We start from the raw sequence: 72,089 nt of genomic DNA on the forward strand, positions 1-72,089 counted from the left end.
ATGCTATTATTTCGAAACGTTGAAATTTTACCCTTGAAAAAAAGGTGTTATTCCAACGTCAACACTTTTCGTTTTGAGAATGAGTTTTGCACAAAATTTACCATTGAAAAAAAAAGTGTTATTCAAACATTAACACTTTTAATTATAAGGGTGTTTTCTGGACAATTTTTGCACAAAAAATTGGTTTTCACTGCCATTTTTAAAACATGTTGAAAATTTACAGTAAAAAAAAATAAAAAAAATGTTATTCTAGCATGAACACTTTTCGTTTTTAACGCTATTTTTGATGTTTTTACGGGGATTTTTGGCCAGAGTTCCCGTTTTGAGTTTATAGTTCCCGTTTCAAAGTTTACATTGTTTCAACTTATTGCTCAACACTTCTATTTTTTTAACTTCTTCAGCTTATTAGTTTTGAAAGAGTTGATTTTTTGAGATAACTTTTCATTCTTCTTTCTAAGTCTCTCATTTTCTTCTATGACACTAATCAATAGTTCCTCCACATTTCCTTCTACTTCTTCTGGACTTTCTTCTTCTTCTGGACTATCAGTTTCATTTGTTAAGGCCATGAATAATACTTCATTGCTTCCACCATATTCTTCTTCTTCATCAGAGTTGTCACTGTCTTGTTTGGAGAAGAAATTCTTTTTGTTTGAGCCTTTCCTCTTGAAGGTTCTTCTCTTAGGTTCATCTTCATCATCACAGTCATCTTTAAAAGGGCACTCTGCTACATAATTTACCACATCTAAAGCAAATGAGAGGTAACTTACCTTTTAGTTTGGATCATTTCTTCAACTTCTTGACAAATTGTGTCATTTCAGTATCAAAACCATAATTGTTGCAATCAAAATTCTTTCCCTTTCTTGATGTCTTGGATGCCTTGAATGCAACTTCCTTATGAGTTGAATTTAATGGCATCGTCTCATATGTTATGAGGATTCTATCAAGACCATCTATTTATAGAGATTCCAAGTCTTTTAGTTCTTCTATGGCACAAACCTTGGCATCAAAAAGATATGGAAGAGATCTCAAGACCTTTCGGACAATAATCATTTTTTTTACATCTTCATCTAGAGCTTTGAGACAGTTGACTACCTCATCTACTCAAAGAAAATGAGCAACAATATCTTATGCATCATTCACTTTGAGACTTTCACCAATATCTCAGAACCTGCTAAGAAAATTCACCAAAAAAACCTTAACCCATAACAGAAATAATACCCAAAAAAAATCCTTCAGGCTACTCCTAGGTTCATGAGATATGAACCTGTTCACTCTTGCCTCAAGTTCATATGCTTATTTTTCTCTACTCAGTCGAGTTCCTTGTCGAAATGGATGAGCCATAACTTGTATTTATATGAGTTTGATCCCACAATTGAATCGACATGTCTTCTCGAAGGGAGGTCGACTTGTCATGAGAGGCAAAATATGGATTTTCTAACTTGTAATTAAAACTCTCTTCAATGAGGAGGAACTAGGAGGCAAGTAAATACTTGTTGGAAAGGGCTTGAATTTTTCTACAACCCTATGTAATTATTTTCTTGAGTTGATGTTTCCTTTGACATCAATAACAAATATTCTTCCAACATCTTCCTCAAACTAATCCTACTAAAGATCGGTTTGGGCCTCAACTCAATAAATTTGATAATGGGATGCCTTAATCAACTTCCCTCGTTGTTCTCTTTAGTGCTCACCCCTCCCCATTCTTCAAAGTATCTTGAGGGCTCTAACAAGGGCGTCCACCTTATCCACTCCTCCTCTTGATCGCAGAAGCGCTCAATAAACTCATCTAGCAATCCATCTCCAAAAACTCTTTTAGGGTCATTGAAGTTGCCCTAAATTATCGCATATCCCTCCTCCTATTTGTTGATGAAATTCTCATCTTTTATAATGACTCCATCGATTCCATCAATGCTCTTCACTTTATCCTCACCATTTTTCTCTCCAACTGGTATGGAAATCAATACCCATCAATCCAAACTCATCTCGCATATTATCCCTAATGAAGCCCACACGATCATATGACTATCTTTCTCCTTTCAAGACATTCCCATTGACTTTGGTTTTAGATACCTTGATTTCTTCCTCAAGCCACTGGGATACACTTACTAGGATTGGTTATGGCTCTACTAGAAAGTAGAAACACACATTACCTTTTGGGTAAACAATTTCCTTTTTAGGGGAGGAAGAACCATTCTGATAAAGGTCGTCCTTGAAAGCATCCCAATCTATTGATGCTCCATTTCCCACATCTCAAAGGGAATTCTCACATAAATCTGGAAAGCATGCACAACTTTTTTGTGGGCTAGTGACCATCACAGTGGCAACATCCCACTAATCAAGTGGGACTAACTAGCTCTCCCCAAAATATTGGGTTGTTGGGGTTTCAATAACCTACATTATTTTAGAAAAGCGCTAGCAACCCAGAATCTTTGGAGATTCATACACAACTATTTTCTATTGGGAAAAAACCTTAAAGATAAATACCTCCCTACCTTCTTCTTCCTAGGTTGAATTTGCCAGCCAGGAAAATTGTTATGAGTTAAATATTCATAAATAAGTGTTTTAATAAATATTAAAAATTTATAAATAATTAAGATTAAACTAAGTAAGTTAGTGAAAAAGCATGAATCAAAGAGACATGTCTCTTAGTTGGCATGGCCAGTGAACTCCTATATATGGAGAACCGCCATGACCATGTAAACCATCATCTATTCTTTTAATAAATAAAATATTACAGTTTCAAGGTAATTGTGATTCATTATTTATAGATTACAAAGGGTTAAACAAAATCACTATCAAACATAAGTTTCTGATTTCGTTCATTGATGAAATGTTAGATGAACTACACGTCGCAGAATATTTCTCAAAATTAGATCTAAGATCAGGGTAATACTAAATACGAGTAAGGCTAGAAGACGTCGAAAAGACAGCTTTCAGAAATCATGAAGGGAACTATGAGTCCAAGGTTATGCCTTTTGGATTAACAAACACGCCAGCCACTTTCCAAGCTACCATGAATGAACTCTTCCACCCATACTTGCGGAAGTTCGTGTTAGTATTTTTCGACGATATCCTCGTTTATAGTAAGACATGGAAGGAACACCTCAAGCATCTGGAAGCAGTACCATCTGTATTAGAGAAGAATCAATTATATGCCAAGAGATCAAAATGTACCTTTGGGAAAAAATAAGTTGAATACCTAGGACACATTATATCCAGAGAGGGAGTCAAAGTGGACCCCAACAAAGTTAAATAAATCAGAGAATGGCCCAAACCCAAGAATGTATCCAAGCTAAGAGGATTTCTAGGACTAACCGGGTATTACAGAATATTTATAAAAAAACTACGCACATTTGACAACGCCCCTGACCAATTTGTTAAAAAAATGTTTTCAGTGGAATAACCAAGCACACAAGTGTTTCGAGAATATAAAGGAAGTAATGTCCACCACACCAATTCTAGCGACTCTCTACTTCTCCAAATTGTTTGTAGTCGAATGCGATGCTTCAGGATTCGGAATTGGAGTTGTATTAATACAGAGAAATCACCTTATAGCATTCGAGAGAAGGAAGCTTAATAAATGAGAGGGCTTGAAATCAACATACCAAAAGGAGATGCTCACCAACATACATGCCTTAACAAAATGGCGTCAATACTTGTTCGAGAGTAAATCTTCAATCTGAATTGACCACAAAAGTCTTCAACTTTTAATTCAGCAAAAGACATTATCAACAGAACAACAGAAGTGGATGGAGAAGTTGTCAAATTTCGACCTAGAAATATTGCACAAGGGGAAGGAAAATGTCGTAGCTCATGCGCTCTCACATAAGGATGACGACAACACAACATGTGTTGCCATGATAGTTGTCCCAGAATGGTTGGACGAAATACGAGCCGAATATGCCAAGGATGGGGATTGTGATTCCATGATTAAAAATATCAATCAATATACCAATTTCGAGTGGAAGAACGAAATAATGTGGTACAAGGGTAGAATTTACTTAACACCATCATCCAAATTTAAATTGAAAATTTTAAAGGACATTCGACTACTTACTAGGACATTCGACAGTCATTCTATTGGAAGGACATGAGCAGGGAAATTCAGAAATATGTTGCAGAATGTGATATTTGTCAAAGGAACAAGAGTGAAAATATTCCAACCCCAAGGTTGTTACACCCGCTACACATTCCCAACTAGAAATGGGAAGAGATTTCGATGGACATCATAGAAGGACTGCTTGCGTCTGATGGTAAGGACAAGATTTTTGTTGTAGTCGACAGACTCACTAAATATGCCCATTTTATGGCCATCAAAAAATGGACACAACTAAACAAATTGCGGAAATGTTTTGTAAAAACATCTACAAACTGCTTGGGTTCCCCAAAGTCATAGTAAGTGATAGAGAGGCAAGGTTCAAAGGTAATTTTTGGAAGGAATTATGCCACTAGGAAGGAATATCCCTCAACATGAGTTCAACTTATCATCCTCAAACATATGGTCAAACTGAAGTCATGAATAAGTGCTTGGAAACATATCTAGGTTGCTTTGTCACTGATAAACAAAATAAGTGGACTCAATGGCTACACCTGGCAGAGTGATGATATAACACCACCTACCATACGTCAATGAAAATGACACCTTTCCAAGCTCTCTATGGTTATGAACCACCTAGATGGAAGGATTTTGCACTACTCGATTCTAAGGTTCTAGTCGTCAAAAACCACTTAGAAGAGAACCAAAGGATCATTAACTTATTAAAAGAGATTCTAACAATGGCACATAATAGAATGAAACAACAGGCCGATAAACATCACATTGAAAGGGAGTTTGAAGAAGGAGATTGGGTCTTTGTTATACTTCAACCCTATAAGCAGTTGTCACTGAAACAACAAGGAAAGAATAAACTATCACCTAAATATTATGGACCATATTAAATAATCAAAAAATAAGTAGTGTGGCTTATGGTCTGAAGTTACCCGACAACTGTCGAATCCATAACACCTTTCATGTATCAAATCTGAAGAGAGTAATAGGGCAAAACCAAGTAGCTCAGACAAAAACTCCAGAGACCGATGAAGAAGGAAGAGTCATTCTAGAACCAAACGGTATACTAGCTACCCGAGAGAAGATACTATGATCCAAGACAATAAAAGAGTACCTCATCAAATGAAGAAATTACCAGAGGAAGATTCATCTTGGGAATCAGAACGTTTTCTTTAGCATCATCCGGCATTACCCATGCTTTGAGGACAAAGCATTTTTAAGGAGAAGACAATGTTATGAATTAAATATTCATAAATAAGTGTTTTAATAAAATATTAAAATATTAACAATTTATAAATAATTAAGATTAAACTAGCTAAGTTAGTGAAAAGGCATGAATCAAAGAGACACATCTCTTAGTTGGCATGGTCAGTCAACTCCTATATATGGAGAACTGCCATGACCATGTAAACCATCATCTATTCTTTTAATAAACAAAATATTACAGTTTCAAGGTAATTGTGATTGATTATGAATAGATTACAGAGGGTTAAACAAAATCACTATCAAACATAAGTTTTTGATTCCATTCATTGATGAAATGTTAGATGAACTACATTGCGCAGAATATTTCTCAAAATTAAATCTAAGAATACGGGTAAGGCTAGAAGACATCGAAAAGACAACGTTCAGAACTCATGAAGGGAATTACGAGTTCAAGATTATGCCTTTTGGATTAACAAACACGCCAGCCACTTTCCAAGCTACCATGAATGAACTCTTCCACCCATACTTGCGGAAGTTCGTGTTAGTCTTTTTCGCGATATCCTCGTTTATAGTAAGACATGGAAGGAACACCTCAAACATCTCGAAGCAGTTCTATCTGTATTAGATAAGAATCAATTCTATGCCAAGAAATCAAAATGTACCTTTGGGCAAAAAGAAGTTGAATACATAGGACACATTATATCCAGAGAGGGAGTCAAAGTGGACCCCAACAAAGTTAAAGAAATCAAATAATGGCCCAAACCCAAGAACGTATCCAAGCTAAGAAGATTTCTAGGACTAACCAGGTATTACAAAAGATTTATAAAAAACTACGCACATTTGACAACGCCCCTAACCAATTTGTTAAAAAAATATGTTTTTAAGTGGAATAACCAAGCAGACAAGTGTTTCGAGAATATAAAGGAAGTAATGTCCACCACACCAGTGCTAGCGACTCCAGACTTCTCCAAACTGTTCATAGTCAAGTGTGACACTTTAGGATTCAGAATTGGAGTCGTATTAATACAGGACAATCACCTTATAACATTTGAAAGCAGGAAGCTTAATAAATGAGAGGGCTTGAAATCAACATACCAAAAGGAGACGCTCACCAGCATACATGCTTTAACAAAATGGCGTCAATACTTGCTTGAGAGTAAATTTTCAATCCGAATTGACCACAACAGCCTTCAATTTTTACTTCAGCAAAAGCCATTATCAACAAAACAACAAATGTGGATGGAGAAGTTGTCAACTTTCGACCTAGAAATATTGCACAAGAAGGGGAAAGAAAATGGCGTCGCTGATGCACTCTCACTTAAGGATGACGACAACACAACATGTGCTCCCATGATAGTTGTCCCAGAATGATTGGACGAAATACGAGCCGAATATTCCAAGGATGGGGATTGTGATTCCATGATTAATAATATTAATCAATATACCAATTCCGAGTGGAAGAATGACATAATGTGGTACAAGGGTAGAATTTACTTAACACCATCATCCAAATTTAAATTGAAAATTTTAAAGGAATCTCACAATTCACCTACAGCAGGACATGTCGGGTTCTCAAAACTTATTACAACATTCAACGGTCATTCTATTGGAAGGACATAAGCAAGGAAATTCATAAATATGTTGCAGAATGTGATATTTGTCAAAGGAATAAGAGTGAAAATATTCCAACCCCAAGGTTGTTACACCCACTACACATTCCCAACTAGAAATGGGAAGAGATTTCGATGGACTTCATAGAAGGACTACTTTCATCTGATGGTAAGGACAAGATATTTGTTGTAGTCGACAGGGTCACTAAATATGCCCATTTTATGGCCACCAAAAAAACGAACCCAACTAAACAAATTGCAGAAATGTTTTGTAAAACATCGACAAACTACATGGGTTCCCCAAAGTCATAGTAAGTGATAGAGACGCAAGGTTCAAAGGTAATTTTTGGAAGGAATTCTGCCACCAGGAAGGAATATCCCTCAACATGAGTTCAGCTTATCATCCTCAAACAGATGGTCAAACTGAAGTCGTGAATAAGTGCTTGGAAACATAGCTTCGTTGCTTCGTCACTGATAAACAAAATAAGTGGACTCAATGGCTACACCTGGCGGAGTGGTGATATAACACCACCTACCATACGTCAGCGAAAATAACACCTTTCCAATCTCTCTATGGTTATGAACCACCCAGATGGAAGGATTTTGCACTACTCGATTCTAAGGTTCCAGCCGTCAAAAACCACTTAGAAGAGAACCAAAGGATCATTAACTTATTAAAAGAGAATCTAACAAAGGCACATAATAGAATGAAAACAGGGCGATAAACATCGCACTGAAAGGGAGTTTGAAGAAAGAGATTGGGTCTTTGTTAGACTTCAACCCTATAAGAAGTTGTCATTGAAACAAGAAGGAAAGAATAGAGGATTTGAAAGATGGAGTTGCATCGTCTGTCTAAAAAGGGTTAGGGTTTTGTAGTCAATCAGTGACACGACTGCACCCTACCTACACCATACCTAACTTAGATGTCATCTTCTGCTTCCACCGGCTACCTTCACCGCGGCGGTTCCCGTAACTCATCCAAGCCATCCGTAATAGCGTTGTTACCCCGTCCTCCACCCTGCTTGTTGCATACTTGCCGATTTCCGACATCCTATTGCGGCGACAGTTACGATAGTCCTAGAGGCAGCTGGCAGAGAACTTCTTGGAACAGGCATGGAGCTAGACCTAGTAGATTATTCGGAGGACCCGTTGGAGGACGTTAATATCTGGCAAACTCCTTACTCCACCGCGGATGACCTCCTTCCCTTCTACTGCAATCTAACGGCTACCATTGTTGGTCTACCCTCGATCTCGGGACCCTCCTGCTCCACCGTGACCTTCTCCAAGCCTCCTCCGATCTGGCCGATTCCACCCTCGCCGCCGCAGTCACCTTCTGCTGCAAACTTTGCGTCTGCCTGCTTACACCCTAACCCTGCGGCTACAAACACATAAACCCCCCATCCCTCCCATCCTGTCGGCTCTCCAAGCTACCCCTAAGGACACCTTAATCCGGCTCTGGGTAACCCACAAGCCACAGTATCTGAGGCTCCTCCATCTGGTAGCTACTCGGTTGTACCCCCGCTTTCGAAACCTATTCCTGCGGCCGACCAAATTATTTTTGATAACCCTCCTACAAACCCTAATCAGCCAGGGGATCGATCGAACGCCCCTGAAGAAGCTATTAGACCTATCAAGAAGCGAAAGTGTTTCAAAGCCAAAGGCGAAGACGTAATTCTCAGGCTTGGGGAGGATATACAGTGGGGCGACACCATGGATATGGCGGCCCGTGTGTTGGTCAGAAGAATTCGTGGCCGAAGCTACACATTGGCTAGGCTCAAGCTGTGGACCTCTAAGGTATGGGGGCACCACCTGGCCGACCTTCCCTTTGTTCAAACTTTTGTTAGGGGTTGGTTCGCTCTGCGCTTTGCCAGAGCCGAGCACACAAATTGGGTCCTGTCTTCCTTCTGGAATTTTGAACACACTCCAATCCTTCTTCGGTGATGGAACCCTCTATTTTATCCGAAGAAAGAGTAGATAGGAGTAGGGCCTATTTGGGTTCGGCTCCCTAGATTACCCCTCCAATTTTGGTTGGAGGATATATTCCGGCGTATCGGCAACACACTGGGAACCTATCTAGAGCATGATAGATCTTAACTATCTACCAGCATGATGACGTATGCCAAGATTTTGGTTCATCTGGATACTAGGGGGGCCTTCAGGAACGTATCCATCTGCAATGGAGAACCTTCTCTCGTCAACAAATTCTGGATTAAAAAGGAGTCTCGTTTCGTTGCAGACGATGCCACAAGGTGGGACACTTGTTCAAGGACTGCCCTCTGAATAAGAAGGTGAGGGATGGAGCAAAGGGGAAGGTAACTCTGCAGAAAAGCTCACAAGCACAGGGTAGCCCCCCATTGGCTGAAGAAGCAGCAAATTTGGCACATTCAGATGTAGAGCAGGCACCTACAAAGGAGATTAGGAAGAAGTGGGGAAAAGCACCCTTCAGCCCACCCTCTCCACTGACCAGAGCAAGGGCGGCGTCTGAGGCTGCATTCTCCACGGGTATGTTGAATCCAACTTCCTCCTCTGCTTATTCTATTGCTTCATCACATTGCATAGATACAAATATTTTTCGACCCCATGTACACACCTATAACCCTTCCATATCTCTAGACTGCCCTTTTAAACCCTCCTCCCCCATCATCTCATGTACCCCACCATCATTTCCCAAGGACCCTCAACCCATTCCCCACATCCGTGCTCCCACTCCCCCACCTAGCCCTCCATCCAACAGATACCCCCTCCGCTCTCGGCTTCGATCACAGGCTCCTGATACCCTGGGTATCGGCCTAATTACCTCTCCCCCTCCTCTTAAGCAGCCTCGAGGCAGACCCTCCTCCTTATCAAAAGCTAAGCAACAAGCTGGGGAAGAGATTGTTGCTGGCAGACAACAATCCATCGACTAGGTACTTAGAACAGTGAATACCCTTGAGCATCCCCCTCCATGAAAATGTTATCCTTCATCTGTAGAGGGTTGGCTAGCCCTGACAAAAAATTAGCCATGAGAACATTGTTTTTATCTGAACCCTTTGATATCCTTTTTCTAAAAGAAACCCTAGGACAGGGTAGTGTCATCACCCACCTTCTTGAATCATGGCTACCTGGATGGACTTTTCACGCTCTAGATGCATCAGGGCGTTCTGGGGGACTGGCTCTAGGAGTTAACAACCGTTACATCAGAATTTGCAACATTTGGGGAAGCTCAAGTCACTTAGGAGCAAACATATACTCCTCTGAACTCAATACTGAGATTAGGATTATCAACATCAATGGCCCCTGTCACAATAGGGAAGAATTATGGAACAGACTATTAAAATTTCACATCCTTCAAAAAGACAAGCTCATTTTGGAGGGGGGGACTTAAATTTCTCCATTGGTTTTGCAAAATCATGGGGGCACAATGCACAAAGAGATAACCTCTCGGATTTCTTTGAGAACAAATTGGAGGAACATAACCTTATTGATATCCCCTTCTCCAAAATTCTACCTACTTGGAGAAACAACAGATTAGGAGAGGACAATCTCTCTAGAAGACTAGATCGATTCCTCATCAAGGAGCACCTGTTAAACATGGGCCAAGGATTTAGACAGTGGGTTGGCTCAAGGGGATTATTGGATCATAGGTCGATCTATCTGGAAATAAGAGGGGGTATGCACAAACCAAAAGCTCCTTTCAAATTCAACTCTGCATGGCTAAGAGACGCAAAATATATCCGACTAGTCACCAGATTCTGGAAGGCTCACCCCCCTACGGCAAAAAGGACAATCTCAGAAGGTTTTGCAAAAAACCTGAGAGAACTAAAAAATATCTCTAAAAAATGGGCACACAAAAAGAGAATCCAGGAAGACCTTATCCTTAAAATGATTGAAGAGGCCATACAAGTTTATGAGAATGAATTCGATGGGATCTACTCTTCCCTTGAACACAAAGATCATATAACCTCCCTTCTGGCTAAGAGGAGTTAGATTCTCAGGGATAGGGAGGAAAGTTGGAGACTGAGAAGCAGAGCCATTTGGCTTAAGGAAGGGGATGATAATACCAAGTTCTACCACAAATATGCGAATGGGCGTTAAGCGATAAATATTATTTGGCAGCTAGAAGATGAACAAGGAGAAACAATGAACACCTTCCCCCAATTAGCAGCTATGGCCACGGCTCACTTCAGAAGCATTTACAAGGCCCCCCCAAATGCTACCCTTGCTGAAATCATGAGAACAGCTCAGTTATTTCCAAGGTTTGTTGACCAGGAGGATGCCTTGGAATTGGCAAAGGAAGTCACCCTCGGAGAACTGGAAGCCAGCCTAAAATGGTTTAAGCGAGACAACAGCCCAGGCCCAGATGGATGGAATGTGGAATTTTACCTAGCCTTCTTTGATATTCTAGGAAGGGACCTCCTACAAGTTATTGAAGAATGAAGATCCTGTGGAAGAATGTATGAGGCCTTCAACACAAACTTCATCGCCCTCATACCCAAATCAAACAACCCTATCTCTTTCAATGACTTCCAGCCCACTTCCTTGTGTAATTGTATCTACAAGATCATAGCCAATCGCCTCCGGCCGATCCTGTCTAACCACATCTCAGCGGAACAATTTGCCTTCCTTCAGAATAGACAGATCCATGAAGCGGTCGGAACCACTCAAGAAATCTTGCATTCTATACAGACCTAGAAGCTCAAAGGTATGGTCCTGAAAGTAGATCTTTCCAAAGCCTTTCACAGAGTAAATTGGCTATACATTAGAATGATCTTAACACACTTAGGATTTCCATATGATTTCATAAGATGGATTATGTGTTGCATTACTAATGTAACATTCAGTGTTCTTATAAATGGAGCAGCCTCTCCCTTCTTTCACTCCGAAAGAGGTCTCAGGCAGGGATGCCCATTGTCCCCGCTACTTTTCTTACTCATCATGGAAGGTCTCAGCCGTATCTTAAAAGAGGAACACCAACAGGGTAGGTTAAGTGGGATCTGGATCACAGAAGGATGCACATTGACGCACTTGCTCTTTGTAGACGATGTGCTGCTCTTCCTTAATGGGAGTATTGGTGACTTGACTTCTCTTCTTAACTCTTTCTCTACCTTCCTAGCAGCCACTGGAATGATGGTGAATGATGCAAAGTCCACTATAACGGCTATAGGGTGCTCACCATATGAGATTCAGTATGCCCTGCGAAGATTTCCATATACCCTACAACACCTGGAGGAGGGACTCAAATATTTGGGTTATAGATTAAAGCCCCTTGGATATAAGAACGTCGATTGGATCTAGCTTATCACCAAAATGAAAAAACGGCTTAACATTTGGTACCACAAATATTTATCGAGAGCAGGAAGGTTGATCCTCATCAAAGCAGTTCTGGAAGTAACCCCAGTATATTGGATGTCTTTAGTGTGGATACTTAGGGGAATACTTGCCATAATCAAAAACCTATGTTGCAGATTCTTGTGGAAAGGGAAGCAGCCAGGAAAGATTTTTGCTTGGACCAGTTGGGAATCCCTGGCTCTCCCAAGAAATGGGGAGGATGGGGAATCAAAAGCCTTGGCACTTTCTCTACAGCCCTGGCGGCCAAACTAGGGTGGCAGCTAATCACAACACATAGCTTGTGGACTAAGGTGGCTATCTCTGAATAGATAGCTCCTCTAAACCTCATGAATTGGCTACGACAACCTCAGCGGATACAAGCTAGAAAATCAAACATATGGAAAGCAATTCTACAAGCAATGCCCCTTATCAGGGAAGGTCTCACATGGAGAATACAATCGGGAGCGGTCGTCAAAATATGGATTGATCCCTGGATTGGATGTGGAAACGCACACAGGCTCCCTGAGGAGCTTAGAACACACCTCACTATCAGAGGGATCACACATCTTATCCATATAGCGGACAATGATCGCTCTACATTTTTGCAACAAGTCTGGAAATCTGGGAGGGTATTGCAGATCCCTCAACCATGGCAATAGCATTGGAAAGAATGCATGGAGGCCCTCACTGAATCTCGCATCAGGATACAGGAAGGGGAGGATGAGATAATTTGGGCACAAGTTAAGCATGGGAAATATTCACCAAAAGCAAGTTATATAGCCCTAATGGACCCAAAGAAACCTCCATTGTGCGAACCTTGGTGGAGTAGTACATGGAAATTAAAAGCACCACCCAGAACGAGACTCCTCATGTGGACCATTCTGAGACACAAAATCCCCACAGGAGAAAATCTTAGCAAAAGATCCTTTCATGGACCCTTCTGGTGAGGCCTATGCAAAGCCAACAACAAAACTATGGACCATCTTCTCCTTATGTGCCCCTCCATAAAAAAGCTATGGACTTCTATTCACTCTCATATACCCTCGCTCCCGCAATGGAAAGGCATGACAGTTCGGGAAGCCTAGGAAGCTTGGTGGTCTACTGTACCCTCGGCAAAAGCCAAGAATCTTACCATTCTTACTTGCTGGGCCATTTGGATTGCCCGTCATAGATATATCTTTCAGAACTCTCTCCCCTACTAGCCGACCATCACTGCCCGAATACTAGCTGACTACCATCTCATCCCGAAGGAGGAACCTAGCTCCACTCCCAGGCATATCATACCAGAAAGCATAAACCAAGCACATCCCTGGGCATATTTTGACGGCTCAGCGCAAGACACAGGATGTGGGGGGGGCGCTATACTACATCTTTCAGCATCACATTTTTACAAAATTCAAATGGGATTGGGCAGAGGGACAAACAATTTTGCTAAGCTTATCACAGCAAAATACACCATACAATTTGCACTGGAAAAACAATGCAGAAATTTACAACTTTTTGGAGATTCAAAAACAGTATGCAATTGGATAAATAAAAATGCAAATTGTAATGCATTTTCTCTGAGACATATCATGGAAGAAGTCCATAGACTTGTAAATTTATTTGACACATTTAATTGTCATCATATATACAGGGAGTGGAACACAGTTGTCGATTTGCTATCCAAGAAAGCAGCGCACATGCTTATAGGAACGTGGAGCATACTGGAGCAGAAGGATGGAACTTTCCATTAGTATTATCATCGACCTTTTATAGACATATCAGATTAACTAGCTCTGAAGGATCTTGAAATATATTTTATTTTGTTTATATAATTTTATATATATGTACAATGAAACAGACTTATATGGAAAGTAGTTCTACAAGCAATGCCCCTTATCAAGGAAGGTCTCACATGGAGAATACAGTCGTGAGCGGCCGTTAGAATAGGGATTGATCCCTAGATTGGATGTGGAAACGCACACAGGCTCCCTGAGGAGCTTAGAACACACCTCAATGTCAGAGGGATCACACATCTTAGCCATATAGCGGACAATGATCGCTCTACATTTTTGCAACAAGCCTGGAAATCTGGGAGGGTATTGCAGATCCCTCAACCATGGCAACAGCATTGGAAAGAATACACGGAGGCCCTCACTGAATCTCACATCAGGATACAGGAAGGGGAGGATGAGTTAATCTGGGCACAAGCTAAGCATGGGAAATATTCACCAAAAGTTGGTTATATAGCCCTAATGGACCCAAAGAAACCTCCACCGTGTGAACCTTGGTGGAGTAGTATATTGAAATTAAAAGCACCACCCAGAACGAGACTCCTCATGTGGACCAGTATAAGACACAAAATCCCCACATGAGAAAATCTTAGCAAAAGATCCTGTCATGGACCCTTCTGGTGTGGCCTATGCAAAGCCGACAACAAAACTGTGGACCATCTTTCCCTTATGTGCCCCTTCATAAAAGAGCTATGGACTTCTATTCACTCTCATATACCCTCGCTCCCACAATGGCAGGGCATGAAAGTTCGGGAAGCCTAGGAAGCTTGGTGGTCTACTGCACACTCGGCGAAAGCTAGGAATCTTCCCATTCTTACTTGTTGGGCCATTTGGATTGCCCATAATAGATATATATTTCCGAATTCCCTCCCCTACTAGCCGACCATCACTGCTCGAATACTAGCTGACTACCATCTCATCCCGGAGGGGGAACCTAACTCCACTCCTATGCATATCATACCAGAAAGCATAAACCAAGCACACCCTGGGCATATTTTGACGGCTCAGCGCAAGACACAAGATGTGGGGGCACTATACTACATCTTTCAGCGTCACATTTTTACAAAATTCAAATGGGATTGGGCAGAGGGACAAACAATTTTGTTGAGCTTATCACAGCAAAAGACACTATATAATTTGCACTATAAAAACAATGCAGAAATTTACAACTTTTTGGAGATTCAAAAACTGTATGCAATTGGATAAATAAAAATGCAAATTGTAATGCATTTTCTTTGAGACATATCATGGAAGAAGTCCATAGACTTATAAATTTATTTGACACATTTAATTGTCATCATATATGTAGCAAGTGGAACACAGTTGCCGACTTGCTATCCAAGAAAGCAGCGCACATGCTTTTAGGAACATGGAGCATACTGGAGCAGAAGGATGGAACTTTCCATCAGTACTATCATTGACCTTTTATAGACATATCAGATTAACTAGCTTTGAAGGAGCTTGAAATATATTTTGTTTTGTTTATATAATTTTATATATATGCACAATGATACAGACTTATATGGAAAGCAGTTCTACAAGCAATGCCCCTTATCGGGGAAGGTCTCACATGGAGAATACAGTCGGGAGCGATCGTCAGAATAGGGATTGATCCCTAGATTGGATGTGGAAACGCACACAGGTTCCCTGAGGAGCTTAGAACACACCTCACTGTCAGAGGGATCACACATCTTAGCCGTATAGCAGACGATGATCGTTCTACATTTTTGCAACAAGCCTAGAAATCTGGGAGGGTATTGCAAATCCCTCAACCATGGCAACAACATTGGAAAGAATACACGGAGGCCTTCACTGAATCTCACATCAGGATACAGGACGAGGAGGATGAGTTAATCTAGGCACAAGCTAAGCATGGGAAATATTCACCAAAAGCAGGTTATATAGCCCTAATGGACCCAAAGAAACCTCCATTGTGCAAACCTTGGTGGAGTAGTATATGGAAATTAAAAGCACCACCTAGAATGAGACTCCTCATGTGGACCATTCTGAGACACAAAATCCCCACGGGAGAAAATCTTAGCAAAAGATCCTTTCATGGACCCTTCTAGTGCGGCCTATGCAAAGCCGACAACGAAACTATGGACCATCTTTTCCTTATATGCCCCTCCATAAAAGAGCTATGGACTTCTATTCACTCTCATATACCCTCGCTCCCACAATGGCAGGGCATCACAGTTCGGGAAGCCTGGGAAGCTTGGTGGTCTACCGTACCTTCGACGAAAGCCAGGAATCTTCCCATTTTTACTTGTTGGGCCATTTGGATTGCCAGTAATAGATATATCTTTCAAAACTCCCTCCCCTACTGGCCGACCATCACTGCCCGAATACTAGCTGACTAGCATCTCATCCCGGAGGGGGAACCTAACTCCACTCTCAGGCATATCATACCAGAAAGCATAAACCAAGCACACCCCTAGGCATATTTTGACAGCTCAACGCAAGACACAAGGTGTGGGGGAGCCGCTATACTACATCTTTCAGCATCACATTTTTACAAACTTCAAATGGGATTGGGCAAAGGGACAAACAATTTTGCTGAGCTTATCACAGCAAAATACACCATACAACTTGCACTAGAAAAATAATGCAGAAATTTACAACTTTTTGGAGATTCAAAAACTGTATGCAATTGGATAAATAAAAATGCAAATTGTAATGCATTTTCTCTGAGACATATCATGGAAGAAGTCCATAGACTTATAAATTTATTTGACACATTTATTTGTCATCATATATACAGGGAGCGGAACATAGTTGCCGATTTGCTATCCAAGAAAGCAGCGCACATGCTTATAGGAACGTGGAGCATACTGGAGCAGAAGGATGAAACTTTCCATCAGTATTATCATCGACCTTTTATAGACATATCAGATTAACTAGCTCTAAAGGAGCTTGAAATATATTTTGTTTTGTTTATATAATTTTATATATATGCATAATAAAACAGACTTATATATGACAGTTATTTTTTGATACTCTCTACGTAGAGTAAGTACATATTTTATATTGCAATCTCAGTAACAGAGCAGTGTCTCCTTGCGTGGAGCACACCTCAACTTTTGATTACTCAAATTGGATGGGCTTTTAGCCCCAACTATAGTATATTCCTTTGCATCTACAAAATGTAATTTTCTTTCTTAATGAAAATTACGACTTTTTCCAAGGGGAAAAAAACAAGGAAAGAATAAACTATCACCTAAATATTATGGACCATATCAAATAATCAAAAGATAAGTAGTATGGCTTATGGTCTGAAGTTACCCGACAACTTTCGAATCCATAACACCTTTCATGTATCAAATCTGAAGAGAGTACTAGGGCAAAACCAAGTAAAGTAGCTCAAACAGAAATTCCAGAGACCGATGAAGAAGGAAGAATCATTCTAGAACTAGAAGGTATACTAGCTATCCGAGAGAAGATACTATGATCCAAGACAATAAAAGAGTACCTCATCAAATGGGAGAAATTACTAGAGGAAGATTCATCTTGGGAATCAGAACGTTTTCTTCAGCATCATCCAGTGTTACCCATGCTTTGAGGACAAAGCATTATTAAGGAGAAGACAATGTTATGAATTAAATATTCATAAATAAGTGTTTTAATAAAATATTAACAATTTATAAATAATTAAGATTAACTAGCTAAGTTAGTGAAAAGGCATGAATCAAAGAGACATGTCTCTTAGTTGGCATGGCTAGTCAATTCCTATATATGGAGAACCACCATGACCATGTAAACCATCATCTATTCTTTTAATAAATAAAATATTAGAGTTTCAAGGTAATTGTGATTGAAGTCTTCGGCATACAGCATTTCATTATTTATCCATTCCAAAAATCCATAAAAGGATCGATTTTCTAGAAAATGTTTGCTCTTGCTTTCCCCCTCATTGGAAATTGGATTGCTTGGAGTATTGGAAATGGCCAAAAAGTAAAGTTAGGCCTATATTCATCGGTAGGTTCAAGCGATGCCTACAAACACTCTAATGGTATTTTAGATCTTCTCAATCAACAAGATTGCTTATTCCCCGCATATTTCAAAGCACAAGCTCCCCAAGCTTGGGGGCATGAAGAATGGAAAATGACCATTGATTTAAATCTCTTTGTATCTCATGCAAATTTATGGAACTCATACATAAACCTTCTCACCACAAATTTTATACAACTTTGGGAAGAGGTAGAAGACAACCTAGTATGGTCAAAGAACCCACACAATAACGACTACACTACAAAATTGGGTATGAGACACACATCTCTTCACTCTTCACTAATGGTGGGAATATATCTGGAAACTCCATGCTACTTTGAAATCCAAGATCACACTTTGGTTGGTGCTTTACAATAAACTACTCACATGGGACAACCTCATCAAATGAGTATGGGAAGGGCCCAACATCTGCATATTATGTAAATTTTCTTCAAAAGGTATTGCCCACATTTTTATATCATGTGCATATATAGTGCATGTCATTCTCAAAGTTGAATGCCTCAAAACAAATAAAAAACAAAAGTGGTTCCTTTGAGGGCTTTCCAAATATTTTGATCAACTACATCTGGTGGGCAAGGAACACAGCGATTTTCAACTCTAGGTTCATCCCTACAAAGATCACTAATGGTTTAGTGACTAAACTATGCATGTAACTCAAAGTTGACCCAAAACCTTTTCGACAATGCATCCTAATTGTGTCACCACTCACACTGCGCACCCCTTCGTGATTTTTATAGTGCTACATAAGGGCATCCACCACATTGTGGCATAGGTGTGATTTTATTCCTCGCACAACATGCAAGTCAGATACATCGCTAAGAAAGGAACCAACAACATGGCTGAGTTGATTGCCCTATGTGTCTTCCTTCACACAGCATCATAAAAAAATGTTATAAAATTACAAGTGATAGGAGATTCCAAAATTGTCATTGAGTAGGCAAATAACAAGGCATAGGTTGAAAATATATATTTACAATCCATCCTACATAACATCATCCTACCTGACATCAAGGAAGCTCTCATCCTACCTGACATCAAGGAAGCTCTCATCTCCTTCCAGTAGATCTCCTTCACACACATATTGTGTGAACTAAACGTCACAACCGATGGTCTATCAAAACAAGCTCTAAAACACGACCAGATAGTCTACCACTTATAAAAATTTACATATCCTATATGCTCTCTCTATCATATACTTTATTTTTGAAACTGATATATATTCTATAGCTCGATGATCTATACATCTACAGTTTTTTAAACAACTCCTCCATTGTGCGTCCCGGTACAGTCATATGTTTGTCACATCCTTTACAGTTTTTGAATAAACTCCTCTATTGTGCGTCCTGATATAGTCATATGTTTGTCACATCATTTATGCACAATTTTTATTCCAAGTATCCAGCAACACAGTTTTTATACCATTTATATATTGAAAATGAACAATCATGAAATGTACTAGTAAAAAGCCACAGGGCAATCCCACTCAGATTTTTTGGTTGGTCAAAACAAGCCATGCAAATAATGTCTACGGATCAGTCATATGTATATTCTCATTATGAATATAAAGCTTTTTTCCTGGTTAAAAAAACTATATTTAAATGTGTCATGTTATCCTAAATTTGTGGTGAGGCTTTGGGCTTGTAACTGAAAACATCCTTTGGGTTCATATGTTCTGATTTTCGCCTTTGGCATATCTGTTATCGAATCGCCCAAGGAAAAATCTCTGATGGGGTTTACTTGGGTTTGATATTAAAATCACCTCTCTGCTTTTCGGCTTCACCATCGCTTTTGTTGAATGGGAAAATCTTCAGTCAGCTTTTTTCGGGCTGTATACCGAAAAAATTCTGAAATTTAGGTTTCTACCTGTTTCAAAATGCTCCTGTCATACATGAGCAATGGCTGATGATGGAAATTCCATGATGTGATAAAAAAATCAAATTATAAATCAGAGTAAACAATGCCCGTGTCATACGTGAAGAGGAATGGCTGATGACGGAAATTCCATGATGCCATAAAAAAATCAATTAATGAGTCAAAGAAAGCAACTTCCTTATGGTTTGACTAAATGGAAACTTCAATTATTTTTAACCAGTGCAATAAAAGATTTTAGGTTGAGTGATTTAGTGAACTTTCTCAAAGTTATATCCAATATTGTAAATGGCCATTTATAAAATAAACATGTTATGTTACTAAAATAAGTTTATTTTAAAATTTTTGTCACTAAAATAATAAAAAATGGTATAATTTGATAAAATTTGACGGAAATTTTTGAAAAGCTAAATTACAATTACAATTGTACAACTTAACAATTTTAAATACCTAAAGTTTTTAATTATACTAAATCCCTTTCCACCATTAAAAAAATAATTTAAACACGCTCATAATCAAACAAAATTGTAAACTCTTTACACAATGCCACACAAAATTGTAACCTCGTTACACCATGCCATAGTGGCGATGGCAACAGATTAAACACCTCCCATACCCTGCATCCCGCACACAGACACCCTCTTTATATCAGAATCGTCTTCATACTTTTGTCCAACCCAACTACAAAATCAGACTCGCCTAAGCCATTATAATTACGAAAAGGAGCTTTATCAAACACACGGTCTGGACCCATTTCTGGTAGCATCACGGCACACTGATAGGGATCAGAGGTGAGCTTGGGCACGATTGTTTCATTAACGTTCTCTCATCCACTGCCCGTCGTATAGATGGTGAAGACTGTCGAACTCCGATATGAGATTCTTCAATTTAAGAGATAATTGGGCAGGCATCTAATACTGAACGAAGTCCAGGATCGCCTTCTCCCGCTCGTGGATTTCAAAAGCATATCTGAGGTTCTGGAAAATATTAAATCTCAGTCTTCTCGTACGTTTTAACAAATTGAACGCTGTTATAAAGGATTTTCGCGTTTGCCATCACCGAAAGATCCATAACAAAAGAAGTAACATCAATAATCACAAAGTAATGAAAAGAGATTTTAAAAACCCTGTTTCTGTCCCGTAATTCATTTGTCCTGTAATGAGTAAAAATTACAACATCAATAAACCTATTAGTAATAATACCAATAATAAGAAAATATTGGGAAAAATTATATGGTCAAACAATGCACAGTATAATTAACAAATATTAGCAAACTCGTATATAAAAAATGCACAGTATCATTAACAAATATTGGCAAACTCATATATAAAAAAATGGTATAATAACAAGTATTATTTGTTTACAGAGTTCTACATCTATGGAGGTATAACCGTGAATGGATATATTGTTAAACATATTTTAAGTCTAGGGTTTTTGATTAATCATAATAATAAATAGATACACGGTTAAAGCACTCTTTATCATAAATCACTGATTCAAAAATATCTGGTCAAACTTGCACACCATTTTATATAATTCTATGCAACAACAATGTGGTTGATTGAACCTCCACATGGCTTCTTACTTCTAAACAAAGGGTTCATCGTAACTCCCCATGACTGGAAACTGTAATTTACAGAGGCCGATGCAACTTTTTTCGCATTAGATGGTACATCTAACTTCTTGTAATGTTAGTGCAACCCTGCTAAGTATGGAGAACTGTTAAGCCTTGAACTTCACAAAATCAAAAACCATTTTTATCTCAAACACGCATTGTGACTTGTAGTAAGCTGCCCAGATTCGACATGGCTACACCATTTCTTCAATAAAACTAATATCAAACGAAGCTACAGATAATAAAGAATATACAAAACTTATCCTCTATTTTGTCCAACGAAATAAAGATTATACAAAACTTACCCTCCATTTTGGCAAAAATACTCATGTAAACCTCATCCAACCAAACAAAGAATATACAGAACTTACCCTCCATTTTTCTGTGGCTCTCCTATCCGTTTTCTTGGCAGCGATATTGAAAACATCGTTGAGCATCTCGTGTTTGTCATCGTTGTCGTTCAATTGCTCGTGGATATCAAAAGCATATATGAGGTTCTGGAAAATATTAAAATGGCTAGCTTACTCACACTCTTTAACCAATTGAGCGTTGTAATTGAGGATTTTCGATTTTGCCATCACTTCGAAAGATACAGAACGAAAGAAACAAAAGAAGTAATATGAATAATCACAAAACAATCAATAGAGATTCCCAACCCTAATTTTGCAGACAAATTTAACTGTAACTCTGTTTTCTCAAATCTGCCAAGTGCAGATACATCCACTCTGTCTTCAGCTTGCATGAATTAAATAGCAGGAATTCAGTCAATTTCCTATCAGAAAATACAACCCAGAAGTAGCGAGACTCGCTTATCTCTAATCACAATAAAAAAAATACCTACCATAGAGAAATCTCCGATCTCTCTATTGAAAATCAAACAATTACAGCATTACTTCCTCTGGGCAAATCAGGCCTGACTACACTGAGGCAACTATTGGCACACAGAAAAAACAAATGCATCAAGCCTATTGTCTATTTCCTTTGGCTTACAAATGCTCCTCCAAGCGTATTCTTCTGTGTCACTCTCAGCTGCCCTCTTTTGCCCTTCCTGAGTATTCACAACACTGCCAAAACTCTCTAACAGAGATCCTTTAACAGAAATCTTTCGCTGCCTCCTTTCTTGGAGCTCTCTAGGTGACTGCTCCATGGCATAGAAAGCTCCTCTGAGCTTTAATCTTGTGCACATGCTTATCTGAGCATATCTACCCCTTCTACACTCATCCGTTTCTCTTAAACACCCACACAACAGCGAAGAGGTACAGGTCCGTTGCTAAAGCCATTAGAACTCCCAACAAAACTCAGCATAAACTCTAAGTTAAAACCAGGAGCGAGTACCCTTTTCAAAACTGCATGCATCCATTGTTCAGCTTCTAGAATATCCAGGACACAATAGATGCTCAACAGAAAAGAGCGCACAGGTCCATCGCCCACATTATTAATAATTTAATAATAAAATACTGATCTGGTCTAATTATTATATGTTTTGGTGTTTTGTCAGAATCTAGCTAAAAAATTTGGGTAAAATACTGATCTTGTGTAATTATTATAGGTTTTGTTTTGGCGTTTTATCAGAATCTAGCTAAAAAGTTTGGGTGAAATTTTGATCTTTGTTATTTAAAATGAGTTTTTTACTTTATATATAGATTTAAATGTTGAAAAATCTTTGGGATACTCTATTGTGAAGAGTTCACAATTCCAAAAAATCTGTACCAAAACAAATTAAACCAAGGAAAAAACCACCAAAACCTAAACATATAACAGATACACTACCGATATAAAACACAGCATAAATTGAGTTATAATGGGGAACGGGTACCCATTTCAAAACTCCAAGCATCCACCATCAAGCGTCAGAATTTCTGGAACATATTTTACTATTCCATATTTTACTAAACTGTGTTTAGAATGCCAGGCCTTCAAAACCAAAAGGGAAAGTTATGCAGATATGCTGGCAACTAGCTCTTGGGATAATCTATTTAGGGAGAGGTTTGTCTAGAAGTTACGAGCATTTATTGTGAAGCTTCACATTAAAAAGACAGAATACATCAAGCAGATGAAAAAGCAATATGTTCCATAGACTATTTTTAATCTCATGCACATTAAAATAATTTCTTTCTTTCTTTTTATAGTAATAAAAAAATTTAAAAATGACATCTAATTAATTCACATAAAAATATAAAAACAACAAATAAATAAAAGTATTATCACAAAACTTCAAACAAGTTTATCTGGCCGACTCTATTTCTTCCAGTTCCCTTTCCTACCAGGGATATCATATAAAGCCCATATAACAAACTCCCGTGAACTACAAGGCTGAAAAATTAGAAGGAAAAAATTAAACATTCCACATTATTAAGCCCTGTGATCAAACTGGAAAAAATTGATGAATTCATGTATTGAGACTCTAATTAATGAACCTGTTTATCAAACCCGCGATTAATCTGAAATGAAAATAGAGAAGCAAAAATGACCTAGTGAATCCATCTCATTATATGTAACAACAACATTGTAAGTCCATTGCCCATCTAAAGCCCCTGTTTCTATCCTATCCTGTCTCTGTGATGTAATAATAAAAATTATATCAATAAACCTTCACCATAACCTTTAACAAAAATATATATATATATATATATATATACTTTGCAGAGAAAATATCGTTAAGCAATAACCCATATAGTTAGCAAAGATGAAAACTAAACAAAACCTATTATCAAAGCATATTTCACCAAATTGAGTGAAAAAACAATTACCAATGATTATTTGACCTTATTTGACCATTGGCAACAATTCTATCAAAACACTATGTGGTTGGTTGCACCTCCAAATGGCTTTGGTTATCTTATAACCAAAGGGCTCATTATAACTCCCCACATCTGAAAATTGTAATTTACAGTGGAAGATGCAACTTTTTATTTTCATTAGATGTAGATCCTAACTTCTTATAATGTTATTGCGAGACTGCTAAAGCCTGGAAAACTGTTAAGCCTTGAGCTTCACAAAATCAAAAACTATTTTAATCTCAAACATGTTTGTCCCATGTAGATCTAGATCTTGTCATAAGCTCTGCCCAGATTTAACAGGGCTATACACTTTCTTCAAGTAAAACTAATATCAAACGAAGCTACAGATAGCGGCAGTTATGACAAAATCTGCAAATATACTCGTGTAGACCTCATCCAACCAAATAAAAGAGATACAAAACTTACCCTCCATTTTTCTGAGCCTCCCCCATGGGGTTTTTATTGGTTGATTGAGATAATTGAAAACACCGTTGCGGATATCATCCTTGTCGCTGCTGTTGTTGAATCGTTAGTTTAATAATTTGTTTTGTTTAGATCATGGAATTTCCATCTTAAGCAATTGTCCTCTATGTATGTCAGGTGCTTTTTTTTGTCTATTGCGCTCTTTATGACTAATTCATTGTGCATCTCATCTTCCTCATCGCTATTGTTTGCATGTCATTTTCATCATCGGTTTCGTTAGATCTGTGCATCCCATCTTTCATCCGATAGCTATTATTAGATCTGTGCATCCCATCTTCATCCGATAGTTATTATTAGATCTAGCCCAGACATACAGAAAAGCACAGGCATACATAAAGTACAATTAGTTAGACGGAAATCCTATAATCTACACAAAAACAAATTAATAAAAGGAAAAACAATTGCCCTCCGGTACATGAAAAAATAGTTTGAATAAATGAAACCTCAAGCACCTTCAATTTCTTGATCATTGAAGGGGGCAATGGGCCATTGCCATAACTGTTTTGCCATCAGCCCTCAAAACCTGAATCCCAAACATGGTCATCTCTTGCTAGAGCAAAATGGTCATCGTCTTCAAATTAAAAATATCTTCCTCCAGCCCAACTACAAAATCAGACTCACCTAAGCCATTATAATTACAAGTAGGACCTTCATCAAAAGTTTCATTAGACATACAATCTAGACCCATTTGCAGTAGCACCATGGTGAACTTGGGCAAGATGGTTTCATTCACCTTTCCCTCATTCATTGCCCCCAATTCGTACAAATAGCGAAGAATGTGGAACTCTGACATGAAATTCTTCAACCTTAATGGAATAGGCATTTGGTAAAACCAATTTCACAGATATATCTTCGTCGCCATAACCAGTGAATCAAATCATTTACTTACAAATAAAGCCCTGAAAGATCTTTCAAAATACTTAATCCCGTGCTAATACCAAGTTACCTTCACTCACGCAATACCAGGAGACAAATTGCCAATGAATGGTAAACCCATAATAGATTCTACGATCCATGTATTCCTTCACTCTAGGAACAGGACCGACCACCCCACGCAGAAATAGGAGCGAAGCAGGGAGCCCACATCATGTGCTTTTCCTGGACACAGATGAGTCGTTGGCCGGCACAATTTATGTTTGACGGTATGGATCTAATGAGAACCCAGCAATCACCAACTTCGCTGAAGCTTCGGCATTAGCATCCTGAACTATCTAGGGGTTTTCCCCATTTAGGGTTCTTGCTTGCAAGTTTATTCCGATACGTCACCAGAGATAAAAGAGTATTTTATTCTGAGCTGGTTGGGCCCCCTGTACTCCTGGCCAAGTTTGTCCAGGCTGCAGCCAGTTGTTATCTCCTGTCAAAGATGATTACTTTATGAGCAACCTCTTTAAATCTCTCTGGAGCCCATGGGAATTTTTGAAGGTGCAAAATAAAATGACACCAATCATAGCACAACTAGACCCACACCAATCAACAGTTTGCCTTCGAGTCACTTCACAATTTTTTGCTTTTCCCTAACAAATATTTTTAATATTAAAAAAAAAAATTCAAACATAATAATAATAATAAATTATTTTTTTAATTCAAACTAAAACGTAAATAGAAGATTAATATTAAAAAAGAAAATTCGAACATAATAATAATAATAAATCATATTTTAATTCCAACTAAAACTAAAATAGAAGATTTTAGTCAACTCCTGCACATACACCCAGCTCAATATTAAAAAAGAAAATTCAAACATAATAATAATAAATTAATTTTTTAATTCAAACTAAAACGTAAATAGAGGGTTACATACTAGAGTGTTGCGGAACCAAATTTATGAATTTTTTATCACGAGTCATTTTAAAGTCATATTAATAGTATCATTAGGCCTGGAATTTGACGTCTTGTAGAACGTATTCAGAGTTTCAAAACGAATGTGACGGTTTAATTTTTTCCACGTCAAGTTTGACGTGCCTTATAGATGTCAACCTGTCATTTTGACTTTTAATTTGGTATTGAACCCGTCAAAAACTATAGCAACTATATTAAGTTAGGTAGGCCAGCCTCATGAGTGTCAGCTTGAGGAGTTAAATGAGTTGTGACATCCAACTACTCTTTCGCATTATCAAGCTCTCCGACGTGCCTGTATTAACTCCAATACGGTGAAAGGTGATAAATAAATGTTCAATGCAATTATTTCATATCACAGAGTTGTAGAGTTAAAAGGAGTTGTGGCCCATGGGTCGACAACCTACAGCTCTTCGGGCGTTTCATGTATGTCCAGACGCCATCACCTGATTTCAAGATCAGAGGAAGAAACCTACGTTGTGTCATTCACAAGAAAACAATAAGCAAATAATCTGAACATATGGACAGAAAGGTTACCCCATTGGAATTTTCTACTTCGAATTCCAAAATGCAGTGACTTGGAAGCTTATATTACTACCCTTCCGTCATTTGCAAACAGACAGTGGATTTGAGATCTAATGGAAGAAGCGTACCCTTAAGTATGGGGGATTTACGCAGTGCATTATATTAGATATCATTTTTGGGATTCAACTGCGTTAAGTAAGTCATTCAAAGTATGACCATTTCCATGAGAGGTAGTCGTAAAGTGACTAATATCTCATGATTTTTGAATAGTTCACTTAGCACTCATTGCATCGGGTGATGCTCACAGGGGTGAAGAAGTGGGATTGAAACTAGTGAAATGTGGAGAACGAATCACATAGCATCAATCATCACTTCCGGGGCTTGCACCCGGTAACCAGGACTTCCCAGGAGGTCACCCATCCCAGAACTCCTCTGGCTCAAGCGCGCTTAACTGTGGAGTTTTTCCCCACAATCAAGCCCACTTAGCTTGCTACCCCATTTGCAAAACCTTAGCAAGTATCGTACCCTTGTGTATATCACAAAGAAACGATAAAAAGTTAGAGATGAAACAAACACCGGTGGCCGCGGGCATGCATTTTGTAGACCGCCTCATTTGGATATACCTTCTATTGTTAAAGTCCAATATTTTTTCCTAGGTTCTTGTCTCTTTTCTTTCCACAAATACTTTGGTTTCAAATATAGGTTGCTATCATCCGCATCCATTGGCACTGGAAATCACATATTTCTTATGTCAACAGGAATGTTTGAGAAGACAAGGAAATAGGGTTTTGTGCCCTGTCAAGAAGATCAAATGGCCTGGACGAAGAGACAACTAAGTACACTTCCTTGACTTCTATTTGCCATTCTACTACTCTGCGCTGCAAAAGCTATTCAGGTTTATTTCATTCTTTGTCCTCACAGATTTGGGGTTAATTTTTCTTTTGTAATACCCAATACGAAGTTGGGTTTAATTTTGGTTTGCAATACCAAATACACAGTTATTATGACCAATCGGCTGGCTGGTTATTCTTCTGCATATATTTAGTTATTATGAGCCTAAAACTATATTTTCTATTTGCCATTCTACTACTCTGCACTGCAAACGCTATTCAATCTTTGACTACAGGTTTGAACCTAAAACTACATTTTCTATCTGCCATTCTACTACTCTGCACTGCAAACGCTATTCAATCTTTGACTACAGGTTTATTTCATTCATTGTCCTGACATATTTGCGTTTAATTTTTCTTTTGTAATACCCAATACGAAGTTGGGTTTAATTTTTGGTTTGCAATACCAAATATGCAGTTATTATGACCAGTCGGTTGGCTGGTTATTCTTCTGCGTATATTTAGTTATTATGAACCTAAAACTACATTTTCTATTTGCCATTCTACGACTCTGCACTGCAAACGTTATTCAATCTTTAACTACAGGATTATTTCATTCATTGTTCCGACATATTTGAGTTTAATTTTTCTTTTGTAATACCCCCATACTCAGTGAGTTTAATTTTTGGTTTACAATACCAAATCAGCAGTTATTATGACCAGTCGGATGGCTGGTTATTCTTTTGCGTACATTTACTTATTATGAACCTAAAACTATATTTTCTGTATCGCTGTTGAAGCTATATATTGTCTTATCTTATCATTAATTTTATTATTAACATAGATCCATTTTAAATACAGATCTAACATGAAATTAGAGGGATCCAATTTTTTCATGTGCAAATATTTTTATGAGTAGACATTATTTCAATGTTTTGTATGGTTATTTAATTTTTTTTATTTTTAGATTTTTTTATTTTAGTCAACACAAGCAAAATTTCAACTTTGATGACAAACTAAGTGTTACACATCATACATGATTGTAGAATAGGCCTCTAGGCTGAATAGTAACCTAAGTTATTATCATAGGTTGAGTTTTAAAAGTTATATAAATGACGAAGTTAGTGTATCATACAGGGTTGTAGAATGAGCCTCTGGGCTCAATAATTTGTTAGTAACCTAAGTTATTATCATAGGTTGAGTGTTAAAAGTTATATAAATGATGAAGTTAGTGTATTCAATACTCTAGCTGGCATATCGCAAGTGTAGATTCATTTTTAATTCCTAACTTAACAAGTGCCGACAAGCATTAGGTCTCTTTTTCAAAAAGAAATTTGCACTCAAGAATGAGATTTGAGATTTCATCTCTATGAGATTAGTAGATGCAAGATTTCATCTATCTGAGATTAGTAGATGCAAAGTTAAAATGAATATAGGCTAGTTTAATTATTAGCTTTTAAATAAATAATATTAAAGAAGAATACTTTGAGAAAAAAAATCATGGGTTAAAAATACAATGGAAAAAAACCATGGGTTGTAGAATTTTAAGTTTTTTATTTTATTTAATTTTATCCTCAATTTAATTTAAATATGTTTTGTTTTTAGTAAGTTAAAATGGTAAACATTACAACATCTCTCCATAATGTAGTAGAGAGTGTCTCAGTCAATTATTATAAATTGAACTTTTGTTGAAGTGTTGTTGAATTAAGGTATTATGTTTGTTCCACAAGCTATTGTTATTTGAGGGTACTAATCTATGTTAGTTTCTATTATTGGATTATAGTATTAGTTTTCTTCACTTAGCTCTTGTTGTTTTAGGGTTTTTGTTGAGCTTAATTTGTGTTGTTGTATTAGGGTATTAGTTTCATTCAACTAATTCTTCGTGTTTCATAGCACTAATTTATGCTTTAGGTTATGTTTTGTTCATAAAATTACTTCTATCACAATTAATACAACAATATGTAAACCAACATTTCATTAAAAAAAACTAACCATAAAAGAGCATTATAAGTCATTTTGAAACTTACAATCCTAAAAGCATATACAAGTTATTAAACATTCAAATTCCCACTAAAATCTTGTAGAAAAAACAAAAATCATATGCACAAGTTTTAGTACTAGAAAATCATTAAAAATATTAATTTATGTCGGGTTGCATTAACAATATACATAATCATTGTTACTTTAAACACAAGCTATCATAGATTGTAGCTACAAGATCAAAAGTGTCATGATTGGGCTTATCCAAGAAGTCATTTGTGATGGGCCATAGTTCTTCCACAAATATTTACTTCCATTTATTATTTTCCTCTTGATGCAGAATTGCCACTTTTCATATCATTGGAGGGATGCATAACTCCATCTCATCCAATGGTGGTTGAGGATCCTCATCATCCTAACTATGTGGCCTTCTTTAGTGCTTTTCACAAGTTAAAATTCAAGTACATAATCAAAACTATTAACCTCTAAAGCTGAAAAGCTTTGTAAAATATTAAAAATATGGTTGTATGCTATCTCAAAACACATATGCTAACTTATGAAAAAACAAGACTCGGCCAATGAAAGTTGAGATGCATGAGTAGTTGAAAGAGAATTTCCATACAAGCGGAGATCGACACTCACAATTTTGAGTAGAATGTAAAATGAAGGGCATGACAAATACAAAAATGTCATCAAATTTTCATTTGATGGGCAAAAGAAATTTGAAATTCCAAGCATGGTGCCATATGATATTTTGTTGGTTGAGGTTGGTTTGTTTCCGATAGAAGCTTTAGCATTCATTCGTTTATTGATGTATTTAAAAAGGGTAGATGGCATAAGGTAGAAGGTATGGATGAGCAAAAGAGGTCCAAATTGATTGTGGAAGAAGAGTTAAAGCTTAGGAAGAACGTTGGAGGAAGCAAAATGAAGTGGATAGGAAAATGGAAATAAAAATTTGGGTACTAAAAAAGTTCAAGACCGCCATGTGGGAAAAATAGGTTGGCCGTAAAAAAATGATATATGTCAATAATTTCAACCCAACATGGTGATTGTCGCAATCAAGGGAAAGGCAAATATACAAAACAGGTAGAGATGAGTAGTTCTCAAGGAAAAGTGGGAAGAAAGAACTTGTGTCTTTTGTGAGGAAGGAGTGGTTGAAACCGAATGGCACTTCATCCTGGAGTGTCCTGCCTATAAGGGCATTCATAGTCAGTTGGAAAGTGACTTGAAAGTGGACATTTGTGTGAGCTATTTGGGGAAGCAAAACTTCACAAGACAACAAACTTTTTTTATCATGATTCAAGCCAAAAACATTGTTATGGAGAAAAACTTAATTGTATGAGGTTCTGTGAGTTGGATATCTGGGTTCCTTACACCATTTTGGTCTTATAAATGTCATTAAAATTCGTCAATTCAATTCAATATAATTAAAGAAACAATCTTACACATCTCCCTTCTACCAAAAACAAGATTTCAAGCCACCAAAATTTTAATATCATTAAGTGAAAGACAAAAGATTTTGTCATATTAAAGGCCAAATTACATTCATGGCCAAACATTTCTTCCTCTAATTAGCTTTTATTTGAATTTAGTTTTTCTAAAGTCATGACACACCTAGTATTTTAGCATCATCCAATAATAAATAAATAAATAACCTTTTCCACGTCTCTAAAATATATTGAATTCAAAATTAATTAAACTTTGAATTTTATAATTTACATTAAATTTCATAACACGAGTAGGTTGAATTCAAAATTAATTAAACTTTGAATTTTATGATTTACATTAAATTTCATAAACTCCGTAAACACTTGTCTAAAATAATTTTAATATTATTTATTATTCTATAGAAGATTTACTATTTATTATATAAATAACAACTATCTCAACGAGGAGAGCAAAACGGGCCAATTGGAAGGCTCCATTTCACCCGGAACCCTTCGCGTATGTTTTCGTCCCCGAATATAAAGAAAGTCCCAAGCCTAAATACCCAAAGATATAACGCTTTAATTTGTCACTCGTTCAAGATTATTTTGTGATTTTAAAATAATAATTTAATATAATTTTATTGAAGTGATAATCCTTTTGAGTTTAGAGTTCTTACGTGTAGGTTTTCCTGCCTGTGAATCAAAACAACTACCAATTAGCGTTGACAGTAAGCCATTTAGATAATTGAAGATAATAAATGTTTAAAACTAAATGTTAATCAGAAGTTAGGTAGGAAACATCCCCGAGTTAAAAAAAAAAAAAAAAGAAGAAAGAGAAAAGTTAGGTAGAAGAATGCATGAGGGTGGGAAGTGCTCTTTCTAATCTATAATTTAAAGTATGAAATAAAATAAAAAAAAATTGTATGGTAAATGTAAAAATTATAATTTTTTATAGTTTTTAATAAAAATATTTTATTTGAATATAAAAGTTATAATAAATTATTTAAGAGTAAAAGATTATTATTTTTTATTAAATATTTTTAGTTGAGAAATAATTATGTTTATTAAAATTTATTGTATTTAGGTTAATGATTTTATATAAATAAAAAAGGATATTGATAAATAATGATAGAATTTCAATCATTGGGGGAACTTAGTTTCAATGGTATGGCGCATGTTTCATGTTCTTAATTGCATCGGTTCAAGTCTCTAGAGGCCCTTTAATGACATAATTTCAATTAAAATCAATTAATGTGTTAAAAGGGAAGAAGAAAATATGAATTGACAAAGCAAAAATTGAAAAATCAAAGTGTAAAACTACTTTAAGCTTAACATCCCATTACTCTATAGAAGCACTTCTAGCATTCAAGGTCACAAAGTTATGTGTGATGAGCATGAGGCCATGGGAATAATTAGGTCTTTGACAACTTGTTAGTATCATGTGAGCTTAGAAGCTAGCCATGGGGCCCCTTCCTACTAGTGGCAAAAGGATGGTAGTAATAGGTAATCGACTTGGTGCATGTCAAACATCTATGGAACCGACCTCTAATAAGTCATTAATGAAGGTCAAGGATCTCTTGGACGAAGGGGGTTAAGCATCTCTAGTCCTCATAAGCCATGAGTGTCTAGAGAGAACCAAGTGAATCTCTAAAGGCACAAGAGAATTGTTGTATGATATTATATTTTGGTGGGGGGCTAAGCATCTCTAGTCCTTATAAGACATGAGTGTCTAGAGAGAACCAAGTGTATCTCTAAAGGCACAAGAGAATTGTTTTATGATATTATAGTTAGGGGGTATTCGAATATAAAATGATCTTTAGGCTTAGGTTCTAAGTAGTAGATTTGGAAAATATGGTACTCTTGAGGGATATAGTGATATGTCTCAATGCAATGTTTGTCGGAGAAAACCCTATCCTATGAAGAGGGAACCTCATAGTGCAAAATAATTATAATCTGGTTGATTTGAACTTAAACAGGAACGCAACAAATCACAGAGATAACCATACATACAGATATACAGTTGAAATAACACTTCATTTCATTAATATCAAATATTGAAATATGCTTACAAACAGAATGGAAATAAATTAGTTCGGGCGATGATAGTGTATCTCTGAGATGAGATGTGGTGGCTACATGCCTCTGAACTATGTTACAATGAGACTGAAGGGCATATTTATTATTGGAAAACAAGGGAAAACCCTAAACAACCAAAACCCTAACCCCAGGAAATGGAACACCAAGAGTTTGTGGGCCTCGTTGGGGTTGGTTGGGCACCCAACTTCCCGGGGTCATAACTTGGTCATATTATCTCTATTTTGCGCGTACAATACTTTGTTGGAAAAGTCTCTCTAAGTACTACAGGGTTTGCAGCAACCCCTTGCTTATGGCTATGCGCTTGTTGTGAACCTCAAAAAATGCCATTTAGGGGGTCAAAACTACTCCAAAAGTTTGGGACCCAAAAAACTACTAAAAATAGTAAATGTTGCAATAAACAAGGAAACGAATGAAACTTCACTGGAGGTCTAGGTGGAATAGGTGGGTGGTCACCACTATCCACCTAGATCAGTGCTCCCTCCTTATGAAGGAATGGTCCTCATTACGTGCAGACTCTCCATGAGGTGAGGAAAATTTTTTTGAACCTGGTCTCTGGTGAACCACTTACCCTGATGAAGGAGTTGGCCTGCTTTGACAACTCAATATAGATGGATCATCTGTTGGCAAGTGTTCTTGATCTGTGTCCATGATCTGATCAGTTGTGACATATTCCATGCAATATGGGTTTAACTTTGTTGGTGTGAGTTGTTCTACAATGTCGGATGTGTTTAGCAATGGTGGAAAGTATGGTCGAAGCCGGTCTACATTGAACACTGGGTGCATAACAAGGAACGGTGGCATGCTGAGCTCGAAGGCATTATCCCCTACAGCCTTGGTGATGGTGTATGACTCATATCGTAGCGTGCGAAGCTTGCAATGGGGTTCAGCGAGGCGCTCCTTCTGCAAATGTAGCTACACTTTGTCACCCACTTAGAACTTGTGTGGCACCCAATGTTAATCATGTTGTTGCTTGTACTTAACATTGGCTCTCTCCAATATATCATGGACCTGTTGGCGGATGTGTTGAATGCGCTCAATGAAGTTGTTAGCCTTGTCAACTTCGGACTGGACGTGAGTCGAATCTGCCTGAGTAGTCGCAAATGGTATGGCCACATCAATGGGACATAATGGATGAAATCCCAACCCCACCTGAAAGGGGTTATAGCTCGTTGACCTGTGTAGTGCTCTGTTGTAGTTGTGCTAGACATAGGGGAGGCTTCCATCCCATGTGTGTGGATGCTTCGAGTTGCACATGCACAGAATGTTTACAATCATCCCATTGACAACCTCTGTTTGGCCATCAATTTCGAGTTGGAAATTCGTGGACTTAAAAAGTTTGGTATCCAACATCGACCAGCGACTTGACAAAAATGCACTTATGAATCTGTTGTCCCGATCTTAAACAATGGATTGTGGGATCCCAAAGTGTACTCACACTCACTCAAAGAAGAGTTTGGCAGTGGCCTCTATTGTGATACTCTTCTTGTAGGCCGCCATAATGGCCATCTTAGAGAATCTGTCGATGACCATGAAAACGCAATCGTTGTCGTTCTTAGTAGAAGGAAGACTCTACATGTAATCAATGGAGATGGATTCCAAAGGTCGACTATGAGTAAGCAAAGGAGTATATAGGCATTGCTTCTTAGTGGTTTGTTTGAAAATGGCGCAAGCAGTGCAAGATTTAATGTACCTCCCAACATCCTGATGAAGGTTCAGCCAATAAAAATACTTCTGCAGCACTGTCATTGTTTTCTCTACTCTGAAATGTCCAGCAGCCCGACTATAGTGCACCTCCCAAATCATCTTGGCACGCTCACTTAAAGGAACACATATGTTTCCCAGGTGGCATAACAATGCATCTTGGAAGTGAAAATTTGGAACTTGTTTACCTTCCATGAGTGTCTGGTATGTGCTACTGAATTTTGGATCTCTTGCAAAGGTGCAGCCACCCCAAAATCTTGTGCCCACAGGAGTCGAGCACAAAGATCAGCACCATGACTGGTGGTTGGCTAAGGCATTTTGCAACATTATTCGTTCTACCCTTCTTGTACTTAATGTTCAAATGGAATTGTTGCAGGTATGTGGACCATTTCTGATAGCGATCGTTCTGCAACTTCCCTTATGTTTGTATGAATTGCAGGGGTCAGTGATCTATGCGGATGACTCCTTCCCCATAATGTAATCCTTCCATTGACAGCAGGCTTGTAGGATGGAATACATTTATTTGTCATAAGTGGGATAATTTTGGACTTTGTTTGAAAGTATCTCATTATGGTAAGCCATTGGATGCCCCCGCTGAGTAAGAATTGCACCAATAGCATAGTCTGAGGCATCTGTATCAATCTCAAATGGTTGCTGTAGGTTTGGTAGTGTTAGCAATGGTGCAGAGCAGAGGTACTACTTCAACTTGACACACGCCTTCTATTGGGTTTCGGACCAAAAGAATTTTGCTTTCGCTCTACCCTTGGTGACTTGACTTAAAGGCCAAGTGATATGAGAGAACCCCAACACAAACCTGCAATAGAAATTGGCAAGGCCCAGAAAGTTGTGAAGCTATGTTAGAGTGGTTGGGGTTCGCCAATCCCAAATGACTTGTATCTTAGTTGGGTCCCCATGTCCACCCTTCTCATTAATGATGTACCCCATGTATTGAACCTGAGCCATGCCAAAAGTGCATTTCTCCAGATTAGCACACAACTTGTGTTGTCACAGGGCTTGGGGGACCTGTCGAATATGGTGGAGGTGCTCTTCCCAACTCTAGTTGAAGATCAAGATGTCATCTAAATACACCACCATGAATGCATTGGTGAAGGGTCGCAAGATGTTGTCCATCAATCTCATGAAGGTTGCGGGGGAATTTATCAACCCGAAACGCATGACTAACCATTCGAAAAGACTCTCCTTGAATTTGAAGGAAGTCTTTCACACATCAGAGGGTTCGATAAGCACCTGGTGATAACCGAACTTCAAGTCAACCTTGCTAAAATATTTGGCCCTCTTGAGTTGGTCCAGGAGGTCATCAATCTGTGGGATTGGGTACCTATTCCCGACAGTGATCTTGTTCAGCACCTGATAGTCAATATAAAATCTCCAAGTCCCATCCTTCTTCTATACCAATACAATTGAGCTCCCACGGGGTGATGGGTCTGATGTGCTCTTTCTACAACATCTCCTGAATTTGCCTCTTGATCTAATTGTTCTTCATAACAGAGTATCGATAGATCGGTCCATTGGATAGCAGTGTGCCTGGGGTCAGATCAATGGAGTGCTTGACATGATAGTGCACAGGTACCCCCGTAGGTGAGGCGAAAATGTCCCTATACTCTTCCACGACCTTGTCCATCTGTTGTTGTTGTACGAAGGAGCCTTGTTTGGCAGTGAAATTATCTTATTGCATTGCTTTACCTGTCATTCCTCTGATCATTGAAGATGTCCCTGGAATAATTGTTATCATCATCAAGTGATGTGTCCCTACCAGTCATACACTCCTTCGCATAATGGCCGAACTTATTTCAACCAAGGCATCTGCCTTTCATTCCACTCTTAGATCCAAACTTGCCATAGAAGTGATCTTCAAGTAGACCATCAAAAACTTATGCTACGCCATTCTGATAATATTCTCTGCTTTGACTTCACCCTTGGTGAATTAGAAGAGGGATGAGGAATCCATTGATCCTTTTGTCCTTTCCCAACTATCTTTAGTGATTGCTCTTTCACTCTTGCTTGGGCTTTGTCTTCACCTCAAGTCTGATACCATTTTAATTTTAGGTATGTTCTATGCTACAACAATTTATTTCAATTTTTATAGTTAGCTCAATATCTTTTCTTAACAATCACATCAGCATTAAAGTGAACTACAAATAGAACATAAATATAAATTGCAAAAGACAAGCCAAGACAAGAAGACACAAGATGTGGCACTAGCCAGGGACATTGGGGAAACCCTTGATCAATTCTGTTTATATGTTTTTCAATAGTTCAGCAAAGAGGGAGACAGAGAGATAGTACATTTTCAACAGAAGTCAACACTTAGACTTTCTACATAAGAGAATAGATCATCTCTACATGAAATCAATTGAAGACATGCTGCTTCAACTGATTCTCCAAGGTGACTCCTTCACCTATCATTGTGTTGCATCTCGTCCACACACTGCACCTCTCTGTGTTGCACTCAATTGTTGAACCTCACGCTGCCACTGTTGTCCCATGTACCATAATGTTGTCCCACTGTTATTGCCATTCCATGCTTGCCATACAACTGTGCCGTTTGCTTGCTCCATCAAGCTTCATTATTGTCCTAAGGCTGCACTATACAACACCATATGCCTTCATCAAGCTGCCACCTATCACAATACTGTGCACAAATCTGCCCCGTGCCTATCCACATTGTCTATTAATCTGAGGTGATAAGGCTTGTTGGCTATCACAGTATAGCTATCATTTACAACTCACTTCAAAACCCCTTGATTGCAGTCCAAACTATCTTGATTTTGGGCTTGGTCTCGACAACCATACGCATAGCTCCTTGATCCTTGAGACAGCCCTGTTCAAGACCTATTTGCACCCTCAAACAGTCCTCATACTAATCCGCTCTTCAATAGCAACTTGGCCTCTGATCTAAGCTCTCCATGTTGTCCTAAAGTGACATTGTCTTGTTGTCTCTTCTTGTTGCGGCTAGGGCATCCAATCATCATCTTTGGGCTGCATTTGGCTATGTATTGTGGCTTAGTCTCCTTGTTGCATCTAAGGGTTGTCCTAAACCCTTCCAAAACAGTGTAGTATCTCTGCGTTTAGGTCTTACCTTGTTGCGTATAGATGATCCTCTAAACAACTCTCTTCTTGTTGCGGCTAAGTAGTCTCTGTAGACAGCTGTTAGGGCACTCTTTTAGACAACAAGTTAGGGCAGGCTGGGTCAGCGTATACGAGCAGGTTAGCGCTAGTTTGGGCAACGTATAGGAGCAAGGATCCTCTCTTGGACTACGGCTTAAACCACCCTCCTTAGGACTACGACTAGGGTTCTTTTGAACAGCTCATAGGTCTCTCTCCTTAGGGCTACGTATAGGTGCCTTTTAGGACAACTAATAGGGTCTCTTCTTAGACCCTCCATGGTTGTGTATTGTTTCTTCATAGGGCAACGTTAGGGCTTCCTTCACCGTGCTTGATCTCCTTTCTTCCTGCATCTAGGGCTTGTTCATTAGGGCAACGTAAAGCCTAAGGCACTCCCTCTAGATTAGGGCAGCGTTATCCCTTAAAATCTCTCCTCCTACTAAAACCCAAAGACAAGTAGAGAAGAAGAGATCCCAAGTGTGTGTCCAAATGACTTTCAAGCCACCTCTATTTATACTAAAATGTTGAGCACATGTGGGGTTTATTTAATAAGATGACCCACATGGAGTTTGGCCCTAGTTGCCAATTTTAACAAATGTAAGCTAGACAAAGACCATTTGTGCTTTCGAGGTTCGACCTTCGTTTGATTCGCTTGGTATGACACCTTTGACTCTTTTAAGGTGCACAAGGAAACTCCATTAATATGGGCAAAGCTCCCTATAGTTTTGCTCCCATAAAATCTTAAAATTGATTGGGGAGAAATTGAGTCTTTTCAATTCGCAACCTCAAAAACCATATATTAGTAATTCCAAGGATCTTGATTATATCATTACTAGTATATGAAACTCCAAGAGAGATTATCTTCAAAAGTGAAGTGATGCTAGGGTCTCATATATTGGACTATGAACAATTTATGTTTAGATGTGAGTATTGCAAAGACATTATCATTTTTCCTATAAGGAATGTCTAAGTAAGGTAGATCTAAAAAGCCCTAATGGTTCTCCTCAATTTGAGGATGCCATGTAGACAATTCCAAGGTGTCCAAAGGTGTAGATTTTGTTCAGAGGATAAAATGGATTAGATGGTTTATAGAAAGAATTCCAATTTAGTGAAAGAGGATGAATCTAATAAGGTTGGATACATACTTTGCTTCTCCTGACCATAAAAATGATGGTAGGGTCTTAATGACTCCTCTCTGGGAGTTGACTTCTAATAAAGAGTCCACAAAGATTAAGCATTATTTAAATTGGTCCATGCAAAGTCGTAACCTAGTGTGATTAAGTTGACAATCATAGGACCAATGGTCAAAGCACCATATTGTAGAGATCAACCCTCTTTCATTTTTGAGGTGTCAAAGATATTGGGAGGCAAAAATCAAGACCAAAATGTGGGAAGGCTCCTTTGCTTGGGGAGGATCTTTTAAAATCAATTGAGGTCCTTAATATTAAGATCACTAAGGTATTTAGTTTGAACTCCTTCATATCTCTATGCATAGCTCCAATACTAATTGTTCAAAGAGTTAATTGAGATGGTAAACATGATTTTTTATTTGTCTTGAGTCAAATTTGAAATAGTCAATATTAAATTATTTCAAGTACCTAAACTTCATATACATTGAGTGACAAGTAGTTCCTCAGTTAATAGCCATTTTCAAGTATAGTGAATTCTCTTTATTAAATCCAATCAAAGAATGGTTGTGCCCACTTATGGTTTGGTATTCCCCTTTTCATAGTGGATAGGTTGTGTTGGCCAATCAATGCCACATGGAGTGTTTAAGAAGGGAGTTTGAATTACAAGAAGGAATGGGAATAGATTCCCAAGAGCATACACATATATGGTTAAGATGTCTTGAGAGTTTTTCTTGGGTTTTTTAAAACTTTTTCCTTATGTGTTGGAGATGACACACACAACGTTTCTTGCATTGAACAATTGAGAAAAATGTAACAAAGTTCCTAAAAAAATCCATTTTGAAATATTTATGTACATAAGAGGTTGATAGGAGTTTTTTGTAACTTAATGATCATACTCGACCTTAATTATATAAGTAGTAATTAAACCAATGTATTATTATTTACTATGACTTGTATCCGCTATATGAACTAGAGAATTAATATTCTAGATTGTACATAAAAAAAAACAGAGATCCATTGAAAACGAACTAGAAAATTGAAAATTAAAGACATTCAAACAAAATATTTACCAAACATATTGAAAATAAAAGACATTCAAACATAATATTTACCAAACGTACAATTTATCAGATATTGCTTATCAAGTGTTAAAAATTAAGGATTTTGTATGTAAGGTCATTTCTATTTGGAATTCCTTGTGAAAGACTATCACTTGTTTTAATAAATATAGTTTCACAATATTTTGGGAAAGCAAAGCTAAATAGGTTAAAGTAATATGATAGTAGCATTGTAAAAATGGTTTGTGGTTATCGTTGAAATCTACCGAACGAACACCACCAAAAGTTGCAAAATATAATGAGGTTTTAAATTGTGGAAATAAAAAACAAACAAGATGATAACAACCCAAAATATAATCCTATCAAACACCAACCCAAAATATAATCCTATCAAACACCAAAGGCAAGACAGTAAATAAACACAAGCAATCTCACTTGCTTAATTACCACACTATCTCCTAAATAATGCTCAATTCAAGAAAGAAGCCATTTTATAATCAAACATTTAGAGAAATTTCATAACAGAATAATTACCCTTTTTTCAAATTTTAGTTTACATTACTTTATCTACATCGATTGCTTTTACCATTTTGAAAGGATTTTTCACTTTGAAATCAATCTTCCGAAGACATGACACAATCTAGCATTGAGAAGGGTTCAAGATAAGCTTTGACGCCCAATGGCCAGAAAAATCTTTAAATTCATACTCTTGAAATATAAGCACGTGTTCATCGCCAAGTCAAAGTCTTTCCTTCAGGCAATTACCAATTGCAAAACAGTTTTTAAGCCATATTTTCTTTGTAAATAATCATAAGCAGTTTTGGGTCCTATTTCTCATCACATACTTTGACTACTATCACTTTAAGAAATGAAGGCCTCACTATGGTCATTTCCAAGCACACGATATTTTGAAAGAGCATGGTCTTCCATTGAGTTCAATGATAACTATTTCACCATTTTCAAGTACACTATTTTGAAAGAACATAGTTTCCATTAAGATGACAACTATTTTTGCAAGTGTTACTTTGAAATATAATTAGAGTGAAATGCACAAACACACCAATGTCAATCAATCAAACTCATTAGGTGTTTACTACATGACTAGATGACATTGAAAAAATTGTAGTTGTGATCTTTTTTCTCCCTATCAAGCTTAACAATAACATATAGAATTTGATGTTCCTAGGGGAACAGCTCAATTGGCGATGGTTATGTTATAAATTATGTGATCAAAAATTCAAATCGCCTGTTTAGCCCATGAGCCTTGTGTTCAAGAGTTACTTTGAAATATAATTAGAGTGAAATGAACAAACACACCCGTGTCAATCAAACTCCGTAGGTGTTAGATGACATTGAAAAAATTGTAGTTGTTGCAATAATTTCTCCCTATGAAGCTTAACAATAACATTCAGAATTTGTTGTTCCTAGGGGAACAGCTCAATTGGCAATGGTCATGTTATAAATTATGTAAAGTATGTGATCAAAGATTCAAATCGCCTGTTTAGCCCATGAGCCATGAGCCATGTGTGCATATGCATATACTTGGCTCACATATGCATATACTTGGCTCCTTTACTATGTTGGGAATATGCACTGGCTCAGAAAAGAGCATTCATACATCCATGAGAGGAACATTTATGCACAATTTTTTAAATAACCTTCATCATTGCAACTCTTGTTGCCATGCATATACTTGGCTCACATATGCATATACTTGGCTCCTTTACTATGTTAGGAATATGCACTGGCTCAGGAAAGAGCATTCATACATCCATGAGAGGAACATTTATGCACAATTTTTTAAATAACCTTCATCATTGCAACTCTTGTTGCAGTGACTGTTTTTTGGCAGGTGCAATAACTTCGATAACCCTTTCATGTATGTTCCTAAATAGTTAAGAAAGATATTTTATTCCAAAAACAATTATCGCGAAAAGACTATTGCAAAAATAATTATTCCTAAAAAATGATATATTTTATTCATAAAAAATTGTCAAGAAAGATATATTTTATTCCCCACAGATATCATTTCGGATAAAAAATAAAAATTAAAAACAAAAACAAAAAAACCAAACACTGATCACAAAATGTCATCACAAAGCAAATACACAGATATTATTTCGGAAAAATTGAAAATTAAAAACAAAAACAAAATAACCAAACACTGATCACAAAATGCCATCAGAAAGCAAATACAAATCATTCTAAGAATGATCGTATTTGAAGATAAATTCAACCCCACCTACAATAGCAAACGTGCATTTTGCTAGGGCCAATCTTGACCATACATTTTCATGGCTACACCGCATGCAAGACTTTCATATGGCTCACACCCCTGGTTAATCCTGATCGAGAATTATGTGCACCAAGAGTCTGTTGTACACCACAATACCAATGGCCAAACTGTATTTTCACCATTCTCAAGTGTTAAGATCATTTTTTTCCTTCATGCCATGCACCGCAAGATCCAGCCGTATTGGCCTTTGCTGTATGGTATTTTGCTATTCGTACAAAATTCAACGAATTTTTCATACAGTAGAGATACTATATCAGCAACTTACTTTTGATTATCTTTGATCATATAAATAATGTATTTGATCCTCATGGACTTGTAAACCCATAAATCTCAAAAATATTAAAAAAGAAAGGAGACAAAAAAAAAAAAAGAAGAAGAAGATTAAATACATCTATAATTATAATTTATTGGGCATCGTTGAGGCTGAAATTCTAATAATATTTAGAACAAAATGCAAATCTTCGTGTTTATGAGATGTATACTTTAGTACTGGAGCTGTAATGGATACTTTTGTTACATTATTTTTTCATTTTCAATTCGAATTTGAATGTTGCTACCATGCCTTATACCAAGGCCCATTGGCAAAGTTCTACATTCAAAATTATATTTTGTCGGCAACATAGTTCCCTCCATTTTGGCATCCAACTAGATTTTTTTAAGTACATTCAAGATTGTTGTCTGCAACACAGTTCTCTCCATTTTGGCGTCCAGACTAGATTTCTTTTAGTACATTCGAGATCAAAATATATCAACTTAAGCTTTAAAACTAGGCAGTTACATAAGAACATTTATCGACCCTTCCATACAGCTTAAACAAACATTAATAGACCATAAGAGTATCATTAAAAAAATTAATAGTAGGGACTTGCGACACGACCCAGATATAGGGACTCTAGTTTTTCTTGGAAGTGTCCTAAAGAGTGGATGCTTTAACTAAAGCACTTGGTCAAATACGAGTATGAGAGTATCATTAAATAGACCATAAGAGTATCATTAAAAAAGAATTAATAGTAGGGACTTGTGACAGCGACCCAGATATAGGGACTCGAGTTTTTCTTGGAAGTCCTAAAGAGTGGATGCTTAAACTAAAGCACTTGGTCAAATAACAGTCACTAAAACATCGCTTTATCAATTATAGACAAAACCAAAATTGCAAATGCCCAGGCAAAAGAACTACGCATTGGTTGGAATCTAAAAGAGTGCAAAGTAATCAGATTCCAGTTCTTTTTCTTTTTATTTAAACAAAACAAGAATTTTTGGAGAATCAGTAAAATGGCTGCCACCATGACGTACAACTATTTCATAAATGCTGCAAATGAGCCAGTTACAACATGTCTAAGGAGACTTGGCCCCACGCAGAGTGAAGTAATCAGATTCCAGTTCTTTTTCTTTTTATTTAACCAAAACAAGAATTTTTGGAGAATCAGTAAAATGGCTGCCACCATGAGGTACAACTATTTCATAAATGCTGCAAATGAGCCAATTAGAACATGTCTAAGGAGACTTGGCCCCACGCAGATGGGGAAACAAATTATTCACCAAACCACTTGAGCTAAGATCCTTTGACAATCAGATTCCAGTTCTTAACAAGCATATAAGGGAAATTTCGAAGGTTACAAGATATTAGCATAGATTATAAACTTTTAAAATAACATATGTTATCTATGTCAAAAACAACTAATATTTAAGCCACTTTAAAGAAATTGGACAAAGAATTAAATGGTTTACTCTAAGTGGTTCAGAGTCATTGAACTGTCGTTTAGGAACTGACTCAGGGGCATGACATTGATGTTCTCTATTTGAACATCTTTTCTCAAAATGAGAAAACTAATACCACTTTATGCGAGAAACTCATTTTGGTAGAATTAATCTAATTGATCACCAAATCAGAAAAAGGATAAATTTCTATAACAAGAATGGTCCATACCACACAAAGATTGCTCATAATTCTTCTCCTATGTTTTTCATCATGCAAGAATGCAAATGCAACCAATAGCTTGACCCATGAAACAACCAGGCAACCCCACTCTGGCCTAGCTCAAAACCCGAACTAGCCTAATGGAAGGGATCCTAAACCCAATCCCGGAATTAGTGAAAGCAATTTTCAATTAAAAAATAATTGCAGTCAAAAAGACGGGAATAGAAGGAAATGGACCAGAGACCTAGAACGAGATCCTGTGATGCACTATTCGAATAAAAACTACAATTTTTTATAGTTATAGTGAAGTAAGAATGTGAGGGACCAGAACCACCACTAGGTGGCTAAAGCAAGCACTGGAACCTACAATCGCTCGGTTTTCTGTAATTGTTATCTGATCTCCTCTTGGATTGTTTGGTGGTTTTGTAAAGTTGTCTTCAGTAGTTTGCCTTCTTCATAGGAAAAGAAGTCATCAATACAGAATTTGGTAGTGGGCAAGCATAAAAGCAAAGTGGGTCCGTGTGTGTTAGCTTAGGTCAGGTTCACCAATTCACTAGATTCAGATGAGGTCCACTATTAGATTCAACTGTAACTATATATATATATATATATATATATATAAACTTTAAAATGAAATATAGGATAAAATATATATATATATATATATATATATATATATAACTTTAAAATGAAATAGGATAAAATAGTAAGAAATCAACATCAATGAACATAAAAAAATGCTATCATGGACATGGAAAGGATAGACTACAAGCTTGAGTTGTGACATGAGGTCAGGAGTTTTGATCTATGGACTTTATCAATGGCTATGAGGTCCAATGAAGTTCACGGAACCTGAAAAAGAAATTAAGGTTGACCAAAATTCAAGCCTCAAGGTTGAAGTTCGATGAACCTTGTGACATACGCTTAAAGTACATAGTTTTAATGCAACTTGCCATGGTGGAAGGGTGGTTTTCGCCACTCCAAGATTGCAAAAACCCTATAAACAATTCTTTCTGGTTTATCTGATACTCCTGTCTTGCAAATCCATTCATCCTTGCAATTATCATAAGCGAATCATCACATGGCCCAAAGCTTCACTTTCATCCAAATCAGTTGAAGAGAACCTGCATACCACCTTAATTGTGTCACAGCTACATTGTAAAACACCGACAAACATGCCATCTACAACCAAGGCACATTGCTTGATTGATAAAACTAGTTGCCAAATAAGTCAATGTTCCACCAAGTTTATGGGAACAGAGAGCACGGAAGCAAGGAGACACATATGGGGGATGTGTGGAAGCACCCCCAAATTTTGAGAAAATCCAAGGGGGACCCAAGAATGTTCTCTCTTGTAAATGCATTCATCCTTACAATTATCATAAGCGAATCATCCCATGGCCCAAAGCTTCACTTTCATCCACATCAGTTGAAGAGAGCCTGCATACCACCTTAATTGTGTCACAGCTACATTGTAAAACCCCGCTAAACATGCCATCTACAACCAAGGCACATTGCTTGATTGATAAAACTAGTTGCCAAATAAGTCAATGTTCCACCAAGTTTATGGGAAGAGAGAGGACAGAAGCAAGGAGACGCGTATGGGGAACGTGTGGAAACACCCCCAAATTTTGGGAAAATCCAAGGGGAACCCCAAGAATGTCAAGGTCCCCATCTCTAAAAATATAAAATTAAAAATAATAACGATAAATCCCAACAATAACAAATCATCCCACGCAAATTCATCATTGTGCAAAGTAAATAGTTAACAGTAAAATAGTAATAATAAAATTTGTAAAGACTACAAACATGATTTCAGATTTAGTAATGAAACAATGATTCATAAATCATAAATGAAACAGAAATACATTGGTTTAAATTCATCATTTTAGAATGTAATAGTACTAAGAAAAATAATAGAAACTGAAGTCTGAAATAGTTTATATGTTCCACCAAGTTTCTGGGATGAAGGAATGCAGCAGCAGGGAGGAGACACACAAGGGGGATGTGTGGGAGCATCCACAAATTTTAAGTAAATTTAGGGGGAGGGTCCTCCCTAGCATACAGGTCCCCGTCTCTAAAATTATAACATATAAAAATAGAAATATGATCAAATCCAAAAAACAAATCATCCCACGCAAATTTATCATTGTGCAATCCAGGGGAAATGCTATAATCTTACCAATCCTGAAATCCTGAAAACTGTTAAGTTTGCCAAATTCTGAATGAGACATGAAATTCTACTTTCTTCAATGTCCTAAACTCCTCAAAGCTCTATCCATTTTTCCTATCTCCATAGGTTGTTAGACAAAAATATGGGGGGTCATGGTGCAATGTTCCCCAGGCGTCCATCCCCGGAGCATGGAAAACATGGGAGGTGTGTCTCAGTGGAACAATGGAAATAGTAAATTGAAATTACTCAAAATTAAACATAGTAAAGAGTAAAGAGTGACAAATCAGAGACTCGGCCAATGAACATTGAAAATAAAATGAGCATCTAGGAGTGAAAGTGAATAAAAAGTAAATAAAAGTGAAATCGAGGCAGCATTTTTTATATCTTGTTTTTTTTTGCTTTTTATTTTCATTTTTTAGCCTTTATAGGAAATATATTACAATTAAATAACTAAAAAACAGTTTGGGGGATAACCCATAAGCGCCTCTTTGCTCAAGGGAGGCCCAGAAGTTTGGTTTTTTTGGGGGGATGGGGGGAGAGAGCACCCAAAATTCCCCCTTTTGTGGAGCACCCAGAAGCACCCCTTCCTAAGAGGACAACTAGAAGTTTCACATTTGGGGAAATATAACCCCCACGCCAAAGAAGCATTCCCCATGCACTTCCCCATGTTTCCCCAAAAGGGGGATGTGGGAGAAACATTTCCCTAAGCACACCCCCCTCACAATCCTGTGAGTTTGGAAAATGTGGGGTTTCCCTCAAGGATGCATCACATGGAACACTGAAATAAGTTTATAAAGAGTTTTATCAAAGCATTATGCAATTGAAGATTGCACTACAGGCTCCGACAGGCTGAACTGATCATATTCTAGTGACAAGGCCATGTTGCCTTAATATACCACCCCCCACCACCAATGGCTTGGCAACTACAAACAATATAGCAACATGAAAATGTATATTTGTTGCCAATTCTATAATTTACCTCAGCCTTACAGTGCTAAGAAAACTACTAATGAGTTTCACAATCATTTTCCCTATAGCTAAAGAACTCACCTAGTGGTAACCTTAGACCTCCTTTAGGAACACCATTAGAAATTGAAGCATGGTCCCGAGTTATAAACAACTAGTTTGGAACACCAACTGTTCCTGATATATCAAGCAAAGACTATCAATAAATACATTTATCATACTACCAACGATGGGTTGACAATGAAAAGAAACAAGTTCAGAGATGAAACAAAAGGTTGAAAAGCTTTATATTAGTGCTTCATACACTAAATACATAACGCAAATTTAAAAAAGAAACAACAAAGATAGTTACCTCCCAGTCATGCAGATCTAAATCAGCTACATCTTGAAGTATTGACTGGCAACTAGATAGAAATTGTATAACATCCCGTGTATCAAGGGCAATGACTTCCAAGTGACCCTTCCTATATCTGTGCAAAAGCAACCGAGCACCATACATTTAAAGTCTTGTCTATGTCACGTCATTAAACAGGTTAAACTTAGAAAATATGTAGATTACATTGCAAATAAAGACTGCAAAAACACACTGGATAAAAGGATTATTAAATCCAGGTAAGTGCATCTTAAGGTAAGTGCCTCCAAAACAGTTGCAATTGTTAATGAGGACACAAAAATGTGTTTTAGAATTGATATTACAAAATCATACCAACATTGAGCTCTAACAATATCACGGTTACTTCATTACTTGGAAAGTAATGAGCAAATATATCTACCGGTTACTTCATTACTTGCAAAGTAATGAGCAAATATATCTACCAGTTACTTGCAAAGTAATGAGCAAATATATCTACCAGTTACGCAGCTATATCAGAAGAACCATGAGCCAGGCAAGCTCCAATAAAAAGTTATCCTGACTAAGGTTGCCCCAATTTCCATTAAAAAACAAAGATAATTGTAGAATCTAGATGAGCAGTGATCCAATGCTCAAAATGTACAACACAACCATGTATATAAGTAAATGAAAGTTCCAACTAAATAAGAATGAAGAATTTAAGAGTGCAATTATGAATGATAAAATCTCTATTGTAGTCTATAAAAATCAAAACCAAAAGCAACAAGCGATTATGTTCTGTTTGAGTTACAAAATATAATCAACTTCCAACTTCCAAGTTCTACTTTGTTCTCACACAGCCAATTCAGACAATAAGCAAGCTTTAAGAAATCTATCTGTCATATCATTGTATGTTTTCTTTCAAATTTAAAACCAAAAACATCACTACTTGTCTTTTCATGCAAAAAGAACATCACTACTTGTTGTTCAAAGATGCAATGAACATGAAAATGAAGTCTGTGAAAGTTATAAGATTATTTTAGTCAGTTGAAGCCTTGATGGCAAGGCTCAAGTCCCACAGTGAAATCCATTTTCACTGGAAAATAATCCAGAAAAATATTTTAGGCCTACAATGGTTTTATGTTTATTGTTATGAACATTTTGTTTTTCATTTTAAGCATTCATGGTAATAATGAACTAAAATGGTGTCATCTAATTAGAAGAAAGAGACCAACACTCTTTCTTCTCAGTCCCTTTTCAGAAGCACACAAGAAACTCCCACTATCTATATGGTTGAAAACGGTAAAATTAAAAAGATCCACATTGTTGAGCCTGCGAGGAAGGTGAAAAGAAACCAGCGAGGGGAAATTGATGAATCAATCTGTTGAGCCTGTGACCAATCTGAAAAGAAAACAGAGAGGCAAAAATAAATGGATGAATCCATCGCATCATATGCAAACAGCATTATAAGTCCATTGTTCATCTAAAGCTGTATTTCTGTCTATTGCAACGAAAATTACCCTTATTCCTGTAATGGATAGATTTACAACATCAATAAACCCTCGCTCATAGCCCCTAAAAGTCAAGAAAATATTTCAAAGAAGGAAATGTTAAACAATGAACAGTATAGCCAATGAAGACTGAAAAGCTCGAACAAAACAAACGCTATAATAACAATGCATATGTCACCAAATTGAGTTGCGTCAACAACAATTGATGGTTATTTGACCTTAGCTTTGAACCAACTGTTTGATCAATTTTAACTCCATTTTTAACCCCTTTTTCAAATTTCGCTTTCGGCAGTTTTACACATAACAGACTGAAATGCTGTGTTGAACAAGCAGCGAATAAGAAGCTCAAGGCTCAGGCTCGAGGACAAATCTCGCACTCAAGAATAGGATAAATGTCTTTTCAAAATTGCACATCATTGACAAGAATTCTATGGAAACTCAATGTGGCTAGTTGCAGCTCCAAATGGCTTCTTACTCCTAACCAAAGGGTTCATCAGCACTCACTATAACTGAAAATTGCAATTTACAAGGGAAAAAGCAACTCTCTTCTCATCAGATGGTAGATCCTAACTTCTTATAATGTTAGTGCAAACCTGCTAAACCACAGTGAGAACTGCTAAGCCTTCCGCTTCACGACCTCAAAACCTAGAACCATTTTAAGATCAAATATGCATCGTGTCTGGATCTTATAATAAGCTATGCCCAGATTTAACATGGCTCCAACCTTTCTTCAATTGAAACTAATATCAAACAAAGCTACAGATAGCAGTAGTAATGGCAAAATTAGAAAAAATAATCATGTAGACTTCATCCAATCAAATAAAAGATATACAATGCTTACCCTCCATCTTTCTGGGGCTCTCCCATAGGGCTTTCTTGGTCGAGATATTGAAAACATCGTTGTATATCTCAACTTCATCATCGTTGGAGTTCAATCACTCGTAGATCTTACACGAAGAATGATCCGTATCGGATCTAGCAAAAGAAAGCACAGAGAGAGAATGAGCGCTTATTCTTGCTAGATCCGTTGCGGATCTCTCCAGCAAATATATACAGTGGAGCTGGATATTGAAAACATCGTTCCGCATTTCGCCTTCGTCATTGCTATTGTTGAACCGCTTTTGCTATTGTTGAACCGCTTGGGGAAAAACTCTGGTGAGTCTTTTACGGGATGCATATTGAAAACATCATTTTGCTTTTCAACTTTTCCATCGCTGTTGTTAAATCACTGAGGGAAAGTCTCCAGCGGGGCTTTCCTGGGTTCCATATTGAAACCACTGTTCTGATTTTTTCCTTTGCCGTTGTTAACTTTGAATCGCGCAAAGAAAATCTTCGATGGAGCTTTCTTGGGCTCGAATCGCTCAGGGAATGTCTCCAGTGAGACTTTCTTGGGCCGGATATTTGGAGACTGTGAGACTCTGATGAAAATGATATTGTTTTGGCGAGCACCTGGCACTGCTTACATAAAGAACAGATGGTCAGTATGGAAATTACATTATGTGAACAAAAATAAATTATCAAAGAGCACACAAGTTGCCTTTCAGGAGATTAAAACAATCTTTGAATAAATCGAATCCCGAATTACCTTTAATTTCTTGAGCCAATGCCCCATTGCAGAGAGCCATTGACATAGCTGTTTTGCCAACACGCGCCATACCTTGCATCCCAGACACGGGCACCCCTCTCTGGAGCAGAATCGTCTTCAGATTAAAATATTTCTCCAGCCCAACTACAAAATCAGGCTTACCTAAGCCACTACAATTGCAAGTAGGGGTTTTATCAAAAGCTCCACTGAATATACCATGTGGACATATTTGTTGTAGCATCATGTCATTCTCATGGAGATCAGTAGTCAGCTTGGGCACGATTGTCCCTTTTACCATTCTCTCATTCATCACCCCCAACTCGCACAGATGGCGAAGACTCTTGAGCTCTGGTATGAGATTCTTCGACTTAAGAGACAATTGGGAAGATATCTGGTACTGAATGAAGTCATGGATCACCTTATCCAGCAGCCGAATTTCAAAAGCAGATCTGAGGTTCCGGAAAATATCAAAACGGCTGGTTTTCTCACTCTTTTTCCTCAATGGAACGCCATTATTAGGGACTTTCGCTTTTGCCATCGCTGTTGTTGAATCGCTCAGAGAACATCTCTGATGGGGCATTCTTGGGTTGGATATTAAAAGCACCTTTCTGCTTTTCGCCTTCGCCATCGCAGTTGTTGAATCCCTCGTGGAAAGCCTCCTTATACCCTTTCTTGGGCTGGAAATTGAAAACACCCTTTTCTGCATTTCGTCTTGGCTATCGTTCTTTTTGAATCGCTCGTAATTCCCACACGAAGTTGACCGTCTCAGGAAAAATCTCCTGGGGTTTCTCCTCGGATTTCCAGGACTGTTGGAGCCCATGTCGATCTTTTCCGCGGAAGGAAAAGATCGCACCAGTCACAACACAAAACCCCACCTCCAATGTTCCGCGGAAAAGATCGCACCAGTCACAACACAAAACCCCACCTCCAATGTAAATCAATACAGTTTTAGGACAGCCTCAGCACTACTAAATATTGCATAACTCAGTTGATGGGCCGAGGAAGAAACCCTAACCCTAAATAGAATTTAAATGTTTTTAATTTCTACTTTTAAATTTTAATAGAGACTTTAATAATATGCCGAAAAGTGCAATTTTTGAATTTGAACCTAAAAAAACATAAACACAAGGAAAGGAAATAAATAAGCAGTTTAATTAACGTTGAATTCCTCAAATGTGGCTTCCTAATGGAACGACGAGGATCGAAAGGGGGTAGATTAGACGGTGCAATCCGATCTCACTGGGAACCCTTTGCGTGTAACTTGTATGTTTCGCCCTATATTATAGAAAGAGAGCTCAAAGCTTAATTTAAAAAACAAAAAAAATTAACACTTTAATTTTCACTTCATTCATTGGAAGGAAAATTTGCATTTCTAAAATAATAATTTATTCAGTATAATTATGTTAATAGATGTATTTATTTTGGAATTGAGTTTTTATCATTTTAATTTTTATATTGTATTTTTAAAATAATTATTTATTTGATATAATTATTTTAATAAATGTATTTATTTTGCAATTGAGATTTTATAATTTTAATTTTATATTATTAATTATTTGGATGATAAGGATTAAGTCTTTTTATCGGAAAAGATTTCATATTTATAGAATATTTTTAAAATATTTTTAATTAGGTATATATTTATTTTAGAATATAGGTTTTATATTTTTAATTTTATTATCTGTCATTATTAAATGTATCACTTTAGATCCATCTTAATCTTGGATCTATGAAGTTTAGGGAGAGATCAAATCTGTGGAGACACAAACTTATTTTTGTGTAAAATTTGAGGAAAAGTTTGCAACTTGAGAGATTTGATCCCTCTCGGACCTTATAGATCTCCGGTTAAAATGGATCTAGGTTGGTTATAAAATACTATATAATATCTATATTTGTATTTATGTCTCTTTCTTATTACCTCTCTCCATCTCACCCCTAACACATAACACACTCTCTCTCTCCCTCTTCCTCTCACTCTCTCTCTCTTCCTCTTCTCTCCCTTTCTCTCTCCCCTCCTTGCTCTCTTCCCTCTGCTCTCCTCTCTCCCTCACTCTCTCTCCATCTCTCCCTTTTCACTCCCTCTCTCTCTCCACCTTTCTCCCTCTATGTCTTCTTCTTCCTTCCCTCTCTCTACACCTTTCTCCCTCTATGTCTTTCTTCTTCCTTCCCTCTCTCCCCCCCTCCAACTCCATCTCTCTCTTGACTCTCTCTCTCTCTCTCTCTTCCTTCCTCTCTCTCCCTCTCCCACCTCCTTTTGTCTCACCCCCTCCCACCCATCACTCTCTCTCTCTCTCCTCTCCTCTCCATCTTTATGTCTCCCTCTCTCTCTCCCCCTTCTCTCCTCTCCTCTTCTCTCTCTTCCCTCATCTCCTCTCTCCCTCACTCTCTCCCCATCTCTCTCTCCACCTCTATCTCTCTATGCCTTTGTTCTTTCCTCTCTCTCTCTCCCTCTCCCTCTTTCTGTCACTTTCTCTCTCTCTCTTAAATTTTATCTCATTGTATTGTGTTAAGAAAGTATCTAAATTATAAAAAACTCAATTGGTTGTAAAATATTAAATCTATATTTTAGATCAATCATGTTAAAGAAAATACAATAATGAAAAACTTAAAAGAATAATCCATTATCTTTCCTCTGTTATTATTAGTCACTTTGCTTGCTCTCATCACTTGGATCATTTAGTTAACGTGGATCTATGTTGGTTCTTAACAATATTATTTATAATATATAATTTTCACAACTTTGTATATAAAAGTATTTTCATTTTTAATTCTATTAAAACCTTGATTTAATTTTTATGAGAATATTTTTAGTAGCCGTGAGGATGGAGGGTTTAAATATATCTCAAAAGTAATGATAACTTTTTTCCTTTTAGATTTAATTAAAAAATGTTATAAAATAAAATTAAGATAAAATATTTTGATTGTGAAATAATTTATGGTTTTTGGGCATGTAGTATTGATAAGTCATGGTATTGGCCCATAGTATTGTAACAAAGCCTAAAAGTCTATTCACAAGTTCATAATATCATTGGCAAGGTTTGGGTGAATATCCATAGTTAAGAATCTAGTCATATTGTTATAAAATATTTTGATTGTGAAACAAGTTATGTTTTTGGGCATGTGGTATTGATGAACCATGGTATCGGCCCACCGTATTGTAGCAAATCCTATTTATAAATAAATAATATCCATGATAAAGTGGAGGGTGAATATCCATAGTTAACAATCTTGTCATATTATTATAAAATATTTTGATTGTGAAATACATTATATTTTTTGGGCATGTAGTATTGGTAAGTCATGGTATTGGCCCATGATATTGTAACAAAGCCTATTTACAAGTTAATAATATCCACTGTAATATGGGGGTCAATCTCCATGGTTAAAAATTGTCATATTGCTATAAAATATTTTGGTTGTGAAATAAGTTATGGTTTTTTATTATTAATTCGTGATGATAGGGTTTATACTAGCATTTGCACCACATGTTGCAAAGGAAAGGCCGTAAGGCAATGGCATAAGAAATAATAGTATAGAAGAAAGAAGTCAAAATTTTATGTAATTTTGTTCAAAGTGAAGGTAAAGTTCAAAGTGAATGATCTAAGAAAATGTTATTCATGAAGATTAAGTGATTTAAATCAAACATTTCATAACAAAGTAATCTCATATCACCTTAATTCATAATGTAGTGGATAATAGTTTTTTTTCATTAGAAATTGGTCTAATTTTATGAGGAAATAATAGTTTTTTTCATTAGAAATTGGTCTAATTTTATGAGGAAAGCTTAATAGAAAGACTTTAGCAGTAAGGGAAACATTAATGAACTCCCTAATCATTTGTTACATGATGTTGTTAATTTAGTTACTTGTTTCTTTTTATCTTTATTTCACTCCTAAAATTCCAAACTATAAAATAATGGTATCATTTGTTACATGTTGTTAATTTAGTTACTTGTTTCTTTTTATCCTTATTTCACTCTGTAAAATGTCCAAACTATAAAATAATGGTATTAGTTGTTGTCCATTTGTACCATTGTATTTTATCTAACTCAATCATTTCCATAGCCTCAACTAGGTGCCCATCATTCTCTTTCCATAGTGACTCAATGTCTTCAAATGCATTTCATAAATTTGGTATAATAAATGATGGTGGAAAACCAATATATTTGACTTTGTAGAAAGGAGTGTACATTGGTTGGGGTAAAATTGTATTGCTCTTACCATGTGATGATGTCATCTAAATCTTGAATCTTTCTTACCACTTATGAAATCCCCCATTCTAAATGTTGTTTGACCATGATGATATTGACATCATAATCCTTGTTCATGAGAATATCATTTAAAAAGTCAATGATAAGTGGCACAATTGGTTCCTCACAATTCTAAAATTCCTCATTCTGATTGTTATTTAACCATGATAAATTCTAAAATTCCTCATTCTGATTGTTATTTGACCATTTGACCATGATAATATTGGCATCATATGTTCTAAAACATTTGTTTTTGTGTATATGTCTAATTTGATGGTTATTTTAATAAAACTCAAAATTTTAAAACTATTTTATAAACTAAAATTTATAAAAAAAAATTGTGTGTATGTTTAATTTGATTATAATTTTTCTTGTTTGTTATACAACCACTGTATAATACTTATAATATATTTTTGATAAAAAATTAAGTGAAATTAATAATGTTATTAATATTGTTTAATGTAGTAATGATATTATAAATATAACAATTATCATAAATCAAATGACTAACAAACTAAAACTCAAAACTAAAACTTATTTTACAAAATAAACATTATAAAACTAAATTAATTTTTTTGGGTGTGTATGTGTAATTTGATAGTTATTTTAATAATGATTTTTTTTTTTTTTTTAACATGGTGAATGGATAATTATGATGATCATTTTAATAGTTATTTTTTAAAACTAGAATGAATGGGTAATTATGTTAACAAAGATGGAATGAATATTTTTTTAAACTAGAATGAATGGGTAATTATGTTAACAAAGATGGAATGAATATTTTTTTTAACTAGAATGAATGGGTAATTATGTTAACAAAGATGGAATGAATGGGTAACCACGTTAGCAAAGATATATATTTTAAAATAAGGTGTTGAGAATTTTAATTTAATTATCAATTATTATTAGGTGGATGGTAGAAAATATTTTTGTTGGTAGTAGTCACACATCAAAGCTGAAATTTATTCTAGAATAGTTATGTCCTTTTTGTCCTTTTAATTAAATTAATTAATTAAAAAAAATATGATAAGAGTATCTAAAGTGTAATATGAAATGAGTTATGGTTTTTTGGGCATGTGGTATTGATAAGCGATGGTATTGGCCCATGGTAGTATTAGGTGGATTGTAGAGAATATATTTGTTGGTAGTAGTGACACATCAAAGTTGAAATTTATTCTAGAATAGTTATGTCATTTTCCTCTTTTTAATTAAATTAATTAATTAAAAAAGTGTAATATGGAATGAATTATGGTTTTTAGGGTATGTGGTATTGATAACCTATGGTATTGTAACAAAGTTTATTTACATGTTAAGAATACTCATAGTAAAATAGGAGTGAATTTTAATGGTTAAGAATATTGCTTCATATACTCATAGTAAAGTAGGAGTAGGAGTGAATTTCAATGGTTAAGAATCTTGCTTCATATTTTTTTTTAAATAATTATCAAAACATGTATATAATATTTAAATCATATATATTAATTATTTTTATAATTAATAGTAATGATAATTTAAAGTAAAGTTATAGTTTAGTTAGATTTTATGAACTTTTTAATCATATTATGAATGTGAGATGTATTATGTAAAAATGTTTTGATTTTTATTACAAATAGAAGCATATTTTAATTTTTATTGTAAATTAATGTTTATATATATTTATCAATTATTTAATTTATATTATTTATCAAAACAATTAAAATAAAATTTTAGAATAAGTCTGAGCACACCATAGCATAGCATTGAGGATATATATAGCTTTAAAGAATTCACGTAAAACCATGTGACACACACAGGGCTATTAGTAATTTTGCATAAAATTAAACTTAAAATGAAAATGGTTGAGGTAGGAAAACCCGACTTTTCCTCGGGTAATAGGTAAAACGTGCGTCCATATAATACAAGTTAGATATATGTGATAATGACCATATACAGATATGTGATAATGAACACGTGCTTCCATATACAGTTTAGATATGTGAGGAGGCCGCTGATCGTAGCGCCATACACCAATCATGCTCGATACAGAAAATGATATTGAATGACTTTGTACGAGGTTCCGTTGGAAAATTCTCATCCACACGATTACGGGACCACAATGGCCATTCATACAAATGATCTGCCACGAGGCGTCGAGCGGGACAAATTACCTGTGTCCCCACAGTCAGAACATGATGTACAAATAGGCAGCCATGCCCATTGGAGAAGTCACAAGCAAATCTCAGCCGATTTTAAACATAACATAGAGTTTTGATTCTTGAAGCAGAGAAGAGGCCAATACAGAGGCTTTGCCTTCAACACAAGGAAATAAAGACTAGGTTTTTGCAACACATACAATGGTCATGGAGCAAACGATGATTCCTAGAGAAGTGATCTTGCAAGAGGTATCAATTCTCAATGCCACTGATTACCCTTCAGAACGAGGTAAATGCTCTTCTCCCCATACCTTACCACAGCCAAGCCTAGTCCCTCTTTCGGCAAAATCAATTAAGAATTGCATTCTATCATATTGCAACGAAAAAAGATTAGGTGGGGGCACTGCAAAATTACCTCTTGGGTGTAATTTCGTAGGAACTAAAGCTCCTAAATACAACTATGAACTGACTAACTCTAACCAACTGGAGCAAAATCCCTATGGCTAAGAAAGAGATCCCTATGAATCGGTGGCGCCTAGTTGGTAGGCCCTCGCGCTTCTTAGTTCAAATACCAACCATCAGCCATCAAACAGACATTGGGAGATGCTACTGACTATTCATTCAAACAAAATAGAATACTTTTCCCTAGTTCGCATTCCTTCCAATATTCTATCCAATATGACTGAGAGAGATATTTTACACGGGCCTTAATAGATATCCAAAGTGGATAGGCGGGTTCAACCCATATTGACCGGTTGAATGCATAAACCTTGAAACTGGCAAGCAATGATTGTACTCTTTTCACATGCGACGGTTGAAGCCGTTAGATATGGGACGCGACGGTTGAAGCGGTTACAGAGGCAGAGACGATGAACATGGGCATCAACGAATTAGATAAGGGGCGCGGCAGTTGAAGTGGTTGCAGAGGCAGAGACGATGAATATGGCATCAACGAATCAATAACTACTTTTCCTTTTCCTTGATCGAAAGGGTGAATTTTTCATAATTGTCTAACATATAATCTTACGGCTCACGATGATGACAGGTGGAGAAGTGGAAAGTTGATTTCAAAGAGAAAGGCCTTACGACCTAATTGCTTTTAACTTTTTATTTATTACTTTTAATATTTTGTTTGTTACTTTTATCTTTTTATTATTAATCGAGCCAAAATTTAAATGTTTACACTCATCTCTGATATCACTTTTAACTTTTTGTTATTTTTTGATTGAATCGACATTTAAAATTGTTTACATAGTTATATTGTACCTATACATCTACCCTATATTGGGTTGTAGAGTGCCTCTCGGCGCAATTATAGGGATTTTGGGGTAGCGTGAGGAGTTTTTTCTAACTTTGAAGGAAAACTTGAAATAAGATACTCTCTTGGTTTAGGATGCATGACCAACAATCGAGTTGAGTCACATGGTTTGCCTCAAGGCCTGCTCCTAACAAAGAGTATTGGAATTTTTAACATTGTAATATTAGGAGATTCAATCCTAATTATTCAATACCTCTGCCACAAATCATGGCCCAGGAATCAGCATCTAAAGATATTGCTCTAATGAATCTCTCAACCACTTGATGATTTTCCTCAAAAATTCTTTTACCATATTCTCTGTCACCAAATGCGGAGGTCAATCTCCAAGACAATCATGCATGCCTTATTAAAAGGGGACAAACAAAAGTTAATGATGTACAAGGGTGGCAAACCCTTCTTTAAGCCCCTCCTAGCTATGCTTTGCATCAATTTCACAATGGACTTTAGTCTATAATAGCGGTGCATGTGTATAATCTTACCCCCTCTCATTGGAATCACAACAAGCCATAAGAGACATGACAAGCAAGCTATTGTGGTAGTTTCCTTCCTCAATCTGCATGCAATACATTTTGTCACTCCCTCCTCACATGCCTCTAATACCATTCGTCGGCAGAGGCACTCTCTCAGCACCTTCCCACCTTCATTAGTGTTTTCTCTTTGATGCTTGACATTTATGTTTAGACCATGTTTCAATTACTTTGGTGCATGTGTTCATCTTGCATATAGGTATAATTCTATGGCATCTTAGCACCACAAAGGTCATAGCTTGCCCATCTAGTTTCAGTTGGACCTGCGACTTCTGTTGGTCTCCAAAATGGGTAAGCTCTAATCTTTTCTCTAAGAAGCATTATTTGATAGTTCTTTGCTTTAGATTTTTGCTGCATTTCTCCTTATCTCATCAAATTTGTATTTTTAATAGGGCAGCCAACCGATTTTGATTATCAAGCTCACTCATCTCTTTTCCTATTAAGTATTAATCCTCCTGTGTTCTTGGCACCCCTTTTATCGATGCCCATCGACTCTATCTGACTTCCCTTCCTTTTTATTTATTGTTGCCTTCGCCCCACATGTGGCTCTAATCTACCTGCACAACCTTATGGTATCTCTCCATCCTTAATCCTTGTATCCTCTCTTCTCCTCGGCTCTTTCTCTAGCCGCGCCCTCCTGTAAATCACAAAGAACTTTAGTTTCAATGTATTGGCAGCAAGCACCTTCAAGATCATATGCAACTAGAAATTATGGATACCAACTTGAAGCTTCAAGAACAATGGAATATTATCACAATGTTGCTTGAAGAAATTAAAGAGTTAAACTACAGAATGTCTTGCCATGATGACAAATTGAATGCCCTCAGACAGAAAATTGCATAACTTCAAGATTAGATTCTAGTCAATAATTGCCAACTCTCTCATCCTAGTCACAACAACAAGTTCATTGGTAGCCCTCTCCCTAATCTCAATCAGGCAGCAGATGTGGATGTTCCTCTTGTTGTCTAATGGTCTCTTACTGTAGAACTTGCTACCTGTTAAGATGTTTCTATATGGTATATTCATGTTGTTATAATGCTTTTCTAGACTTTCTCAGTAGCAATTTTGATATAGTTTTTCTCCACCCAAGGAGAACAAGCCAAATGAAGATCATATTTATCTTATCTTTAAGGTATTTGTTGTGACCACGCATAGAAATTTAGTCTCAATGTATTGGCAGCAAGCACCTTCAAGATCATATGCAACTAGAAATTATGGATACCAAATTGAAGCTTCAAAAACAATGGAAGACTATCACAATGTTGCTTGAAGAAATTAAAGAGTTAAACTACAGAATGTCTCTCCAGGATGACGAATTGGATGCCCGCAGACAGAAAATTGCATAACTTCAAGATTAGCTTCTAATAATTGTCAACTCTCTCATCCTAGTGACAACAACAAGTTCACTGGTAGCCTCTCCCTAATCTCAATCAGGCAGCAGATGTGGATGTTCCTCTTGTTGTCTAATGGTCTCTTACTGTAAAACTTGCTACCTATTAAGACGTTTCTATAGGGTATATTCATGTTGTTATAATGCTTTTCTAGACTTTCTCAGTAGCAATTTTGATATAGTTGTTCTCCTTCCCAGGGAGAACAAGCCAAATGAAGATCATATTTATCTTATCTCTAGGGTATTTGTCGTGATCAGGCAGAGATTTTAATTCAAACTTCTCATTTCAGTTTAAAAAAGGGTGTATGACAATGATTTAACTTCCACACAATATTCTAGAATATTCTTAATGATATTTAACAACTAAAAATTGAAATTTATTGCACTGAGAGGCAGCGTACAACTCAGTATAGGGGAAATGTGTAGGCATAATATGTAATGTAAGAAAATATGTATGTCAACATTTTATGTAATTTAGTTTTTATTAATAAAACTACCAAGATTTTTTAGATAAAATAAAATCATGATATACATATCACATTAAAATATATATCACATAAAATACTAGCTATAAATTAAGATCTAGTTTAACACATAAATTAAAATAATGATTATGTAACCATATTTAAATTTAATTAATAAGCACATAAAAACTTAATGCTTACAATAAACTTACAATATAACAAGATTCTTAACCATGGATATTCACCCTCACTTTAAAAGGGATGTTATTAACTTGTAAATAAGCTTTGTTACTGGGCCAATACCATGGCTTATCAATACCACATGCCCAAAAACCATAACTCATTTCACAATCAAAATATATATTTTATGAATATTTTATTGCACAGAGAGGCACTCTCAAACCGAGTATGATAGAGATGTTGTAATGTTTAATATTTTAACTTAGTAAAAAAAACAAAAAATTCTTGAGCCCTCTGTACTCCAACCATGGTTTTTCCCATGGTATTCTTCTCTGATAAGGCCTATTTTAAGGTTAATAATTAAACTAGCGTAGATCCATCTTAACTTCAGATCTACCAAGCCTCGAGAGGGATTGGTGGGCTCCAGTATTGCAGCAATAATGCTGCAACTCCTGGGACTCCCTTCTTTACTTTTATCAACCCGGTAGTTCGTAACAAACTTGGAAGCGACGGTGCTATATGCACAAGTACTAGCCCTTGCCACAGGCTATCACTTGATCAGCTGGCACAAGTCCGCTAGGAGCTTAAGCCAACTTCTATGAGCTCTTAGAAGAATCTTTTAACTGTGATGGATGAAAACTAACTCAATGAGAGGCTAATCTACTTGCATAAAGAAGTTGAAAGCTAGAAAGGAACGCAAACCCTAACAAACCCTAGTTGTACCAACTAACCCCACTGGTGCAAGTAAAAGGATGAAAGCTACAAAAATGGATGCCATTGACTTCTAAAAAGGTAAAATGCATGCGACTAAGCTACTTCTGAAGAGAAATATGAAGAAAACATATTTTTGCATTTTTGAGTAATTTGTTAGAATTATTTTGCATGTGCTTTAATTGTTGTTGACTGTGCAGAGGTTGATTGGTGAAAGGAAATGGAGTAGGCACTTGCAGGAGGTTGGGAAGGTTAGAAGAGGGCCTAAGGGGTCCCTGGCACCCTTTCAGAGAGTTTCACAGTGCTCGGATCTCAAGAAACCGCTTTCGTGAGCTTCTACAGGAAGTCTGCAGGGTTTCTACAGGATGTTCTGTGGCTTCTATAAAATGTTTCTATAGGATGTTCCGAAAGGGAATTTTTAAGGGCTGATGGTGGAAGAAGGTGGAGAAGTGGGTATGGAGGTGAGATAAGGGTGTGAGGAGTTCCAGGACTTGGCGAACGAAGCGGGTGAGTGATAAGGATGGCTGGATTTGTTCAAGGAGGGGTAGAGCAATGTTGCACAAAAATATGGAAATTAGGTCAAAGTGAGGGAAAGTGGTAAATGCGGAAAGAATCAAAGTTGGAGGACGAAGCAGGCAGTATTGAGGGAGTAGGGGTAGGCAAAGAGGTATTATAGGTGCTCTGCAAGTTATTTTCCAAACTATTCAAACAAAGACTCGGAAAAACCAAAGACCTAGCTACTTTAACCTAATCTGACCTGAATATCAGCAAAGAAAATGAACAGAAGTTTATAGCAACGAAATCATGTGAAATAGCTATGCAAACTAAGCAATCATGAACCTAAACATGTAACCACAACTAGTATCAACTTCTGCAAATGAGAATTTAATACTAACAATTGCATGATGAAGCAAAGACAATGTTTTTTGGTGGCAACAAGGTCACCTTGGTCTCAGCTCATGGTCCCACAGAGGGAGAGGTGAGATCAGGGGTGCATGATGGCCTTTTTCTAAAGATCTTCTCCGTTATTAACCTATCAAATCAATCTGAATATGAAAATCCTGTTTAATCATCAACAATGAACTAGGTAACCAAGCAAGACTGTAATCTACTTAACAGAAATTATTTTGCAAAGACATGAAAAACATATAACAGTACACGAAGGAGACCTTGGCACTTGGGTTTGGCCCAACCCTAAGAGCTACAGGCTCCTAAGAAAAAGCTTAGAACTGATGCCAAATGAAACTGCTTTCCATTATTCAAAAATAACCATGTCACAAAGAAAGTTGTATAGTAGAAGCTACAAAATGAGCTGAGAAACTAGCAGCACTATAGTGCAGAATACAACTGTTCAAAAAGTAACCTACGAAGGTTGGAAGCCTTCCTATTTATACACTATGAGGGTCTACAACAACCCTCCTTAACTTGAGGGGCTCGGCTGCTTGAACTGCCAGTGATCAGTCACTTTACACAAAACTGCTTGGCTGCCCTTGGGAATCCTTTTCGATGGCCTGCTGAACTCTGAGTTGAGGGTGGAGAATTCGAGGAAGGGGCCATTTAGTGCAGGAGACACCCTTCCTACGAATCCTCACCCTTGTTCCTTCATGCTTGGCTATCATCTAGCTCATAAATGCTTGGCCTTGGTCCAAAATTTGTCCAAAAATCTGCAATAACCACATGTCAACCTCCTTGGTCAAGTGACTATTCTCATTCGTTCAACTAGCATAAATATATTCAAAAAGCATGCATAAACTATGAAAAATGGTGGATTGATGAAGAACAATAGGCAAAATGAGCCCAATAAGTTACCCATTTTTGGGGCTCATCATCACCCCCCTGCTAAATGGGTTGCTCATCCTCTGAGCAACTAATCTAGCTCATCATCCTTGATAGCTTTGACTGCCTCTCTCACGTCCCAGGCCTCCGAGGTGATGTCTTCTTCCCGGTCATGAAATCCTGCTTTTCTTTCCACTTCCTCCCACTGCCTGTTTTCCTCTTCTTCCTTAACTCCTTCCAGCAATCCCAAAAGCAAGGGAGGACTGAACTTTAGGCCGATCCAATTGGCCTGCAGATTTTGCATTGACTGTTTATAGAGGGGTACCCTTGCCAAGGCCTCCCTCATCCTGGTTGGAGAGTGGTATTCCCTTATCTTCAAACTGTGGGGCAGTGTGTTCCACCTCCTTGTGCAAGCATGAAGGCAGTTATCCCCCAACAATCTCTCCATGTCCTCAAAGTGGGCAATAGCTTGAGCTTGTCGTTCAATGTACTCTGGTAACTCTTGAGGGTTGTTGGCCAAGTGCTGGTGGGCGCTTATCAATGCTGAGGGATCCTCCGGCTCTGCTCTGATCATTAGTGGTTCACTGAGTTCCCTGTTCATAATATCTCGGACCTCTGCTGCCCTTTTTTCCTCATGATTCAACCAAGAGGCCATGGCCATAAGTTGCACATCTCCTACCACAGCATTGGGATCCCACGAATTCATATTTGGAAGGGCTAAGTTGTGCAAATAAAACTCTGATAATTTAGCCTTGTCCTCTGATGAGCTACTGTCACATAAAGCCATGAATTGATGATAGTTTTGAAACGGAGTAGTGCCCCTTTGGGCCAAGGTGTTAATTTGGAACTGCAACCATTGATCTTTAAGGTACAAAGCGTATGACTTGGCAGGCTGCCTACACTGTACGACCTCTATTGCCCAGTTGGCCATGCAGGCCAGTTGGGCTTCCTTCTCATGTACCTGTTGCCTTAGAGACTGTATCTCTTCTGCTACCTGCAACTCCTTCTCCTGTAGCTGTTTTGTTAGTGCCTCGATCTCAGCCTGCAGCCCATCCTTTCTTTGTTGTTCATCCAAGGTTTCTTTTTCTGTTGGAGGCTTTTCCCGTTGTTGTTGTTCTCCTAGAATGGAGGGCTTGTCTTCCCTATGGATTCCCTGTAGCTGTAGCTGCTGTTTTAGCAGCTTGTTCTCTTCCTGTAGTCTGGCCCTCTGAATGCTTTCCACATGCTTCACCATGGCCAATTCTTTCCTTGACTCTCTGAGTTATTCTTCTAGGGGGCCTATGTCTGCCACACCCTTGGACTTGGCAATCCTCATCCAAGTATGAGTCCTAATTCTTTCCTCCTCCAGTGCACAGAATAGTGGCACCGCAAATTTCTGGGGAATTATTTTCCCAGCTTCTAACAGGTTATAGTATGTGCCCAAACTGGGCTGAGGGCTTGGTTCCAATATTTCCTATGTCCTTTCTTCTTCCTGTGGTTGTTTGGTCGCCTTTTCCTCCAATTTCTCGGTCTCTTTTAGCTTAGCCTGAGTTTCCTGTAGAGCTTTCTCAGCTTCTTGTAGAACTGTCTTTGAGTCCATTGTCTCTAGTCTTTCTCTCCAGGTGGAAGTTTTTGGGCTTCCTCGCTCATAGGTGACGGAAATCTTTGAAGGAGACCCTTCCTTTGGTTTAGGGGTTGTGTCCTCAATAATAATTGGCTCCTTTGACTGCGGCTAGGGTCTGCCTACTTTGATCCGAGTGCTCCTTCTTGCTCTAAAGTACATGGAGGTTTGTCTTTTTCGCTTCCCTTTTTGTTTTGGAGGTGTTTTTAAGGCAGCCAGCCTCTCTTGCCAATATTTCCGGCGATTTCCCTCTTTGTTGTTCTGTTTCCATGCTTCCTGTAGAAGCCTCTGTGTCAATTGTTTCTGCCTGTATTGCGGCCATTTCAGGATCTGTCTTTGCCTTTTGTTTTGGTGTGACTACTGTGGCTGTGCCAGCCTTTACTTGGGATGTTTCTGCCTTTTCTACCCTCCTCTGCAGTCTCTTTTCCCTTGGTGTTTGTGCTGTTGTTCCTTGCTCTATTTTAGGCTCAGCAATTTGGCCCTTTCCCTCTTTCTCTTTTTGTCCTGCTTGTGCTTGTTTGTCCTGTGTTTCTTTACCACCAGTTTTCTCTCCTGCTTCAATGTGTTCCCCTTCTTCACTGCTGGATGAGGTGAGCTCCTCGGCCAGAATTCTAATATCGTCATCTTTGGTCATGTTTCGGAAAATTTCCCACGAGAGGGGGACAGTGTAGGTGTGGAGGGCATCTTTCACTAAAAGTTTGATGAGCCCATGATGGGCTAACTGATCCGGTGTCCCTTCAATTTTGTGCCACATTCACTTTATGACTGCAGAAGAAAATAGGGAATGCTCAACTTCTCTTCCGAGGGTAAATTCATTCCATGTCTTAGTTCAGTCAGCAACATAAAATGATAGCCGTAGACAATGCTGAACCTCCCTTCACAGGTAATGTATTTCATGATTTGGAAACTGATTTCGCTCCAAAGAGGAGGTAAGCTGGTTCTCCGGACCCCGTTTTTGTCTTCTACAGGATGTTCCTCAGGCAGGAAGAATGCTTTCTTGGCTGCCTAGCCCAATGACCTTTCTTCTTTGCTCCAAGGGAGCCATAGTGGGAGACCAATAACATGACTGATGAGCTCAGGGGTAACTTCGAGGGTCAAACCCCTAAAATTCACTGTGGCCTGTGTCTTTGATTCAGGCTTTAGGGACATTAAGAATTCCTCCGTTATCTCATCGTCATGACCCTGAATTTTGTCACAAAAGGTCATCCAATTGGCACGGGTGAAGAGGTCTACCACCTCTGGATGCTCACGCAGCTTGCTGGGATCCGAAGGTTCTTTCCTGATAAACCCTCCTGGCATGGTGAGAGTGCCTTGTTTTATGCTCTGATCAGAAAAGGGAATGTTGTCTATGGATTTCTCCCTGGACTCAAGGAAGAATTCCTCGGCTATTTAATATCAATGAGCAACAATTCCCTGGTTTCTAGACTATTATGACTCAGCTCTCAGCTATCTGGTTATGAAAGGAAGAGTTTTGCTTCTACAGACAGAGGACAAAGACCAAGTTTTCTTCTCAGGACACATTCAGATATGCAAATTTTAAAATTTTCATCCACAGGCTGGCTCTCACAGCTGCATATGCCTTCCTTATAAGAGAATTTTAGCAACAGGAAACGTGGAGAAGAATTTTGATGCAGAAAAACTGAGGAATATCGTGCAACACACAGGAAAACTGCTATTTTCAACTCACAGGCGGATTTTTCTCGATCTCCCCAATTTGAAACAGTTCAATTCACCACCTTTTTGAAACATACCATGCATGGAAGAGTGTTTTCGAGCCTACCTCTCTCGAAACTCCAAATTCGACGAAGAAAAGTCCAGGCTTCTCTGCTCCGGAAAGCTGTGCCGGACTTCCTGTAGAGCTGCTTCTTGTAGAACTCTTGCCGGCTTCTGTAGGATGTCACTGCGCCTTTGAACGAGCCTGGTATGCGGGAGATTTTTTTGAACAGGCTGAAAAACTCGGTGGAGGACGATAGGTTAACAGATTTTGGATGCAGAGAACGCGTACTTCGGCCGAGAACGTTGCAAGTGCAAATGAACAGCGGGTGGTGAGAGTCTTCAACCGAGTATCTTTTAACCGTGGCGCAATTCGTGGCGAGTGAATGAGGTGGCCGGACCGAACCGTTGATCCAAATTCACGACCATCATTTTTCTGTGTGTCTCTGACCGCCATCACCTCCCCTCTGCCATTAACCACCGCCACCACTACCAGTCCCGCTGATTTTCCCCGACTGGACACTCCACATGTCTCGGCTGCCCGTCTCAGCGGCAAATTTGAACGTAACTAGGCTTGTTCAGTTCCCACGAAGCTTTGTAACTGGCTGAGGGTGGCCAGTTGACTGGCCACCGATCCCGTTCAATCTGAACCATTTTCATAGTCATGCAGTTTTCGAAATACAGTTTATGCAATTGACGAAGGAGTTTAGACACTTACCTGCGTGGCCGTGGACGCATTATACAAACTTCGAGTCTTGGAACCACTTCTTTGCTTGCTGCTGCCTCGTGCATGGGTGTTAGAACCCATTCCTTCATTTGTTGATGCTGTATGCACGGGTTTTGGAACCCGATCATTTGGTTATCAACGCTGCATGCACAGGTTCTATTGGGTTTCGGCTGCCGAGGATGTTTTCACGTCCAAGAGGAGCCTTTTTCACGTTCCCTTTGTTGATCTCGGTTGTCCCTGCCTCCAAAGTATGTCTTCCAGAGGGATCAGCTGCTACAGGATTCCTGTAGGATGTCCTGTAGCTGCTTCTCCTCTTGGGATGTAGGCTAAACGAGCAGGGCTATATTGCGGATGAGGGATTCGTTGATGAAGAGTCTAGATGGAGTTTGGACAGGTAGGGTGAGCGAGACTTTGTTGCTTAACTTGTCACTAAAAATTCTGGCTGTCAATCTGAGGAAAACAGGGTTTCTTGTATGACTGTGCAGGAACACATAACCAGGTGGGTGACGGAGCTGTAAAGAGATGGAACAGGGTGCCATATGGTGATGGGTGGAAACAAGGGTGGATGTAGGCCTAACGAACAGATTCCAACCTTCAGATTTCCCTCCAAGATCGATTTTGGCTTGCCCGAAGGTTCTACAGGATGTTTCTTGTAGAAGACATAAACTGCTTGTAGCATAGGCAGAACATCTTGTAGAAGGTGAAATCTGCCCCCGAATATGATCAAATCCTAGGAGAGGAGAGTGGTCATGGAGGAAGTGTCTATGAGGGTGTCCTATAGCCTGGTGTGGACCCCTGTCCTTGTTTTGCGCGACCTTCCTAACCTGCAATATAATCCCTGCAACCTGCAATTATTCCACAGAGATTAGGCCTGTTTTTCTTTCCCTTTTTTTTTTTTGAGAGATAGCTGGGGCACCTCCATGAGGTTTTCACCCTCACTGTCTGCCCCGGGCGCCTCTAAGAAGTTTTCACCCAGGGATCTTTTTATTTCATTTTTCTGTTTTTCTCTTTCTCTTTTTCTTTTTTTGATGCTCAAGGTGTGGGTGGAGTAGAGACAGGGCCCTGCTCCACTACCAGCACTGATTTGTCCAAAGTTTCAATGAACTCCTGCCTCGAAAGGGGTTTCCTGTAGATTTTCAATCGATGCCCATTAATGAGCATGGGGATGGCTTCTTCATCAATGGTCCTGATAAGGACTGAACCATTGTCGTTGCATTTCTCCACTGTATATGGTCCTAACCATCTTGTTCTCAGTTTCCCTTTGAAATCCTTGTATCTTGAGTCATACAGCAGCGCTCAATCTCCTGGCTGGAATTGCTTTTCATTAAGGTGCCAGTCGTGCCATATCTTCCTCTGGAGTTGAACTACTTCTGAGTGGAGGAAGGCCTGCATTCTCTATTCATCTAATCCATTCAGCTACAATAATCTTTCCCATTATGCATGGCTGAGATCTAGGTCCAGTTGAGCTGCCATCCTCAATGTGTTGTACTCGAATTCTATGGACAACAGAGCCTTCTTCCCGTAGACCAGCTCATAAGGTGTGAAACCTGTTGTAGTTTTCCAAGTGGTGTTGTAGGCCCAGGTGGCCTCAACCAAGCGATTTGCCCAATCCTTCCTGCTGCTGCTCACCACTTTAGTCAAAATCTCTTCCAACGATCTATTAGTAACTTCCACATGCCCATTAGCTTGCGGATGATAAGGGGTGGAAGTTCTGTGCTTAATATTGTGATGAGCAAGCAGGTCTTCAATCAGGTTAGAGGTGAACTGACTTCCTTGATCGGTGACCAGCTCTCTTGGGTAGCCAAATTTGTAGAAGATATTTTCCCTTAAGAACTCAGCCACTTTTCCTTTTGTCGCTTCCTTGATTGCCTTGGTTTCTGCCCACTTTGTTAGGTAGTCTGTGCACACTATGATGTAAGACCTTTGCTTTGAAGGAGGATTGATAGGACCCATAAAATCCATGCCCCACTTCTCAAATGGCTCGAAGGTCACTTGAGGTTGGAGGGGCATTTCATCCCTTGGAGTCGGTTTCCCCATCCTTTGACATCGGTCACATTGGCTGATGTATCTTCTGACATCTTGATGAAGAGTGGGCCAATAGTAGCTTGCCTGTAGAATTTTGAAGGCAATCCTTTTCGCTACAAAGTGACCTCCACAGGGCCCATCGTGACAGGTCAGGAGGATGTCAAAAACTTCCTCCTCCCTAACACAATGCCTCAAGATCTGATCTGGGCCAAGTTTAAGTAGGTTGCCCCCGATCCAAGTGAATAGGGCACTTTTCCTCACAATTTTTCTCTTCTCTCTTGAGGATAGGTGTGGAGGGAAGTATGCTGAGACCAAGTAATTTGCTATATCGACAAATCATGGAGAGAGTACTGAAATAACAAACAGGTGTTCATCTGGCATCTGGTCATCCACTGTCCCTTATTCACCTGCAGGCAAATCCAATCTAGACAGAAAGTCAACAACAACATTTTCCTTACCTGGCTTGTCCATAATGGTCAAATCAAATTGCTGCAACAAGAGTAACCATCTAATGATATGAGCATTTACATCAGGCTTATTTATTAAATATCTAATCGCAGCATGATCAGTGTGTACGAATGTTTGATAGCCAGTGATGTAGTGTCTAAACTTGTTTAGCGAGTGGACTACAACCATGAACTCTTTTTCGGTTACAATATAGTTCATCTCTGCCTTGGACAGGTTTTTGCTGGCAAAGTACATGGCATATGGTACTTTCTCCTCAACTTGTCCTAAGGCTGCCCCTATGGCTCTGTTCAAGGCATTGGTGTGGATGTGGAAAGGTAGGGCCCAGTTTGGACCTCTCAAGATCGGGGCGGACATCAGCTTATCTTTCAACTCATCCAGAGCCCCTTGACAATCGTTAGTCCATTTAAACTCAACATCTTTCCCTAAGAGGCCAAACAATGGCGAGGCTAGCTTACTGAAATCTTAGATGAATCTTCTATAATATCCTGCTAAGCCTAGAAAACTTCGAACATCTCTCACCTTTTGAGGAGGTGGAACCTTTTGGATGATAGCAATTTTGTTAGGATCCACCTGTAATCCTTGCTGAGAAATGGTATGACCTAACACGGTCCCTTCCGTCATCAGGAATTCACATTTTTCAGGATTGAGGGACAGGTTCATCTCAATACACTTGGTTAAAACTTTCCCAGGTTAGACAATGCTTCTTGGAAGTTAGACCCATAAGGAGTAAAGTCATCCATATAGATTTCCACCGAATCGTGAACCAGCTCAGCAAATATGCTCAATACTGCTCTCTGGAAAGTGGCAGGAGCGTTGCATAGCCCAAAGGGAAGGACCCGGTAGGCAAGGGTTCCCCAAGGACAAGTGAAGGTGGTCTTAGTCTTCCGGGCTAATTTGGATTTGATTATACCCGCTGAACCCATCTAGGAAAGAAAAGAACTTCTTCCCTTCTAGCCCATCTAGCACTTGATCTATGAACGGCAAAGGGAAATGGTCCTTCTTGGTGGCTTTGTTAAGTTCTTGATAATCTACACAGATTCTCCACTTCCCATTTTTCTTGGGTACAAGCACCAGAGGAGAAACCCATTCGCTGTCCGAGATGGGGTAGATGAATCCTGCATCCAACAACTTTTGCAATTCTTCTTTAACGATGTCCTTAAGGGCTGGATTCATTCTCCTTTGAGGCTGCCTGACTGGTTTACAATCTTCTTTAATGTAAATGTGATGGGTACAGACCGAAGGGTGGACTCCTTTCATCTCCTTATAGCTCCAAGCGAAGGCATGCAAATGGTGGCTCAATACAGAGCTCCTTCTCCTGAGAGGAAGATAGGGATGAGCTGATCTTTAAGGTTCTTTTAGGGCAAAATTCCACATTTTTAACTCTAGGTGAGGTCGGATCGGCCACACAGAGGTCCACTAAAGCACTGGCTTGGGTACCTTCCACTAACTCCTCTAATGATAGTGCACTGGGAGGTGGATTTTGAATCAAATTCTCGATCAAGTCATCCTCGGTCAGAGGACCTCCCCTGGTGGCTTCTACTGTGCACAATGGTGCAGAGTAGACTTCACCCTCATCTCCCTCCTCCAACCAGAGTGGTAAGTCATGTTCTAACAGAGG

At 37.9% G+C, this 72,089-nt stretch overlaps 1 protein-coding gene across 6 annotated transcripts; it reads right to left on the reverse strand.

The window, feature by feature from the left end:
• Positions 1-20,180: 20,180 nt before the first annotated feature.
• Positions 20,181-52,222, reverse strand: LOC149241457 (uncharacterized). Of its 6 annotated transcripts, XR_016246579.1 has the most exons (6): positions 51,192-52,192; positions 50,448-51,061; positions 48,117-48,228; positions 25,154-26,055; positions 24,645-25,000; positions 20,181-20,976 (listed from the first exon to the last, which is right to left on the reverse strand). XR_016246579.1 is itself a non-coding variant. In XM_089373966.1 (3 exons), the coding sequence occupies exons 2-3, from the start codon at positions 52,009-52,011 to the stop codon at positions 50,832-50,834; spliced, it is 1,050 nt and encodes a 349-aa protein (XP_089230092.1). In that variant the 5' UTR covers positions 52,012-52,066; positions 52,117-52,222; the 3' UTR covers positions 50,396-50,831. The 6 variants fall into 6 exon arrangements, 1 of the variants encoding a protein (XP_089230092.1); XR_016246578.1 differs by having other exon boundaries at positions 24,645-26,055; XR_016246582.1 differs by lacking the exons at positions 24,645-25,000; positions 25,154-26,055 and having other exon boundaries at positions 20,181-20,800.
• Positions 52,223-72,089: the final 19,867 nt, after the last annotated feature.

Source organism: Pinus tabuliformis, chromosome 8 (genome assembly GCF_031772625.1).
Source record: "Pinus tabuliformis cultivar Carrire ecotype Pingquan chromosome 8, CPIR1, whole genome shotgun sequence".
Taxonomy (NCBI): domain Eukaryota; kingdom Viridiplantae; phylum Streptophyta; class Pinopsida; order Pinales; family Pinaceae; genus Pinus; species Pinus tabuliformis.

What these genes read in the sequence shown, in the direction of transcription:
- LOC149241457 (XM_089373966.1), bottom strand. Translation starts at nt 52,011, where the DNA reads ATGGGCTCCAACAGTCCTGGAAATCCGAGGAGAAACCCCAGGAGATTT. An exon ending in ATTGGCTCAAGAAATTAAAG is followed by an intron (nt 51,062 to 51,191) that starts GTAATTCGGGAT and finishes TTATGTAAGCAG; the next exon opens with TGCCAGGTGCTCGCCAAAAC.